Source organism: Larus michahellis, chromosome 4 (genome assembly GCF_964199755.1).
Source record: "Larus michahellis chromosome 4, bLarMic1.1, whole genome shotgun sequence".
Classification (NCBI taxonomy): domain Eukaryota; kingdom Metazoa; phylum Chordata; class Aves; order Charadriiformes; family Laridae; genus Larus; species Larus michahellis.
The window spans coordinates 55,225,649-55,282,027 of NC_133899.1; the positions used below are offsets into that span (position 1 = coordinate 55,225,649).

General features: G+C 39.2%; 2 protein-coding genes across 7 annotated transcripts; one reads left to right on the forward strand and one right to left on the reverse strand.

The window, feature by feature from the left end:
• Positions 1-6,251: 6,251 nt before the first annotated feature.
• On the forward strand, positions 6,252-12,294 carry SRP14 (signal recognition particle 14). Its single transcript, XM_074584966.1, has 5 exons — positions 6,252-6,405; positions 6,869-6,941; positions 7,567-7,679; positions 9,343-9,375; positions 9,711-12,294. The coding sequence occupies exons 1-5, from the start codon at positions 6,382-6,384 to the stop codon at positions 9,798-9,800; spliced, it is 333 nt and encodes a 110-aa protein (XP_074441067.1). The 5' UTR covers positions 6,252-6,381; the 3' UTR covers positions 9,801-12,294.
• EIF2AK4 (eukaryotic translation initiation factor 2 alpha kinase 4) lies at positions 11,400-53,590 on the reverse strand. 6 transcript variants are annotated; one of them, XR_012586728.1, is made up of 39 exons: positions 53,191-53,590; positions 51,145-51,260; positions 49,867-49,969; positions 47,077-47,250; positions 46,122-46,202; positions 45,490-45,638; positions 43,171-43,286; positions 42,008-42,165; positions 41,036-41,571; positions 40,545-40,654; positions 39,828-39,985; positions 39,071-39,483; positions 38,236-38,305; positions 37,020-37,103; positions 35,701-35,823; positions 35,129-35,233; positions 34,710-34,767; positions 33,917-33,996; positions 33,121-33,222; positions 32,601-32,651; positions 31,381-31,617; positions 30,730-30,805; positions 29,022-29,143; positions 27,789-27,838; positions 27,527-27,695; positions 26,921-27,037; positions 26,151-26,216; positions 25,421-25,591; positions 23,579-23,713; positions 23,335-23,442; positions 22,459-22,571; positions 20,756-20,842; positions 19,129-19,241; positions 17,441-17,499; positions 16,461-16,558; positions 15,141-15,209; positions 14,449-14,493; positions 13,153-13,277; positions 11,400-11,927 (listed from the first exon to the last, which is right to left on the reverse strand). XR_012586728.1 is itself a non-coding variant. In XM_074584963.1 (39 exons), the coding sequence occupies exons 1-39, from the start codon at positions 53,341-53,343 to the stop codon at positions 11,873-11,875; spliced, it is 4,971 nt and encodes a 1,656-aa protein (XP_074441064.1). In that variant the 5' UTR covers positions 53,344-53,450; the 3' UTR covers positions 11,400-11,872. The 6 variants fall into 6 exon arrangements, 2 of the variants coding, with proteins under 2 accessions (XP_074441064.1, XP_074441066.1); XM_074584963.1 differs by having other exon boundaries at positions 22,443-22,571; positions 53,191-53,450; XR_012586729.1 differs by lacking the exon at positions 17,441-17,499.
• Positions 53,591-56,379: the final 2,789 nt, after the last annotated feature.

Here is a 56,379-nt window from a genome sequence, read left to right on the forward strand (position 1 = left end):
CTGGGAATGTCTGGTGGATATTTTTCACGACTGCATTTCTGTGTTTCTGAAAGTAGGACACATCGACGTGAAAGAAATGATGCTCAACCCAATCTCTGTCACCTCATTACTCTTGAGCTCCAACTTAATTACCTCCCTGATGCTTTGTACAGCTCTCAACCAGACATTCGGTGTCTGCTTAGAAATCTGCCATGCAAAATGAAGTGATGACTGTATACCCTCTTCCTGCTGGAGAGATGAGCTGTGAAGTTTGGTAAATATCATTTCTAGAGCACCCAGAAGGTGCATCGTATTGTACAGTCCCGATCCTGCATCACTGGAGTTCACAGACGACTTACAAAGACCCACTGAAACCATGCTGAAAGCTCATATCACAAAATTGGTTTAAAGATAATAGCAAAGTTTTAACCCCAGTGCATTTGTGGTTTATAGGTTAGAGCTCCAAAGACAGGAGCTACCTTAACAGCTCCCAAGTTCTGACCTCCTGTATACCACTATGGCTGTACTGATGCCAGCGGGATTGCAAGGAAGAAGAATTTGATGGTTGATTTTTCAGAAAGTCAGTCCCTTGTGTGAAAGTTCATACCCCAAAGTGGAGGGGACATGTCCGAACGCCTTGTAAAACTCACTCCTGGTTCAAACACAGACCAAGGTCTGCCGTTTGAGTAGCCCTGTATCTCTCAAAAAATATGTGAGATATACACTGAAAATTAATTTCACATCCCTAAAAATTTAAAATACACTAGTTTTAAGAGTAACAAATAATATGAGCTTATAAGATATATAATATCTTATAATATATAATATCTTATAATATATAATATCACAATAAGATATATAATATCTTATAATTTTGGCCATGGAGAAGATAAACTGGAACTTAACCACAGTAAACACCTCACTGTTGCAAGGATATGAGCACATCCTGATACATTTTCGTTTGTTTCTATATGAGTGTCTCATGTATCTGAACTCGAACCCGATGCTATTGTTAAGTCACTTCTAAAGACTCGTTCTGCCACGTGGTGCAGCACTCTCGGCCACGCAGTCTCCAGCCCACGTACGTGCGTACGGTGCGGTGTCTCTTGCCAGCGGCAGCAGAGGAGCGGAGAGGCTGTGGGAGGAGAGCGGCAGCGGGGACAGGGCAGCTCAGCTGCGTCACCTCACAGGTGCGCTCTGTCACAACAGGCTGTTCCTACACTTCCCTCTGCTCTGCTCGCAACTGAAAGTTATCGGGACAAACGTACCTTCAAAACGCAGTGTGGATGCCCATACTGCATATCTCTTCTTTTTTTTTTTTTCACTGACTGTTGTACTGCAGTGTTTTGCATTGGTTTTGGAGCTCTGTGGGACTGTGTTTTGGTTGCCATGTCCTTCAAAAGTAAAAACACATCTGTTGACACGTTGCTTCTTCTCCCTAGGTCCTTCCTCACACCCAGGGAGTTAACGGAATTGCCTCTTTAATTTCACCATGCCCAGAGGCATGTTTTGCCCTACGGCATTTTTCACGGATTCATAACACACGTGTCATTGCAGGGATGCACCTTCTCTGCTGCATCGTCCCCAGGGTGAGCTGTGCCGCCGGGTTTCCCTAGAGACCACAGATGACACCATCAGTTGTACAGATGACCAATTCAGCATCCGGGCTGCCATTTTTTGGGCCTTTTTTCACCCCATTTATTTGTGACACAGGGGCACGTCACAAAACCATTTTGAGCATGTGCGAGACACTTAGCAACAGAGTAAATACACATCCCTTATCTTCCCTGACAGAGAGCTTTCTAAAATCTGGACGGTACTTCAAAACTGTGAAGCCCTTTTCCAACAAACAATCTTTTTGTGTCTCACTCCAGCCAGGCTTTGGTTTCCACTACAATAGTAATGTGGTGCATTAGAGTTTTAAGAAACATATGTCTATCTATTTCCTGGTCTCCCTCACAAAATATAAATCACCATTAACACTGCCATTACACAACGAAAGTCAGTGCCTGTTGAACTCAAGGTTACGCTTAACCTACCTTTGAAACTCATTTTGTGTAAAAAAACCCATAATATTAAATAAAATAGGAGAACTTCACTAAGATGAACAGAAACATTTAGGAAAGAGCTTGGGGTACATGAACAAGTTCCTAAGACATGAGAGAACACCTCCCGCTTCTCTGTGGAAGTTGAGCTTCTCACCAGGGGCTCAGCAGCTTTCTGGTGGCATGTCCTGGTCACGGAAAGATCTTTCAAAAATACCTTGTGTAGTTCTCTGTCTGAATCTACAAAGTATTCAGAATATGTCTCTTTTTCACGGCTACCCGCTGATCAGGCAAAGAATACCATTTTGTGCACATAGATCTGTCCTGTTCAACTGCTCTCTGATCGTCGTTCTCTTGCATGTCATTTATTTCTTTTCACAAGGGACACTTAAAAAGAGCGTTAAGACCTGATCTGGGGACTGACATTCACCTGTACCCATGTAACCTGCTAACCGCTTTGTTGGAAGCCCACCTACCACTAGAAAAGAGTGAAACTGTTCACTGCTGTAGTTAGAACTTTTCCTCTTTGTTTCCCTGGCAGAGAGCTTGGGGATGTTTTGGTAGCTATTCCAGGGTTAATTGTCTTTCTGCCCAACCAGCCGCTGTTAAATGTTGGCTCTGGAAGGCTTTTCCTTTGCCCATTAATCTCAGATCTGGTGAGGCCAGTAAGGCAGTGAGGTGTGCATCTCTGTTTTTACAGTACTAATGATAGACTTGTGAAGGGGGGGGAGGCTGTGACTGGGGTGTTGCTACAACACTGACTCTTTTTCCTGCACATAGCTGTACTTTGACTGGTATGCTTGAACTTACAGATCAAAGAGAATTACCAAAATGATCCACTTGTGAATTGTGGGCCATTATCTGTTATTAACTCATCTTGAGCACTGTGGTAAGCAAACTGTAATTTACAGTATGTTATTACATTTCTGCTCACTGTGATGTACAGCAGCTGAATGTGTGTGTGTGTGATAGTCCATAATGAGAAGTAATCTTTGCTAGCTAATTCAAATAGATCTTTGCCAATCCCTACTGAGGCTGAACAAGATTTTAATTTACTTCTAATAATTTTGTTTTTCTGCTTCCTGCCCCTCCCACCACATTTAGGAGAGGAGAAGGTTTCACCTTCTCCCTTTCTCTTCGGTACACGCTTGCTTCCAGGAAAACTTGGAAGCGCAGCAACAACCTCCTCCAGTTCTCTGCCAGATTTCCTTCAGGACTTAATGATTCAGGTGGCTTCATTTGCTAAATTTTTGCCAAAAAAAAGTAGTTCTCTACTGACACCATATAATAAAGTTGAGCAAACAGGAGGGCTGGTAGGAGACTTATTTTTATTGCCTGGCTCTAGTCACATGACAGATCAGGTTACAAAATACGAATACCCCTGCCAGCTCTCAGGATCCACCAATTCCTCTTGCTACTGTTTTAATCCAACCTGTCTTTTCTTTTTTCTTCGCCTTCTTCCCCCCCTCCCCCCCTTTTTTTTTTTCTGAGGGCAGAGGGTGAAGGGGAAGGCATTAGACTGGGGCAGGAGATAGAGTAGAAAGCAAGTATATCATGATTGGGAGTATCCCTTTAGCTCCTTCAGTGTTTGTTCAGCACTTTTTCGCCAGCTGAATAGCTTATTCCCTCTGAGTGTTGGCAGCCTTTGGCAAAAGTAAAGCAATGTCAGCATTCCCCTGTTCCATCTATTTTTTGGAAAAGAATCATTTAAAATATTCCATTTTCACCTTGTTTGCAAGTTGTGATGAAGGCTTCTCCCCCAATTAAATTGTGACATTCTGGCTCGAAAAACAACTTTAAGATCAAGAAGATAAGCTAATACACATGCATGCACACACACACAAAATCCTCCTTATGGAAAGAAATTCAGCAATTCCGTGGAGCCACTTCTTTTGTTAGCAGTGAGATAAATATATTTTCAGAAAAATTGCTGATAAAACAATAGATTTGAAAAATGTAAACTTTATGCAACTCCCTGGAGTTCTTCACAGTGGTTTCCCCTTTGTCCCTTCTTCCAGCCTACAGCAGTACCAGAAACTTTGGCGCCACGGGTTCCTGCAAGGAATCTACCTAGATAGGTAGATGCAGAAGATCTTTGTACGGTCTCTGATGCTATAACGACACTGCTACTGATACCTCAAGGTGGACATGACTGTGTCCACAGCGCACTGAAGGCACAGCTCAGCAACAGAAGTAGCTTCTAATAGTGGGTTGAGATTTTTGTGCAAAAGGGGAAAAAAAAACTCCATGGTGCTCATCCCACAGGCATTGATGGGTTTTGTTGCATAAAAGGTATAGAGAATAACTACGTATCTTTCTCCACCTTCACGAAATAAAAGCTGTGGTACAGGGAAATCAGGAGACCTGTTCAAAGCAACACAAGACTTCTCTGGTGAATTCAAAAGTCAGAATTCAGGCAAGAGTTGTAGTCCCCGTGTTTCAGCTAGGAGACCACCCATCTTCTCCTTTGGCAAACACGAGTGGAAACGTACTTCCATGTTCCACTGTCTGTGACCGTGATAGTTTCCAAGGGGCAGTATGTTGCAACTGGTTTAGTTTTTTAATTTCTTCTCTTCTTCCACAAGTTGCCTATGAAAATCTGCAACACTAGTGCACTATTGCATCGTCCTCATTCAGAGCTCTCTTGAAAACACAATCCCACTCTGATTTCTGGTACAACAACCTCTTGTAATTAGGAACCTGTTATAACTGCTCCTGCAACCAGGCAGGGTGAGAGGAAGAAACGTGTCAGCAGCAAGTGACTCCTTGCATCCACCTGTCTTCACTTGTTGCGGGCACCGACTGTAAGCTTTTAGGGGCAGGGACCATCACTTTCTACAACTGTAAAAGGCTTTGGCCTGTTGGTACTTCTAATCACAGCACTGATGATGTCCCTTCAGAATGCCTGTTTTCAGAAGACTTAAATAACATATATTCTTCACTTCAGTTTTTATGAGTTTTTTAATGCTATGAGAAACAATGAAAATTATTTTTCTGAAGCCTTTCCTCCTCAACTGCAAATAATTCAATTGCAAAAACATCAAGAGGGTAATACCATCCACAGTTAGGGAAAGGCAGTGTTGGATCTCTGCACTTGCTTTGACTCCAACATAACGGATTTAATTTAATAAAATGATAAGATTTTGATAAACCACGGCCGTGTTGTGATGACCTGCTTCTTGGGCATTTCCTTGTTCTTTAGGCAGTTTCATTTGTGTGTGTGCAATCACAGCACCCTCTACTGCCTCTTGCTTAACCTGCAAAAGGACAGCAAACGATGTAAACTCGAAAGAGGACTTTTAGAGTGACTAGACTCTCCGAAGTGTCGTTTTATACATGAAACAAAGCCCCCGCCTTGAGAAGGGAAAAGAAAGAACGTGTTTCGGCTCCGTCTAGAAGGCACTCCCGAGCTCCTGAATTAACAGGATCAGTTCCTCAGGGGCTCAAGCACCCATAGCCTGACCGTTTTTCCCTTTTATCTGTATATAAGGCATTATCTTCCACTTTTGTTAAGTCCCTGGAGGAAAAAGGCATCAATTGTCCTTGTGAGAAACATCAAGAGGCGCTAGATCAAATGGTAATTCTGTGTCTTCCCGCATGAACTAACTGAAAACTCCCTTTCCCGAACCTGCCCCTCAGGAGCTTCAAGTCTGCCGGGGGGGAGGTGTCCTCTCGCCCCACCCAGACGCCGGCTTCCTCTTCCCCGTTCCTTGTGCAACGCTCGGGGCCTCCTTCCTTCCCTCTCCCTTCACCCTGCGAGCCTCCGCCCAGCCGCCGAGCCCCTTTCCCCCGGCCATTTCACCCCCTCGCTGGTAACGCCGGCCCAACCACTTCTCTGCTTTCACGGGGGGCCAACGGGGCGCCCGGGGCCGCCACGGCCGGCGGCCACCACCCGCTGCAGTGACGAGGAGTCCGAGCTGGCCGACCACCCCCCGCCCCTGCGGGGCACAGGCCAGCGCCCCGCTCCTCGGCAGGCCGCGGCCTACTGGCGGCCGAGTCGTTCAGCCCCGCGTCCCGGCCGGCGGGTGACGGGATTCGCCCGCCCGGGGGAGGCGGCCACGGGCCTGCTGGGGTAACGCAGCGTGTGAGGAGGCGCACGGTCACCGTTACCGTGCCGCCGCGGGGGGGTATAACGGGGGGAGCCGTGTAACGGCGGCGGCGGCAGCCGCAGAGCCCGGTGGGGACCGGCGGCTCCTCCTCCTCGGCGGCCGCGCGGAGGGGCGGGGCCGGGGCGGGGCGGCGGCCGCGCGGGGCTGACGTGGCGCTCCCCGGGAGGCGCGTTCCGCCCGCTCCCTTCCTCCCGCCGCGTGCGTGCGTTGCGTGCGTGCGTGCGGCGTTTCCGGCGCGGCGGTGCAGGATGGTGCTGCTGGAGAGCGAGCAGGTCGGGAGGGGCTGGGTGGCCGGGACGGTCCCCGGGCGGTCCCCGCCGTCGCGACTGGCCGCCCGGGCTGTGCCCTGTGGCGGCTGCTGGTGGCGGAGGGGATAAGCCCCGCAAGGCCCTGGGGTGCGGCGGGCCCGCTCTGGGCCGGCCCCTCGCCTGCCCCGGCGGCGGGGGAGGGGAGCCAGCATCGCTGTACCCGGTGACTTGGGCGAGGGAGAGGCAAAAACGCTGGGGCCGCGGCAGGTCTGGCGGGTGTTAGAGCTCGTTTTCCGGCTGGGCCTCGTGTCCCGCAGCTCCTGGGTGGGGAAAACCGGGAGTTCACCGTTCCTTGGTGCTTGTTCCCGCGGAACTGGGGGAGCCCGGCCTGGGGTAACGGCGAGGCCGGGGCTGCTCCACGGGCTTCTCCCTGCGCAGGGTGAAACGCTTGCGAGGTGGCCACGGATGGGGTCTCTTTCTCTTGCAGTTCCTGACAGAGCTTACCAGGCTCTTTCAGAAGTGCAGGACTTCGGGGAGTGTTTTCATAACGCTGAAGAAATGTAAGTTTTAAGTCTGTTGCTCGATTAAAGAGGTGTTCATGTAAATCAAACGTACGGTGTTGTTAGCTTGTATTTTAAAAGATGCGGTTGTAATTCAGAGTATCTGCAAACAAGAGAAATCATATGGACAAATGAATCATCTTAGCTGCAGTATTAATAACCTTGAAGTAAGACTGAGTTTCAAACTGCAGGAAATATTGGAACTTTTAGAGTTATTAAACAATAATTGGAGATCCTTAGATCTCTATAAAAGGAGAATTATAGCGTTGCTGTTGTGTGTCTCTATTTCTCTGGTTTCTGGCTAGCTGGTGCTGCCCGAGAAGTCAAGTGTCCTCGGCTGCAGTTTGACATGCATTTAAAACATACTGCTGCTGGAGCAGGTGGTTCATACAGCATGTCAGGGGAAGGATTTACATTTTTTCCCGGCAGATGTAGTTTATGGAACAGATCCTGGTGGGGTTACAGAGGAAGGGGTCTGTCAGCAATTTGGCAGCAATGTCAGTTCAGATGACCTTAAATTCCAAGGCGTTTTACAGATCTTCTCATGAGCAATTTTTAACATCTCATGTCAGGAAGCATCCAGTGATTTTAGTGAAATATGAATAAACATTCTCTTTCAATACAGATGATGGCCGAACAAAACCAGTCCCACGCAAAGGCCATGTAGAAAGTTTTGAACCAGCAGACAATAAGTGTCTTCTAAGAGCAACTGATGGAAAGAAGAAAATTAGCACAGTGGTAAGTGACAACTTGGATTAGAAGGATTAGTGGCCCTACTTGTCTTTTATTTAATGCCCCATATTTTAAGTGAAATTTGACTTTATATGAATTCCATGAGAACTACCCTCTTCATTCCAGAGAAACCATATGGTAGTTAAACACACAACTGAAGCTGGGATGCTGAAGTGTTACGCTTACCTGAAGTCTTAATACTTACAGTCAGCATTACAAATGGGTCAGTTGTTTATAGTTTTGCTCTGTATGCTGGATTTTGCTTCAAAGTGGTATTGCAGGACAGCAGAAAGGGACCCTGCCTGTTTTCAGCAACCTTGGCTGTTTTGAGTCGGGTGGAATTGTTTGGAGGGAAGGGCAGAGACATGGGCAGAAGGACACAGGGCAGATACGGAACCTGCAGTATGAGGACAAACAGTGTGGCTCTGAGGAGAAGAAAAGTCCTGCACACCTATGCTCAAGCCTCAGGTGACAAAGAGGTAGTTTCTTATAGACCTTGATGGAATTACTGAAGGTCCTTACAATCCAGGAAAGAACCGGATGTTCCCAGGCTGTAAAACAGTAGGAAAGGGATCCTTGTTGCCTGGCAAGAACGTGTAGGTGTGCGTGGACTCTTTTAAGCCTTAATCTTGCTTAGCATACCTATTTTTTTCTCATTTACAGAGCTATTTGTATTTTGGGAAACGTTAACTGAAGTTGAAAAGCTGAAAAGTTGAAAACCACTTTTGTTGTGGTTTAGCCCCAGCTGGGAGCTAGAACCACGCAGCTGCTCACTCCCTCCCCCCAGTTTGGATGGGGGAGAGAATTGGAAGAGTAGGAGTGAGGAAAAAAACCTCATGGATTGAGATAAAGACGGTTTAATAGGTAGAGCAAAAGCCATGCAAGGAAAGCAACACAAGGCATTCGTTCACTGCTTCCCATCACTCAAAATGCACACCACCCCCCCCCCCTTTCTTCTTCCCCCAGCTTTATATACTGAGCACGATGTCCCACGGCATGGAATATCCCTTCGGTCAGTTGGGGTCGGCTGTCCCGGCTGTGTCCCCTCCCGGATTCTTGTGCCCCCTGCATCCTGCTGGCTGGCAGGGCGGTGTGAGGAGCAGAAAAGGCCTTGAGAGCTTAGCAACAACTAAAAACATCAGTGCACTATCGAAAAGTTTTTCTCATCCCAAATCCAAAACATAGCACTATACCAGCTGCCAATAAAAAAGTTAACTCTGTCCCAAATGAAACCACGACAACTTTGAGTGAGAGACTGGGAAAGGCTTTAGCTGACTTCATCTCTCCTCTGTGATGTAACCCAAGGAAAAATGTTACTTAGAGAAATCATTGAGAGAATCTGGGCTGCGACATAGTTTTATGGCCCCACAGGTAAATAAAACCTTCCTTAGAATGTTTCTTCACATTCTTCCCATTTGAAAACACAGGAATTTGGGACAAATGGCCACCAGAGGATTTTGTTAATCGAGTAGGGAGTGTGTTCAGTTTTCTAAATCAGCGAAGTCCTATGACATGTCAGTACAGCCTGCCTTCCACTGAATGTCATGAGTTGATCCAACTGCTGCTAAAAAGACTGGATGGTCGCTGGGGGGTAAACACATACCGATACTTGGTTTGTAATAGTAATAACCAGTGTTCTCTTGGTTAACCTCCAGTATTACTTTTGTAGGTGAGCTCAAAGGAAGTAAATAAATTCCAGATGGTAAGTTTTGTATGCCTTTTATCTTCCTTTTCTGTAGGTATGGGGGAATGGTCAGCTGTGAACGGGTTGATTCAGTGCGGAACTGCCATACAGATTAACCTTGGACTACCCACGTATCTGCGTTTGTTTAAAAAAAAGAAATAAAAATTCCATTGTGTTTTATCTAAGTTTCTGCATTGGTTTAGAAACAATAGTTTCCCAGTGTAGGGTGTAAGAGCATGATTCTCTAACTGAGAAAATGCAGATACCTATTCATTATCAATATATAAAATGTTACCTCTAGTATATTGTCGCTTACATATTTGTTCTTGTAATGGTTCTAATTGTTTTTGCAGGCATATTCAAATTTGCTGAGAGCTAACATGGATGGCTTGAAGAAAAAAGACAAGAAAAGCAAAAACAAGAAGAGTAAAGCAACACAGTGACGGAGCAGTGTCCTACCATCACTATAACAGACTTGACCCTTGCTCAAAGCAAAGTCCATTTCTTTTTGAGTTACCACTTGTCTTTGGCTTTCCTTCCAGCAGGATACTGGGATGTTATCAGTACTTTTGTTTAAACTGAGAGCAGAAGGTGCTTTCTCTGGATTGTTGTACGGCAGCAGTATTTACAGGGTTATACTGAAATAGCTTTACACTCAGCTGCCAACTAGTTTTGTACTTATACTGCTGTTTGTTTTGTATTATACAAGTGGGCAATGTAAAAAACCTGTCTGGGGGGTAACGTGGGGTGAAGAGAAATGCACTGTGCCAGGAGCAAAGTGAGACCAGAGCAGGAGTCTCCGTGACAGATGCCCAGTTTTATAGATAAGCCTCAGTAGTACTAGGGAAGGTGGGTGCCAACATATTATCAGGAACAGCAGCTTTCCTGTTTCTGTCTTATTTTGAGGGACGCGCCTACGTGATGCAGTGCAGATACCCCTAAGGCTCTTTCAAAGCCAGGCAGCTGTGCCGTTGCTCCATGCTTATCCAGCTGTGCTGACCCTGGCTCAGGCTGGGGGGAGGGCAGGCCTCTGTATCATGTTCCCTTCAGAAAATGCTCATGTCTCCTAAACTTTTTCTTTTAAAGCTTCATCCTTTAGTATATTCAGGGATCTGAATTTCCCCATACTTCACATCTTAAAGTAGCTCCTTCATTTGAGCAGATGTAAAAGACAAATACTTAATTGTTTCTATTAAAGACAATGAAAAATGGATTTAATTGTAATGACTGATGTGACTTATCTTAGTGAATGGCTGGGCATAGTATGGTTATCTGTGCCTTCAGGACCGACTCCCCTCATGCTACTTTGTATGTTGCTCAGAAGTTCTTGTGTTTGTCTTTAAAGTTACCTCTTTACATATTTTAACTTTGCCCTCCTCTTTACGACAAGAAAAGGGCAGGAAAAGTAAGTAGTATTTCTTAATGCAATAAGCCTGCAGTGCTAAAGGCAATCATTTGAGTTAAAGGAAAAAAAAAACCACAAGAGTAAGCTGTTTAAACAGAAGGTACCAGGTGGGGAGGGAGGGTAAACACCAGTGTATTTCCACAAATCCCTGACATTTTTTTCCTGCATATTTGCTCCAGTATTATAAGCAATTCGATGTGAAATACAATGCATAGTTAACTATGGCTGCTGTAACTCATCTTCAGATTTACTCAGCTTCGTTTGTCTTGATGGGGTTGTGTTATAGCTCAGCTTCAAGAAGATAATTACAACATTGCCATCATTACTATGACTTTAACTTCAAACTTAATCAGACAACCCAAGTGAAGAAAGCTAGTTCAAAACTTTGGTTATGACTCTAGCACACGCAGGTTACTGTTTCTCTTAAAAGTCTTCATTTTAGGTCTGAAACACGTTTTTCATGTATCTGATCTTATTTCATCTCCCAGGAAGCCACTGCTTGATTTTAATGCAAAAGTAGAGGCAGGACAAGTATACGCAGCCAGGCTTGCAACAACTCAAGTTAAAAGCTATTCTCTCTTATATAGAAATTAAACCAATAGGTTTATTAAAAAACAAACACAAAAAGCTTGCACTACACATTTCAAGAAGGCTCGGTAGCCAAACCTTTTATTACGTAAAAACCCTTCTTCAAAAAAGTTTAAAACAGTTACAGCTGAAGATAATTCATCTTCTCTAATCCTTGAACTGAGTTTCTCATTTCAGTACTACTGTTGCATATTGACATAAAAGGCATTCTGAAACTATGTAAAAAGAGAAAGCAGTTTTACACCTGCACAGCTGATATGCCTTTTTTGTGGCATAAGGGGACAAGAATTACATGATAATACGTATCTCCAGCTGTAGTCAAACTTGCTCTTTAAGTGCCTATAAAACATTTATTTCCACTTTTTGACATAAATTTACAGTTTTATGTTACATATGAAATTCAGTCTGGACACATAAAGAAGCATCAGTTGCCTGTCTTGCATTGTTACAGCTTTTTGAAATTCCTTCAACAAAACACTGTTGTCTCTTAATGAAAGCATCCCATAAAAGATGCTTTAAGTACTAAAACAAAACTTTGTATTCATCTCGGTAACTGTACAGGATAAGCACAGGAACCCTGCAGAAGGAAGGAAAAGAGAATATTTTTAAACTTTGAAACTGCAGGTTCAAAAGCTGTGGCAAATCTTAGCAACAAGCTAGAAAGAAAGGTTCGCTAGAACAGCAGGAAGTTTTAGTTCCTTTGTGGCTGCAATTCCCCCCTTGATTCTCTTTCCATTTATCTAGCCTGTTTAGTTTTCATTCAGTGATGTTGAAGGCTTATGGCTAAGCAGCGTTTTGTGTGCAGGCATCAAATGGGAAAGGAAGACTTTGTCAGGGACTGCATTACATTCATATCCAACACGGTGTGGAGCATTATTCATATGCAGTAGTTGGGTTTTGTTGCTTACAGCCTTGCAAGCTCCAGGAAGAAAAAAAAAAAATAATTCATTTGATACTTAGTTGCCTTAGTGAACATTAGCAGACCTGAAGCAGTTTTGGTGCATCAAAGTCAATTTTTAGTCTCATTTTAAGATTAAGTAGTACCTTCAAGCTGAACACAGGTTTAAGAAAATGCATGTTAAATGAAGCCCACAATAGGGCATAAACACCCAGCTATCACTTAACTGTACCAGTACACACAAGAGTTGAAGATTTGCGGCTTAAAACTAGATGTGCCCAGACTATCAGGTTTCAGCCTCGCCAGAATCCAACAAGGAGACTAGGAGTCGAACATAAATGTTTTTATGCTTAAAAGACAGAAACAGGCTTTACAGTACACACTGGGAGAGCATGCCTTGTGTTTGCTTAAAGATGGGCTGTCTGTCATCTGTGCCAGATTCCCATTGTACTCCTTTAGAGCAGGAGGAATTCAATGTGCTCCAGAGTTTTAAAAGGCACGCCGAGTCCCCTCCACGAGAAAAGGAGGTCACTGTGTAGTAGAACAGCAGTATACCTGAATGGATATAGTCGTTTGCTTTTCGTTTTTATGAACAAAGCAGCAAATGAGATAATAATGGGGATACATTTTAGAATTTCTTAATTTATAAAAATTAAGAATTTACATGACCAAAAATGAGTATTTTACCACAAGTGAGGATTAGATGTCTGGTAAAATCCTACCATTTTGTTTCATGTTAGCGAAAAAATAGTACCCAAGGAAGTACACACATTTCCTGAACAGTTCTTTTTCCCTCAGGGAGAGGGAAAGGGGAGGACAAATTAAGAGCAGCTTATTTATTAAAATCTGAATGCAAAAAATAATTGAGATGTCTTATGTAACTTAAGAACTTAACAAAATTTACCTCTTTTCCATTTTGATACTGTAAATTTCATCACAAATTGCTTGTAAGTATGAACATCTCTGTTTTGGCCATCGTGACATCAGTTGTCTCACAGCAGCATCAAAGGCTTGTCTATCTCCATCAAACTAAGAAAAAAAAAATTGACAAGGAACCATGATACAGTCTCATTCTCTTTGAAGGAAATACTTCTGATTGGATTCAGTCTTATGAACATTGTGTAATGTCAATGCTCCTTAATTAAACATGTTATTAAAAAGGTTTCAAACAAAATCCATACAAACAACATGTGCAACTTGATTTTTTAATTTTTGGGGTTTTTTTTTAAGAAAATGAATGAAGAATTTAGTGATCAGTTTCTTAACACAGATAGTTCAGCAATAAAAAGGCGTAAGCAACGAAAAGGGCTCTATCAGTTTTGCGATGCTTGACAGAATATGAGAACTGGCGTAGGGGTAGTCAAAAGTGAACGATGCAAGCTGATAGTGCACATTTTTTATTTTAATTTTTTTTATTTTTAAAGTAAAAGGTGATAAATTATCTCCATGATTTGGATAGACTGGATGAACCAAGTATTTTGAAAATATTTCCAAATGTTTCACTGGGGTCTGATGACCAGACAAGCACTGCGTCAGAGCAGCAGCTGTAAGGTGTGAAAGTCCTACATCCGGTTCCAGGCAGGATGCCATTCTCAAGTTTGCTTTTTTGGGCCATGGGGAGGTGTCCATCTCTCCAATAAGAACTTCTGACTTTAAAGCTACTGTTGTCACTGGAGGAAAGAAAAGAACTTTGTCTTTGGTGGGTTTTTTTCCCCCCTTATCGAGCAGTTTCTGAATTGTTAAGAGTGTCAATGTAATGGTTATACATCCCTTTTTTATTTTGGCTTCACTAAGAGATGTTTCAGCTACTGTACTCAAAACAATTCCCTCTGTGTTTTGGGTCCTCCTTCACTAAGCTTCGAGAAACACCTTTGTTGAAACTGCTATTAGTGCTTATTGGTTTCTGAAAACGAGCAGTAAGACTTAATTTCAGTTAATTATTCCTGGAAATAAAAACAGCTTTGGATTAGGACTTCCTAATGGTGTCTTGTGTAATTTGGGTATTCAACAAAAAGATTTTTATAGCCTCAGTCAAGCTCCTTGGGTAAAGAAAAAAAATCCTTTCAAGTTTTAAAGCCTAATTCAAACTCCTTGAAGGAGAAAAACGACAATGGCTGAATTTTATGTTCCACCTCATTAGGAACAGAATTTATCATCTATTGTTCAATTAGAGTTTCAACAACACTACTTAACTGCTTACCTTTAATGATAAGAAGGGCATCACAGTTGCTTTTGGCAGATCTACCTGCAAAAACGTTATCAAGAAATCAATACTTCTCAAGTTCTTCTGTTACCAGTTTGCCAACTGGAGATTAGGTGTACTTAAGGGAGTCAGACTTTGCCAAAGAAGCAATTGTGCTCATAGAACTGTGAGTCTACCAAGCTTTTAAACTTGCTCTGCTCATGACAGATTCCACTATGGGAAGTTCCAAATAGGCGTAGGCAAATAGGCAGTATGCTTCCTGAAAAGCATATACCATTTTGAAGTTCTTTGTGACATGGTCAGTGAAGTCCAAAAGCTATATACAAACAACAGCTACGCTGGTTTAAATATAAGAGCAAATCAACAGCTACGCTGGTTTAAATAGGAGAGCAAATCTCTTTTGCTCTTACAAGTTATTAAATCCACCACAGTAGTTAGCGTAAGTACAGATTAAGAATTTACAACTAAATACTTGTTAAATTTTGTTCTATGAAACTGTCCAATACACACAATTTGAGATACTTTTCAAGCATTAAAGAAACATGCCACGGCTCTCATTTAAGCAGAAGTTTGTTTCATTTGGTATCTCTAAAGTGAGGCTATTGGCAGTAGTTTGTTCCAGACAGCAACTGCATCATCCAATTCAATTAAGAATTTGAAAGTAATTCAGGATTCTGACAAATACTTACTGCTAAAATCTCAATCTCACTTGTTTTCTGTTGCAGGCTAGAAATGAATGTCTGAAGTCTTGTTTGCACCTGCCAAGAAAAGACGGGCAAAAGTAAAATACACTGCTTCTGTGACACAGGTTGGGAACACTTACTTTCTATTTCATAGATGATGAGAACAGAGGAGGCTGCACCTAACATGAGATGTAAACTACATCGTATTTAAACCAAAATTCACATTTAATATAATTTTCAGGAACAACTCCACAACAATCCTTGAAGAGCAGACAGGAAGGAGACTGGGGCTGAGCCACTCTTGCAGCAATGGTAAAGATTTGATAATACTGGTATGGTAGTAAAGCAGATAGAACTGCATGTTACAATGTGAATTCCCACAAACGTGGTGAAAAACTGCATTTCTGTTTCTGGGTGTTAGATAACTTTTCAGAGGAATGTCAGAACCTGTGGCTGGATACAGTGAATCACCTCTAGCTGAAGAAAGATTTGAAAACCAAACCAAAGTATGGGCCATGCCTGCTAACACTTTTTTCCAGAGCAAGCTGTAACCCTGCAAAGACAGCACTTTACAAAATGTAGCAGCAGCCTTGCACTGCATTGTATTTTGTACCTTAGAGAGAAGCTTTTGTATATTAAAAACATGAAAGCAGAACGTCCGATTAGCTCAAAGCTCAGAGAATAATATCCACTTCTTTATTTGGGTGCCAAGAACTATTTATAGGGGGCATTTTTTGTTGCACACCCGAATTTCAACTGAGAAGGGGATAAGGTTACAGTTCTGTTTTACTATGTACTCTAAGTATCTTGAAGCCAATAGTCCTAAATGAGCAAATTCTGACCTTTGTTTCTAGCATCATTTAATCTTTCCTGCATTATATTATAGCATATTTTAGGCAGGTTTTTGTTGCTTTGGTTGTTTTTTTTTTTAAATTTGCAATTTTTTCTTAGGCCTTTAGTTTGAGACAACAGAATGAGATTTATGTGTCACAAACATGTTGCAAATTAAAAGTATGCTGAACTTGCACTTTTAACACGCTTCAGCATTTATAAAAGAATGGAAAATTCCAGAACCATGGTTCCTACTAAAGTAAGATTTCTAGCCTATATATGTACAATGATGGCTGAGCCACAACAATGTCACAGATAATCCCCACGATCCGAAACGTTAAATAAAGGGGGTCTTTGCCTTCAACCTTTTGTGTTGTTCATCATCTACTTTATGAATAAATAACAAACAAGATGTTAGGTGATAGTGAAAATATGAATCCTACCATTCCTTAACTTTAAGTGTCGCTTCTTAATACTTATTTGATGTGCATGTACCTGAATTTCTTGACGACGCCTGGCACTGGCAGATAATTTTTCAGGAGCTATAACACTAACATTAGGTACTACAAGAGTTCCATGCGATTCAAACACACCTAAAATGCAAACATAGTTTTAGATTATATTTTTCCTTATACAAGAAGTAGGAAGAAACAGAAAATTCAAAAATATTAATAAACTCAGGTTCAAAAAGCTGCTAAAAACCCCCAAAGTCAGTCAAGTAGATAGGATAATAAAACATGTGCATGTAAATTCTCAAATGCTCAGTGCTCACTTATGACTTTGAAAGACTAGTTGCTAAGAATAAGAAATCTGGTATTTTACATCAGCATTCCCTGAAAATAATAAAAGGTTCCAAATGGCTTATGGGAGGAAGTGTTTCTTAAAAAAAAAAAGTAATCACCACCCACTATATGAGTACTTAATAAAATAATTATCAAAAATGGCAAAGTATCCACACAAAGAGTATTTACTTATTTTTTGTCTACAAATTTCTACTGTCGGATTAAGGAGTGCAAATCTGTAGCTAGAAATGTAAAGGTGTTTTCATTTGAAGAAAAAAAAAAAATCTTAGTAGAACAGCAGGTCTCAACACTGTACCAATCACAAATGACAGGTCACGACATTTTTCATCAAGATGACATTTAATTTCTCCTCAGCTAGGAAACGTTAGTGATTTTTGGCCTCCTCATCCTCCCCAAATCACTGCATCAATGAATGCTTGTATGGGGAATATTCTGTCTGTTGGCCTAAGCACTTATTTTATTAGTTTGGGAGAAAAATTCAGTTTTAGATCACTTGGAACAACATTTGAGATTAGGAGGAAGTGTCTAACCAGAAGCACAGCTAGAAAACATTTTCTTGCTCTGACTTTGGTGATGCTTCTAAAATGAATGTTCCAGCAGTATTTTCTTATAATACAGTTTTTAAGCAGAAAGGGAAAGAGATTGTATGTTCTATAACTAGAGACTAAATACCTGAATTATTAGTAAATGATCCCTTTTGATTTGGTACTGAAAGACTATCCGGGGTTTCTCTAAAAATAAACAAAGCTAGTTAGGGAAACAAATTTACAATACTGAAGAAATACTGTAATAATACATGGTTTCAGATTATCACACAAACCATACTTATTTAATTCCAACAGACAAAGAAATTTATGGAGACATCCCAGCACATATCTGCAGATTAAATTCTATTCTGGAACAGACAGGAAATCATACAAAATTACATTACAAAATCTGATCTAGATGCAATTTTTATGTTTCCTATGGATATGAAAAAATATGCTCTCCATCATGGAAGAGTGATTTAGATCCTAATACCAGAATGTATTATGAGAATATTCTCTCTAAATTCTTGATTTAATCTATAATTTCTTACAGGTTTCTGTGAGATAATACTAACGTATCAAAGTAGTATTTATATTTAAGATCACACATATTCAAAGAAGCTTTAAATTACTAGTTTGGACCCCTTTGCTTTCCACATTCATGATTCATTAACAAAGAAATTTGCCAGTGTTACTACAATCATAATTACTGCATTTCTCTGTTTAGTATTACTAAATACAGGTTTTTCCTCTATTCTGTTTCTCAGGATCTAGAAATAAGTTAACTCATAGAAAGAATGATTTTCTTTCACAGCTTCTAATAGATCCTGTAGCTCTGTCACAAAACACACCAGAATCAGGTTAGTTCCAAAGTTAAATGCCAAGACTTGCTGAGGCCAGACAAAAGAGATGGAAGAGGTGGGTAGCAGGAGACGTCAGCCGCTTGCACAAACTACTGCTCGAGTTAAGCATTTCTCAGCTTAACAATTTCCTTAATTGTTGGGAAAAAAAAATGGAAATCCTTAATTTCCTTAATTTTCTGTTCAGAAATGCTATGGATGTCAAATCTGTTAGTTTCTGAAATCAAGTTTGTATGAAAAAGCCACATCTGTTCCTGCTGCCACTACATACATACATATGTACACACATATAAATATATATAGATGTGTTTGTAATTATGTATTTACAAAGGGATATGAGTGAATAACAGTTACGCTGCTTATGCACACAGGCGTGACTGTAGCCTCTCCTGTGATATCCATACTAACTTCTATTTGTGACAATAAATAGTAATTTCAACAAAGATAGGATGATGGGGTGTTGTGTACCCTGAGCCTTTGCCGGGTGTTACTTTCACTTGTGCCAGCCAAAGTGTAGAGGTGTGTTACAATTAACACCTTCACTTTTACCGTATCAACACAGCTTCAGAATGAAAGGGATTTGCCGCTTTAATTCTTTGATTACACAGTACATGACCGTAATGGATGTCTGGTCAGTAGCAGGGACTTGCAGGCAATCCTGCCAGACAAGCAGTACTGGTGTTCTAGTAGCGTTTGAGCTGGATAACTGCAAGACCTTTTAATTTATAAAGGACTATGGACGTTTGAATGTAACAGCAGCTAGGGAAGAATCAGTCTCTTTCTTAATCCCACTAAAATTCTATAACCAAGCCTTTTGCTTTTTTCCCCTCCTCAAAAGGAATTCAGCAAAGCTCTTATTCTTTATCAAACAAAATCAAGGTTTAACTGAGCATATCTTAAAATTATTTCATTAAAACAAACATACATTCACCTCTGATTTTGACGATTCACGTTGACATGTTATGCTACTTACCTACTACATCTTTCGTCACAGATTTTAGTTTTCAGTTTCTGGATCAGGTGATCTACTAAGTCAGATTCTAAAATCCTTTTCTCCGTCTGTCTGTCTTTCTCAAAGGATTTCACCTATGATGTAGTTCAGTGGTTCTTAAGATTGTTGATTCTTAAAATGGCATACGAATACACTTATCAAATTTAATCAAAACCAAACCGGATTATTCATCCATTGGAGGTGAAGCAGTCAAAGGTAGGAAGCTATCATCATTACCAATCAATCACTGCCAATTAAATCTTTGATTAGATTTTTATTTTGTTTTTCAACCAACTAATTTCTCTGCATTCCCAAAGCTTAAACTAGTTTGGCTACTTATATTTACTATGTGATAATTAATTTTTTAACAGAATAGCCTATAGGTACAAATACCATATTAATAGCAGCATATTTGGTTTGGAGCTTTTTTTTTTTAGTTAAGAATTAGGTTAGAATAAGGCTTGCCTTTCAGTTTGCAATAGTTAGACTCTGCTCCATCTTTACTGGAAAGATATTAATCAGTAACACCACCACTAACCTCATTAGCATGCTCTTTGCTAGTTTTGCTTCAATAAAGCCGTATTTAAAAAAACGCTCTGCAATAGTCTTGTGGAAGACATTGATATATCGCATTCTCATCATCAAAATCTACTTGCTCATAGTTATTGCACAGTTATTTGCTGTTAAAATGACTGTTGAGAAATATAAGTTGTTTAGCTTAAGTTTCAGAATAAAAAATTACTTAGGGTTATAACATGGTGTGATTTATGCCATTTGCTTAGCTTTACTTAGCAGAAGTAGCTAGATTTGCAGAAGCCTTTAGGCTGCAATAGAGTTAATTTTCTTAGTAATTTTCCTAGCAGCTGGTACAGATTGCAAGGGTGTAGTGTGCGCAACTCCTTGAATGCTGTGTGAATGCTCGGGCAGCAGCTTCTCCTTTAACAATGAGAAGGAGAGTGAATAACAACTGAAAAATATTTCAGTAATACACATAGGCTAGGTATGCCACAATCTGTCAAATGATTACTTTTTTTTCAGTCAAAGAATCAATCTTTATTCAAAGAATAATAACCTTTTTCGTAATCAAGATTATTTAAAAACTTTTAACTTCTAAAAAGGTACCAGAACCACAGGCTGCAGAGCACAGAAGGTGGTAGTTCATGTTGTGACACAGTCCAGTCTTTCCATCTTGACCTTATCTTTCAGAGATAAGGAATGTGGTTCAGACTCTGCCTGTTTAAACTACTTGGATTTTTTTAGATTTACATTTTAGTTTGTTTGGGTTTTTTTGTGGGTTTTTTTTTTTTGGTGTAACATGGAAAGATGACTTAGTCAACTAATTAATTTTGTAGATTCAAAGAAATCAGAGACAACAGAAACCTTTTTCCCGGTTCAAGGAGGCCTGTGAGTAACGGTGTTACAGAGGGATAAAAACCAGGCTACTTCATAACTTTCTACTACTTAGCAACTGAAACTGTATTTACCTGAAATTCCATCTACTTAAATACTTTATTGAAAATAATCATGATCTTAAAGGAAAAAAAAGAAACGTAGAACCACAGCTTATAAATCTGAAACATCGTCAAGCATCCTCTGGTCCCACACTTACCTTCACATGACTTCCTTCTTTATCTGACACAAGAGCCACATATGTAATCCCAGAGCATCTGCAATACTGCTGCAGTTCTTCCTGAGACTAAAATGGGAACAGGGGAAGGGGAATGAGACAGAAATTTTCAGATCATAAAATGATCACTTAAGTAATCAAAGTCTCCTGTCCTTCATTAAAATAACTTGATATGCAGCAGTTACACCAGTTATATAAGCTTCTGAGAGAGGAAAGCTTTAACAACAACTCCAGGAGGTGAAACTTCATTATGCTTGTATTTATCCACCTAATGCTCCTTAAAAATCGAAATCTAAGCCTACACTAGACAGAGAGAATGCCTAGGCCCTGCAGTCCTAGTTCCCACATGGAAGGGGCTAGCTGGAGCTAGAAGTGCCGGTCTAGATAACTAAAGATGCGCAATGTAACGTCAATCAAACAGTTACCACCCCACCATCTGCAACTTTCAGTCATAGCTCAGTCCTGCATGACTGGTACTCTGTCATGAAAGCTGACTCCAGCTGTGTTTCATGTAAACCTGAGGCCGACTTACATCATCCTCAGTGCTGAGCTTACTGAAGGGCTCGCTCTGCTGACTTAGCAGTGGGTCGCATTAGTGCTGCAGTAGACAGTGTCAGTAACTACCTAAATCTTCATTCCTTAAGAATTGCAAAAAGAAGAGAACCCAGGATGATCATAGGAAAAGCACAAAGATCTGGATTTTCTTCAATTCTGAAGGACTGAAACTGTCAAAAATGTTATGCCAAAAGATTATAAAAGAAGTCAGGCAATTAAGTGAGTGAGCTCAAAACTGTCTGCTCTGCAGCGCATGACTCAGAACGGACAACTGCACCATGCTTCTTTTGTTAGTCACCAACTGGCATACTTAAAGGTGAACCAGTTTCGTAATACTCAGATAACTGGGATTTCAGCATTGCCGTGTAGCTGACTACTCCAGTGAGGCAGTAGTGGCTAAAGGTCTCCGTGGTTTCAACTGGAGGAAAGAGGGCAGAACTCAGCTTGCCACTCTCTCTCCTTCCTACCATGCATCTACTACATGGGGACCCCAGAGCATATATAATAGCTCAGTTCACTAAACTGCTTTTCTAACAGTAGAATGATGTCAATATTCCCTCTGAACCTGACAGTCTTCAGCCATCTGGATGTGTTTAAAAGTTGATGCTACTGTTCTGTTCCAGATGTGCCCTTTATTAAGGATTAACTCATGAATTCAGGGATGCCACTTGCAGCCCTCACTGAAAGGAAAACTTATTGCCTTCACTGGTACAAAATATGCTTCTACTTTGAAGCATCCTCACTTCACTTAATTGGAGCTAAAGGGACTCATTTTAAATTCATTATGTGACTTTCCTCCTTGATTTCAATAGGCCTTGGACTCCACACTCAGTGTATAATTATTTGGGAAGGTCACTTAATTCCTCTGTGCTCTGAGGAGCACATAAAGATCCTCCACTGCACTTTAAAATACTCTGGGAGGCAGAGAGGAAGAATGCTGCAAGGCCCGAGAGACTTTCTTAACATTACTGTACCTGAATAGCATCCTACATGCTCAGTTTTATGAGTCTGTAACTCAATAAAAACTAGAAAAAAAATGGAAAAAGGATGGTCTTGGGCTGCACTAATCTTAGCAAACAACAATATAGTTTATGCACAGAAACAGAAATTCTACCTGGGACCAGTCATACATTATTTCAGCTGGAATTCCTGCAGTCCAGAGTTTCTGAACAATATTGATAGCTCTACCCATTGACATCTGACCAACACTTACAACCAGCAGGTCACATGAGCTGACAGAAACCTGAAGGGAAAGTAAAAACAAAGGGAGACAGTATGAGCCACAAGACCATCTTTTCCCCTTCATAAGGCAGTTAAAGTAATAAAGAATAAATACACTAATGTTTTTCAAAATGCATCAAACTGAAATAAAGGGATTACATACACCTCTTTTTAGAGCCACCATCTAACTAAGCGTGTTTGAAAGTCACTGAAGCTTTATCTTTGACGAAAAGCATCTGCACAGCCTCAGCTTGCAAACTACCCTAGCCTATTGTGTTCTTTCCTTCCCACTCTACCTAGCAATGTTAATTTATTCTTATAAAGAAAAGTTAATAAAATACACATTCCACAACCAAGTGAAGTTGTGTGACACTGTACGAAGCAGTCCATTTTCTTAAGTTTCCTTCCTTCTCCACCTTCTATACTTTTATAAAGGCAGAAGTGGTAGGGGCAAAGTAACAATAGCTGAATATCTATAGTTGTACTCTTCTATCTGAAACAATCCACAGGCTGAGAGAAATGTCCCATTTAAATTAAAAATAAAAGGGCATAAGCCCGAAGACCCTCTCTTCCCCTAGTTCTTATTTTACTAACCAATTCTACGTAGAGTAACAGAAGAAAACAGGTCATCTTGATGTTTGCTGTCTGTTTCAGTATGGTATTATTTTGGGATACATCTGAACATTTTATTTTTTGCCCCTCTGTGGCTACAATTAGGTTACTGAACTGTCAGGAGTAAACAAAGAAGCAACCCCCCCCCCCCACCTCTCAAAAACGAGACTTACAGACTCTTCCATGCTGGAAATAGCAGCAGTTATTTTATCTATAGCTATGCTGACTCCAACAGCTGAAGGAACTGGTCCTACCATCTGCGGCCCTCTAAATTGTGGAATCTCAGAACAAAACAAAACAAAACAGAAGACCCAAATAGTTATCTTTGCAAAATGTCAAAAAGGTTTTTAATATTTTCATGGTTCAAAAAAAAAAAGAAAAAATAATCTAAATTAATTATAAGAGATGAGCACATACCAAATGATCATATCTGCCCCCCGCAGCAAGAATTTCAGGCACAGTTCTTTGTCTTCTTTTGATGTATGCTATAAACTGAAAGATAATACCATTGTGCTGCTGTATTTTGTAAACTAGTCCCAGATTTATAGATACCTGTAAAATAAAAATGAATATGTGTACAAGACCTGTACCAATATTACCAGTTAATATAATCAGTTTCCTATTAGCAGTATGGATTGAAAACGCTGTTCTCACATCAGACAGACATACGGAAACACTCTGTATCTCCAGAAATTTAAAATACAATTAAAAATAAGGAAATGATGCTTTAATCTTAAAGCATCCACAGAGACCTATAGCACAAAACCCAAACAGCAAGCCTCAAGGAAGGTAAAGGAGGGGAGGCCTTTCGTAGTCATCAGCTTTCTGTATTTTTAAAATATTTATAGTTTGTTTCAAAATGTAAAATTCCTTTATGCTCTAGGTAAGGCTTTTGACCTCAGTTGAAGAAAAAAAAAAAGTCTGTGTGTCATTAGAAAGAAATTAAGACAGAGACCTCTGACTGGAAGAGGTCTTATTCTTAAAATGCGTCTTTTTTTAAAACAAACAAACAAACCGGGAGCTGGCTGAGTGACAGAACTCAGAGGGTTGTGATCAGTGGCACAGAGTCCAGTTGGAGGCCTGTAACGAGTGGTGTCCCTCAGGGGTCAATACTTGGACCAATTTTGTTCAATATATTCATTAATGACCTAGATGAGGGGACAGAGTGTATCCTCAGCAAGTTTGCTGATGATACCAAGCTGGCAGGGGTGGCCGACACTCCAGAGGGCCGTGCTGCCATCCAGCGTGACCTGGACAGGCTGGAGAGCTGGGCAGAGAAGAACCTAATGAGGTTCAACAAAAGCAAGTGTAGGGTCCTGCACCTGGGGAGGAAGAATGCCAAACACCAGTATATGTTAGGGGCGGACATGCTGGGAAGCAGCTCTGAGGAGAAGGACCTGGGGGTCCTGGTAGACAGCAAATTATCCATGAGCCAGCAGTGTGCCCTTGTCGCCAAGAAGGCCAATGGCATCCTGGGCTGCATAGGGAAGACTGTGGCCAGTAGGTCGAGGGAGGTCATTCTCCCCCTCTACTCTGCACTGGTGAGGCCACAACTGGAGTACTGTGTCCAGTTTTGGGCTCCCCAGTTCAAGAGGGACAGGGAACTACTGGAGCGAGTCCAGCGAAGGGCAACCAAGATGATTATGGGACTGGAGCACCTCCCTTATGAGGAAAGGCTGAAAGAGCTGGGACTCTTTAGCCTGGAGAAGAGAAGGTTGAGGGGGGACCTGATTAATGTTTACAAGTATCTAAAGGGTGGGTTTAAGGAGGACAGAGCCAGGCTCTTTTCAATGGTTCCCAGCGACAGGACAAGGGGCAATGGGCACAAGCTAGAACATAGGAAGTTCCGTTCAAATACACGGAAAAACTTCTTTACAGTGAGGGTGACAGAGCACTGGCACAGGCTGCCCAGGGAGGTTGTGGAGTCCCCTTCTCTGGAGATTTTCAAGACCCGCCTGGATGCAGCCCTGAGGGATGTGGTTTAGGCAATCCTGCTCTAGCAGGGGAGTTGGACTAGATGATCTCTAGAGGTCCCTTCCAACTCTGAAGATTCTGTGATTCCGTGATCCGTGAAACCAACCCACAAAAACCCCAAAACCAACCAACCAAAAAAAATCAACACCAGTATTATTACTTGTCATCAAAAGACACTTTGATGTGCTTTTTCTATTCTAAAATATCATTACTTTGTTTCCTGGCAAATTACAAGGCCCAGCAGCCTATAAATCCATTAATTTATTAGCAGAGTATTCTACAAACCTGAAGTTTTATTCCAAGTTGCTTTAACAGACCAATGATTTCCTCCAAATCCTTCATGCCATGCTTCAACAGCTGAGTGACACCTGGCTTTTGTTTTATCATTGTGTTTAAAAATGGAAATACATTACTTGCTTCCCCCTTCTGCTCAATGAATCTGTAGAGGCGAGAAAGCTAAAAACAAAATGCAAATAAAAAAGCCATAGGTAGCATCACTGACAGCACTCACAATAGGTCACATCTAAAAAAAAAAAAAAGAAAAATATTTGACTTGGTGTAAGTAAAATATCTGCCTTTTCTGCTTGTTTTGCCTATCAGCCTGTTTTTACCTAGTGAGTTGAGGAAAGGAATGGACAGGCACAAGTCTCATCAGGGTGTCCAGGAGTTAACCTCAACTCTTTATGCACATTCCTCAACATCTGCAATTATTTTTTGTAAAGTTTCTCTCTGTTTGCTTTACTAAATACCACTGTACAGTATTCCATTTACTCTTTAATTGTTTCCACAGTCTGAAAAATACATTTAAAAGAAGAAAGAAACTTGGACAGTTGCAATACTGACTTCCAGAGAGGATAGAGAACAAAATCAGACCACTATGAAAGAGACTGATCTATTTGGAACAGCAGATGTACAGTTTATTTTTCTTACTCTGGTTGATTAAATGGCAGTAAATAAAATATTGCTGACTTATGTCAAGTTACAGTGAAATTAACATTGAATTAAAATTACTTACACTATTTGATGTGAGAGAAAGATTACAGAATTTGGCTTCTACTTCTCTTTTCGTTAGCTTTTCAGTCTACAAGAGAAACAGATTCAAATGTATTCTACAACTGAGTTACCAAAAAAACTAAATTACTATTGCCGAGAAGAATTAAACCACAACTTTAGTATCTGTAATTAAAGGTTGCATTTTCAAACTGCAGTAATACTGTAAAAGAACAAAACCAATAAACACATTTTCCACCTATCTTGTAGTGAGGCCACATTCGTCTTGGTTTCAAGAAGCAACAAAAAGTATAAAAATACCGATTTTGTTGAAAAACACTGCTGTATAAATACTGAAATGCTTATGTAAATTAGTAAATAAAAAAAGAATAAAATTAAGGGAAATAAAATAGGCATTTTGTTGGGATTTAAACACTAGCTTAATTATTCAAATGAATTTAATCTATTTTCTCTGCTTATAAGGTAGAAAAGATCAACATGATACTAAGATACATTTTAAAGTTTTTATTGAATAGCCTACCAGTTCTTACACAGGGGTATAATTCTCTCATAAATACACATTTAAAAATCATCTTAAAACAACCCAATCCAGAAGTAACAAAAAAGTAATTAATCTAAGTTTACAGCCCAAAGATCGACAGTCTTTTTATATATCAACAGGATGTTCCTTATTATGCTGGCGATGGGCTGTTACTCATTTCGGGAGATAGCTCCACAAAATAAGATACTCTACAATGATGATTACAGAGATTAGGTTAATAACTAATATCTTACCACAGCATCATAGAGAATGATGTAAACTTGATTGAGTTTATCCTCTGGTATCCCACAGTGCAAAAGTATAGCTTTCAGTAAGGCAGTGTGGTTCAAGTAAATACTGTAATTTCTTTCCTAACAAACGGTAAGGAAAAAAGAAAGGAAGAAAGGGAAAAAAAAGTTTTACTTCCACTCCATTTTATTAAAAAGAAAAAAAAGAAAAATGGTTTTTCCTAAATATTTAATAGTAGTTAAAAACTAACGTCAGACTTCTTATTCCACCCCCTTACCTTCCATCTAGAGCTAAAGAACAGGCAAGGCTTGTACTATTTTACCATAATCACTTATCTGACAGAAGAAAGACTATTTCAATGGCACTGTAACGATTCAATTACTATTTCCTTTGCACACAAACCTATGCCTCATTTTAAGCTTACCTATGAAACATGTTTTTTATTTAAATGACAGTGTCCTATAACTGACTATTGATAAAATGTGAAAACAGTTCTGTACTTGCTAAGGTTAAAGTATCTATCCTTTTTAAGCACGTTAGACAAAAATATTTACTTAGATTAAAATTTTAGGATAGAAAAAGAGAGCAAAAGGGATGATTAGAGAATCTACCTGTAGCACTGAAAACTCCTGAATGATTTCTGAAATGGCATAAATTGTTTCTGCTATAGGCAAAAAGCTATTTCCAGTAGATGTAATAATGTCAAATGCACATTCTAGGAGTTCTTTGGGATGACAGCGGTCTAACTTCCGAGGTCTGAAAACTCGCTCTATACAGTATCTAAAGGAAACAATGAAGAACGAATCAGCATCTTCAGTGGTCACTGTCATAAAGCATAGCATCTGTGCAAAACGTCACCTCTCCGTCCTTTACCTTTTCAAGTTTGATATGTTATTTCGAGCTACAAATCTTGCAAAAGGAATCTGAAAAATAAAGTACATAAAAATCATTAAAGAAAAACTTTCAGTCTGACTAGACTCTGAAACTTGGTATAAATTATTACTGTTCAGTAACACTTGTACTCTCACATGTGTAATAATGCCTTAAATATTTACCATAGCCAAGTAATATTAATGTAACCATCCTTGCTGCAGATTTTAAATAAAAACATCCCGCCCCCCAAGTTCCTAGAAGAGCTTGGAGAAGGACACAAGGACCTTTCTTAATTACCCAAATACATGCAAAATACATCATAAATTGACTACAAGCCTATTAAAATGTACAAACAGGTATTTTACTGTCTACGTAAAGATGTAAAGGAATATTTTTCAGTAAGTCTTTGGTCAACACATTTTCTAAAACAAGTAATTTCAACGGTAAGATCACATTTTTAGATCCTGCACAAATCCTTAACTGTGAATCATATCGTATAGCTTGATGTTACAAATGCAGAGGAAGGGTGAGTTTAACTGACCTTTAATTAATGGAACAGAATATAAAGAGTCAGGTTCTTTAACTGTCAATAATAAACAAAAAAATATATAACTTAAAGCATTTAGGTGTTAAATTAAATACAAGGTAATTAACTAGGTCAACCTTGCATATAATTGGGTAGTACTGATAGAGGAATCTCAGACAGTAGAATTTCAACCGCGCAAACAGCTGTTCCTCTCAAGAGTAGAATGATCCTTGACAACACCTGTTTGAGGAACATAAGACTGGGTTGCCTGTTCCCCACTTTCTCTATAAAGACTTACAGATAAGAAAGGGATGGGAATATTTCACTGGCCATTGGAAAACTCTTGTCTCTTATTATGTGCAGAACAAAACCCCAAAAAACCAAGAACTGACATCTATCACATTTATAATATGGCATTATTTTCACCTAGGTTTTTAAAAAAAAAAAAGGGGGGGGGGGAAATGGAAGAAAAAAAAAAAAAAGGTAAAGTATATTTCTTTCCGGTGCAATCAGGGCTCCAGCTATCAAGACCAGGAATATGGCACTAAGGAATACAGGAACAGACATGACACTGAAAGACAGATACACTGCTTCAGCAGTCAGAAGTATAAGCCTCAACCAAATTTATGACTAGCAAATCAAAGGTATTTACAAACACCACAGCTCTCTTCAAACCCAGCTTTGCCTGTAGAGATGATACTACTTACTCTGAGGTCATAAGGAAGCATTACCAGCATCCCACTGTGATCCATGAAATACGAAGCTTCATTATGTTCATATAATTTTTTATTTCTGGGCATTAGCAGTGGAGTATGCAGCTTGATGGCTCCTGCATAAAACCAGTAAAATACCATTATCTCCCATTTCAGAAGCAGCATCTGCTTTTTCACAAGCTCATGAAGAGCCTTGCAGGGTATGATATCTCAACTGACACCTTAAAAAAATGACATTATTTTAAATGTCTTTAGTAGACTTTCTTCTTCCACCATTTAAAGAAAGCTACCAAATAAACTTTGATGTTCTATCTTGCACACTTCTCGGGCTCAGCAGGCAGCCCAACAGAGAACTGCCAATTCCACAGCCCCAGCAGAATCCTCACCTTGCCCTCTCTCTTTAAACACCACCCTTCACAAAAGCCTGCATACACAACAGATGAGAAACTCTCCAGATACCAATAGTGCTGTTTTGGACCAGAGGCACTTCCATAGAGAACAAGTATTGTCCAGAAATGTTGTATCCTGTGTCTCAAAAACATACTGGAAGTGTTTGTGGTTCATTTTAAAACCTCATAAATACCATCTTTTGCTGACTATATTTTGCAACCCTCTATCTATATGAATCCTTACTATTAATAATATTGCTAATAATTGAAAAATACCTTCCTGTTTTAAATTCTCTACCGATTCTCAAGCAGCTACTTTATTATAGAGGCTTTACTCACGTCTTCAATTAGATTTCAACATAAGCACTTAAATTGGGAAAAAAAACCCAGCCTCAAATACAACGAAATACTTCTATCCATTGCAGATGGCAGATACAAACTAAGGGAGAAAATACATATCAAAAAAAAACCATTTTTTTTTCAAAATGAATTAAAACATTTCAATCTCTAAAATGCTGACAAACACTTTCCAAAGTCTGTCAAGCTTTAAATGGGTGGTCTGGGGGAGTAACTTCTCCTTACTTGATGTTGCATTTTTAAAGTTTCTCATTCTTTTGTATTATCAAACCCTGATCATGCTTCATCATATTATGATATATTAGGAAATCTCTCAGTTTCTAATTCTGTATTTTATATAAAATAATATCATGAATCATTACAGTATTTCAAATGTGACTGTGCGCATAAATTTTCTTCGTCTCTTAAAAACTAATTTTAAGCAAATACTATTACTAATGACTGGATAGAGTCCTGGAAAGAAAAGGCTTTAAACACCATGATACCAGCTCTGGATCAGGAAGTTCCTGAGCAGCCAATTATTGCTAAAAGCAGTATCACTGAAAGTACCACTAAACACTTGCTCTGTTTCCACACTCCTGAGGCCATTCCCATCCTGGCTATGTTCAGACACAGGTTACTGTGCTATACGGATGCCTGGTCTTTCACCATAGAGCCATCCTTATACTTAGATCTAGATTTTACACAACACTCCCTACCTCTAAAAGCTCATACAGACTTACCAGAACAACCAAATACATCCGAAGATATACTTAAGATTTTCACTGTTCTTTCTACAGAAAATTTAAATAATTCAGATTTCAAGTTAACAGCTATTACTGGGATGCCAAAATAACAGCAAAAAACAATGGAAAACTTCAAATGATATGCAACTACTGAACATAGTGTCTGGACAATTTTCTTAAATCTATTCAGTCACGAAAAAGGAAACGAACAACTGTTGTAAGCACACCCACCGTGTCTTTTAAATATCCGGCTGACAATCTCACATACATGCTGCTGTATCTTGGCTGCCCAAATAGAAAAACTACCCTGAAACCATCACAAATAAAAAGAACATATATAATTCATATACCAAGAACACTCCATGTAATATAGGCAATAAGCATTCTGATATCTTGTCCCACTATAATAAATTGTAATGCTTACATAATAAAAAAAACCAACATAGCTATATAAAGCATTACTGTACCACATTACCTTGTATTTCTTTAGATTTAGAAAGAATTAAGAATTGAGAAACCAAGAATTACTTCAATTGCCATGATTAAAAAGGGAAGAAAACAGTCACACGCAAATCAGGTGCAAGTACCATTAGTTTGATAGAAATGAAGAGTGAAGAAAGTAATCATTTGGACAGAAGCTTAAAGCTCTAGCTGCTACAATCAAACACTACTCTCATCACTGAAGAATGAACGTAAAGTTCAAATAGGAAGTGATAATTCAAGCCCACATACTACAGATCTGTAGTTTTAAATGGGAACTAACATGAAGGTTAAGAGATAACGCAATTCTCTCAAACATGTTTTGAGTTTACCCATCAAAACATTTTTTTTAAAATCCAACATAGGAAAACAACCCTACACATCCCCTAAAGACCTACAAACCTTCAGCAAATCACTGTCATAGGTATAGTCTATAGCTGGAGATACACGCTGTGAAAATATCTGACTCATCATAGTCCGGTAGGCCTTTCCATCCACATTTGCTAAGGTGTGGTGGAGTACTTCATGGAGTTCAGACTCTTCCATCTGTGGTGGTGGAAGATGTTCACTTTTTAACAGCTCCACAGCTGTTGGTCGTGCTGCAGGATCATGGTTCAGGAGCCATGTAATAACTGATCTCTACAAATTAAATCAAAATTTTATAGTTCAGAAAATTTTTATATATTAGCAGTATTTACAACAAACATACATTAATAAAAAAATTATGAGACTGTATAAGGGACAAAAAAGAAAGCACGACCTAAATCTTTAGAGTGGATATTCTTTGCTTATGAAATTCTAAATATCTTTTATTGTGTTACTATCTCAATAAAATTTACTAAACCACACAAATTATTAGAAATTTATCTCTTGGGATGACATAACACGTAGTATCCTTTTGTTGTTCTATGTTATGCTAGCTCTGGCATCTCTTTATTAACAAAGTTAAGAGAAAGCAGAATCATAGGCACAACAAGAAAGATTTGAGAGTTACAGATATTAAAGAAGGGCGAATCAAATCTTCCTGGCGTATTTCAGTAAACTGTACAAGATAGAAACATTTTTATGGTACCAGTAACAGGCAGATTGCTGTTCCACAGGCATAAGAGACAAAAAGCTAAGGCTAATGGTCACTGAAAGAGTCCACTAGCACAAGGAAAAAACTTATCTACATGGTGCAGAAAAGATTACACTGCTCCTTATCACTTCATTTCTTTGCCACAGAAGCATCCACAACAGCTCTTTACAAACACAGAGCAGTCAATTTAGCTTGCAGATCTCTTTCTGTTCTGTGATGCAGATTTCAAAAGTTTAAATTAAGGGTTAGACAATATAGCTGCCATTTGTCTGAGCCTAAAAAATGAAAATTGTCCCTCAGAGCTTAAAAGGTATGCCAGCGAACTCTGCATTTCTTCCTGACTGTGCTCAGGGCATTTTGTAGGTAAGCATATTTCCTCATCAACTTCGTATATTCTTTCAAGATTTTTTTTTTTTTCTTATTTTGTTCTAATGTCACGTAATAAGAACTTGGCAGAGATTACTAATATAAAATTAAGTGGGAAAAATAATAATTACCGTTTCTTGACAGGGATACCTAACAGTTAAATTGTCTTCAAAATTACCTGTTTTGCATTCTTGACTTCATCAAAGTCTTTAGGAAATACAATACTGGGCTATAAAAAACAAAAACAAAACCCTTGAATTATAACAGGCAGTCCACCTTGGTCAGCCTAGTCTTATTTTTAAGTTCTACATATTTAAACAAGGAAACTAAGCATTTTTATTGCCCGTGGGCGGGGCAGAGAAAGCAGAAAACACATGGCAAATTTAGTTTAAAGAGCTAAAAGGGAAAAGAATGTCACTGATATGCTTTTATGATGTCTTATAAAATGAAGATACAGTCCATAATCACAGGCATTTATCAGCTACGCTGACTGATGGTAATACCATTAGAAAATACACAGTGCATGAAGGCAATGTCAGTACCAGCTCCAAACTTTATTCTTCACTTTTCATTAGATAAACTTTTTTTTTTTTTTAAAACACTCCCTGAGAAAACATTTTTGACATGTTTTGCATCCTTTTCCTTCTCTTAAACTATTTCATGCACAGAATTAGTACCTTTTATATCTGTATACTTACCAGTCTTAGCTGGCCAAGAACAAAGATCCTTTCTGATGCAGTACTCATGGGATGGTAAGACATTTCAAAGAATATTATACCCAGACTGAACAGGTCCACTTTCTAAGGAAGAAAAAAAATGGAAACTTAAATGTAATACCAGTGAATTCTCTGCAGAAGATGACAGCAGAGAAAAAAATAATAATGTTTTGGTTAAGTGTCACAATATATTACATCCAGAGAGAGGAGTGGGTTTTTTGTTGTTGCTGTTTTTGTTTTTCAAATTTTTGTTAAATAACATGATCCAGTAAGATTTGGTAGACTTCAATGCCTTCTATCATCACAGCACTGCTATGGCGCAAAGGACTCCCACTTTGAAAGCAGTCTTGCTTTGAAATTCAGCTCATCTCTGCGTACAAGCAGGATCCTCTTTGATGAAAAAAAATGCACCCCCACCTCCCAAAATTAGGAATTCATGAGAGCAATACATAATTCTGATTATGACATTTTACCTTAACTGAAGACTGCAAGACTTCTGTCCAATTTATTTATAAAGGTCCTCCATGATTACACGCTTTTGACTTGAAGTCACTTGCACCTAGTCATCATCACAGCACCAGCATAAAAACCGACTAGCCCACATCCTTCTACCCTTGGTCTCCTCTCAGAGGAATATTTCTCCCTCCCTTGCTTATCGCAGCAGTCCCATCACACCCCATTCCACCTTGAATTCACTTTTGTTGAGCAGGAATGACGCAAATTGTCGATGGTACCTTAGATTCCACGATATCTTTCTCCTAGGCCTGCTTAATCTTACCTGATTGTACGTGGACTTAGTGCTTCCTTGGACCTCTGGGCTGACATACAGCGCAGTGCCAACCATCCCCGTCAAATTACCTACATGGCAAAAGATAAGAGTGCTGGTTTTGACAAAGTGGGAGAGAAATGCAGCATCAAAAGTCAAGAAAATACTTGCTCATCTTCTCTCCTCATTTCTTCTAGGTTGGAATGCATTCCTTATTGAGAGAGACCCAGTCGAGAACAGTTTGCAGAACAGACACGTCTTACCTTCACATGTCAACGATCTGCGTCTGCCTGTAGTATCTAAACCTATCTACTGCTTTACAGAATTGTAGTAGGTCAGCACACAAGTGATACAACTAAATTTCACTTCCATTACACTCATCTTAAGACACATAATGTAGTAAAGTTTTCTCAAAACACAAAATTCAACCTGTTACGGAAGGTGTCAAAAAAAAGCCTACCAAACAAAAAATCCCTGAAGTCTTGAAATTGTCCCGTACAAGCAGGAAAATGGAAGTGCAGATGGAACATTTTTACAGGATCTCTATATACCTTACCATAAGAAAATCACTTATCTATGGCAGAAGGCTAGCAGTGGAAGAAAATGAATTTTTAGATAACAGACAAAACTGCCAGATTATATGTAACACATCTACCGAAAAGTTGGTGATTGCTTCCCCCCCCACTCCCCATAAAAAAGGTTTTATTTTCAAAGCATGAATGGGAAGTTCTAACAGAGTATATAAGACTGCAGAATATAATTGTTTGCTTAAAATAATTTAGAACAAGTTGCTATGTAAACTAACCTGATGGGTCAGATATAGCAAAACTATCCGAGTGATTTTCTTCTTGTTTAGAGACCACCTGAAATCAGGAAAACAGACACCTGAAATGCTTCTATTGGCTTTTCTTACCGCTTTGGTTGGCAATACATGGTTTAATTCCAGAACCTTAGAATTAAAAAAGTTATGGCATTTGTGGAGTCTCCATTTCTGGAGACATTCAAAACCCGCCTGGACACGTTCCTGTGTAACCTGCTCTAAGGTGACCCTGCTCTGGCAGGAGGGTTGGACTAAATGATTTCCAGAGGTCCCTTCCAACCTTATGATTCTATGATTCACAATATAAAGTCCAATGAGCACTATATTTTTATGTTTTGTTTTCAACTTTCATGTTAATACAACAGTAAATTCAAGTTTTTTCATTCACTTTCAGTTGTACTTACTGCATTTGCTGGATGATCTGTAGCTAAACCAAAATCACCAATTTTGACATGATCATCTGAATCTAAAAAAATGTTCACAGGTTTCAAGTCTCTGTGGATCATTCCCTGTTACAGCAGGAGGAAAAAAAAAAAAAAAAAAAGGAGACCCACGGAATATTAAACAATAAACACAACTGAAAATAAAACTCTCTTTATAACAGACTGGAAAACTGTATTACATACTTTTCTTACAGTGGGAAGTCTACTGCATTAAGTCACCGACGATTAATTTTGAAGTAAGACTATAGTCTGTAGCCCAGAAGCTAGAAACAATTTTCAGTGCTACCAGATACCTACAAAATGTTTTTAAAGGTGGTCAAGTTTTTGTGACAAAGGGAAAAATCTAAAGTGTTTCATTACAATAATTCACATTTATGATAAAAATATTCTAAACCCCTAAACAGATTAATAAATGGCAAGGAACAAATCTTGTTAATAAGCACACAAAAATGAATAGAACATGAAGAAATCCATATAGAAAGAGGTGCAACACAGATATTACAGACAGGTCATAACTTGTCATATTCACTGACCTTTTCATGGATGTAAGCTAACCCATCTAAAATTTCTCGGAAAAGTCTCCAGAGCCGACTGGTGTCTTCATATAACCCTTGGTCAATAGTATCCCTTAACGTGCTCTTTTCACAATACTCCATCTTGAGTCGTGCATGTGAAGGGGGCAGAGGGAAGAAAGAGCAGTTTTGTCAAGAAAAGAAACTATCAGAAACTTTTTTTTTTTTAATCTGTGTGCATATTAATGCCTGGTTCTGTAACACACAGTTCAGGAGCAAACAGTACCACCAAAACATTCAGCTGTTTGGTATTTTCCCGAGACCTGTCTTTTAGCTAGAAAACATGCATTCACTTACAGGTCCTACCCCATTTGCTGGGACAATGATAGACTTTGTAGAGTAGTACATTCTCTAAAGTAAATTTTAAGAACAAGGTGAAACCAGCCAAGCCATAATGCACACTTAAACCATACTTTAAAGAATCTCTGGCTTTATTTTACTTGGCGTCTTAACTGCTTATATTATGAACATATGCAGAACAAGCTTATTAAAATCTAATTCCATTAATTGCATCTTTCTTCTAGACAAGCTCTAGCATTGTCTGTTATAAAAAAACACACATCACCACAGAACAGTTAGCTATGATAATCGACTTCTCTCAGAAACAGTCTAAGTCCTAACACAAAGGAGATGTTGTCAGTAGTAAAGCCTGAAGTTGCAAACCTGCAGGAATTTTATTTTGTGCCTACTGTTAGGGCCATACAATGGCTTTGCAAGTCACTGTTTTCTGTTAAAAGAAAGCGCATACACAACATAATGCCTTTGAAGAGAACGCATCTGTGAAATACAGCTTCACCTCTGGAAGTTAATACAGTAGACTTCAACTCCACATTGGGAATTAACACCACAACCAAACCGAAGAACGCCAGCTACAGTGTTATGGGGTTGGGTGGATATTCTAAACAAACAACAAGCACAAGGCAAACAATGCTTTGGAAGCCACAGACTCAAACCAGTTGTTTGGGTGGGTTGTTCTAAGGTTAGGTCAGGAGTTGCTAACTTTTACTTGTACATAAGCCGCGGCAGCAATCCCATTACACACTATGGCACTACAAAACTTTGCTCTCTCCAGGCATAACTACGGCACCTTGGAAGGCATAACAAGCCATGTGCGTTGCACAGTGCCTTCCACAAAACCAGTCTATTGTAAAACCAACACTGAACCCAGTCTCATTCGCGTTTTTTAAAGGTCATTACTTTTCTCATGAAAACCAGCAATTAATCTCTGCAGGCTGGAAAAAACAATATTCTTTTATCTGAAAATGCAAGCACATTTGTACCTGAATATACAGGTAATGCACTGTCTGAATGACTGGTGCCCTGTCTTCTCCTCCATGGCTATTCTTCTCATTGCCTTCTTCATCCTTTATCACAATAAAAGTAACAGAACAGTTACTACAGGAAGATGTCCAGAGGTTTTTTATGCATACTACTATTTTTTAATGGCTGTAACACATTGATGAGAACTCACCTTCCACGGCTAGGTTTGAATAACAGCAAAATAATATATTGACATTTCTGTAATGCCACTAGTTCTAAATAAACTAGAAAAACAGGTGTGACCCAACTTTCATTTTCAAAGTGAGAACATGTAACATTTTGCCATCATTAGACACTGGAGGAAAAACATTCCAGAAGATCTGGATGAAACCTAAATCTCAAAGCATATCATCATGTTTTTTTAAAAAAAATTAAAAAATAAAAAAATCTGAAACTAAAATATACAAAGCTCACTTAATGCAATTAACATGCAACACCCGCCCCCAAGCAATAATTTTGGTATAGCATATATAGTGACAAAATGCACTACCATATGATTAAATGAGGCATTGAAAGCTTTTTCATGCCAATGTACATTACAACAGAAAGAGGAAGGAGATGAAGCTTTAATAAGAGCATCTTACAGATCATTGGGATTGGCAACGACAGATTCTAGATGCTGTAGTAAAACTGTGCATTAGCTCTCCAGTGAAACAGTGCCCTGACTGTTCACAGCAAGTGCTGTGGCACAAACTCTTATAATCACCTAAAACCTTACACATTATCCTGACTTTCCATCTCTTTTTGACTGCTAGCAACACGTATTGTCACCACTTTCAAAAAAGTGACTAGCATGAGCAAATATATTGGTTTATATCATCTAAAAGCAGAACAGAATTTCAACTTCCAGATAATGTAAGGCAATCCATATGGTTAACTGATAAATCATGTACATACTGAAGTGTTAAACTTGCAATAACCAGGCTCATGACTAAAGCGCAACACACATTTAGCTCAATGTACACTATGGGAAACAGAGTCTAGCCTAGCTGCATCAGACTATGATTTCTATGGAACGCAGCTCATGATGGCACAACATTTTCTCTGATGGAACATAACCTTATGTGGTTCTGTATTTACACCAGCAGTGAAACAAAACTTCCCAACTAACCTGTTTGCTTGTCAAAGACTATTTTATGAGCTTTTCATTTTCACTAGCTCTATCTTGATACTTACTGGAGGATGATCTTTACTGTTTTCATCCTCATTATCAAAAATTATTTCGCTGTCAGAATCTGTGGTTGGCCTGTTTAAAAAAGACAAAGAAAAAACCCTAAAGTTTTGGTTTTCCTTAGATAAATATTACCAAGAAATATTGACTAAAAAATATGGAAACTATTTGTGGAAAAAAAAGAAAAAAAGAAAGTCTAAGCTTCTGCTGAAGATGATCTATATGCCTTAAACAAAAAAGCAAAACAAAACAAAACCTGAGAAAGTATCCTGCTTGCAAAGCAACACTTCCTTTGACAGCCCAGTCTCTTAAAGGAAAGGTATATATTTGCATCAGTAAAATTTAATTTCTATATTCAATAAGCAACACTGATAAGTTTACTTACCTGCTTAAACAAAAAAACACCATGAGTGAAAGAACCACTCCATACACAGAGGCAGGTATGGCTTACGTTTATAAAAATCAAAACAAAAAGGGCAGACAAGATATTTTTCAGGATTTCTAATATTTCAGGATTGTTTATTAAAAACTTCACTCTCAAGGTTGGAAAAGGCAGCACAACATAAAGTAAACAACATAAAGTTGTGCATTCTGACACAAATGCTATGAAACTTCTAGAAGCCTAAATCAGAATTTTCCTCTTACACTGACAGTTTTTAGCTACAAATTTTCCTCTCCCTGGTTATCTGACTGCTGGAAAATACACTGATATTGAACCAGGGGACACAATGGAAATGCAGTGAGTTACCTCTGACAAAAGAAGTGAGAATAAAAGACACAAACTTGGAAAAACCAACTCTGCTGACATTCACTACAGTGCCAATACCGAAGCCTACTTACAAAAATGAATGCGAGAACACTCCATCACCATCATCATCGTCATCACTGGACTCCTGATCAGCTCCACTGAATTTGTTGCTGGAGGATCTTTCGCATGAAGTACTCCACTCAACTGAACTTGTCAAAACCAGAGGAGGAGCATTAGCTTCCACATCATTTGTCTCCTCAGCAGCATGGATGAAGAGACCAGCTTTGGTAGGCACTCTTTTCTCTTCAGTTGTTTCAGATGATGACAGAGCGGGAACAGGACTTTCATGTTTTTCTATCCAAGCATTGTAATACCTCACAATATTCTCATGGTTCAAGCGGGAAAGTAATGTTACTTCCCCCTTAATCCTCCGAAATTGCTTGCTGGCAGGGTTTATGCGGATACGTTTCACAGCATAATAGCAACCATCAAGCTTATTTCTCACCTGCAAAATTAAAATAAATCTAAAGTCAAATGCTTATAAATGTCTTACCAAGAGAGCCAGACGTAAAATGATTTAATGGAAGAGGAAGTTTTCCTTCCACCTGGGAAATGACTACAATTCAAATGCAAGCTTCCTCATAATGACAGGCTTCTCCCCAGACTCACAGCAATCTCTTGCAAAACTTATCAGCCTACAGAATTCCGGATAAAAATCACAACACAGGCACAGCACACTAGAAAGTAATAAATAAAACCATGCATACATTGAATATATCGTTTTGCTTCAGAGAAAACAAATACATCCCCAAAAAGGATTCCACAGAAGGAAGTAATTTTTTACCATACCTTGATGACTGCTCCAAAAGCCCCTTTACCAAGTAATTTCAGCTCTTCAAACTCATTGTAGTAGCGTGAAAATTGTCTCTGTGTTTCTGTGAAGAACGAAGCGCTGGATATCTGACTGCTGGGTACAACTGTCTCGATGCAATCTATACCTGCTGAATCTGTAAACAAGGACATCAAAATTACCACCACTAGCAGTATGGGGCCATGGGGATAAAGCACAAGGGAATAACAAATAAGCATCAGGAAGAAGATAAAAACTAAACAACTTCAAGTGCAACTAAAACCTAAAATACAGAAGTGCTCTGCTGTGTAGAGTTAAGCTCTGGTACAAGAATAAACCTTAATACAGTTTTAATTACTAACATTAATTATGGTGGACAAAGGAACCGATTCTAACAAGAACATAATGAGGAAAGAAGTCTCATTGGAACAGCATCTTCCAAGGACAAAGTTAAGTCTGACATTTACACCATGCAGGAGGTGGATGAATCTACAGGCTTAACTAAAGCATCAGCTGCTTCTATTGATGAGACCACAGCAGTCAGCCTACACCAGCTAGTCATGGATATAAAAGCTAGTATGGCCTTTAATTTCTAGGTTAGTTAATATAAAACACTTGTGCAGTCTTGTGAAGCTCTAGCACAGCTCAATTCTTCTGTTACTGCAGGCATGTAGTCCATTTATTTAGCAGAATACAGAAAGAACCAAGTTTCTTACCATCTAGATTTTCTTCAGCTACAGGTATTTTCATTCGTGGAATGTTTATAAAACTGTGTTGTAACAACTGCTGAGGAGTCCATCTTTCCTTATCTTCCAAGCAAACGCATCTATTAGCAAACCAAGGAGAGATCTGTTCAAAGCTCTACTCCACAGCAGGCCTAAATATTCAAAGAGGTCTCCTTATATTTAAGAAATTATCACCTTTATCATTCAGATGGGAATCAGAAGCAAAGACAGACTAAATGACTTATCCGCAGTGACACACAGAGTTGGTGGCAGGGCAGAGAAGAAAAGAGCACCAGACCTGTTCGCCCGAACCCCAGAGTAGCAGCCTGAGCCATTAGTGAGCAACCACCTCTTCTCTAAAAACTATGACTAGCGACACAGGGGGATTTAGCTGTTCTTTCAAAAAAACGTTCAAGTCTTTAAAAAAAAAAGAAGAAAAAAAAAGTCAAAGACAAAAAGATAGAGGAACGCAACAAACATACTTTTCCAGAAAGTCTTGGAAGTCAGCAGGTAAACTGGTAGGAACAGCAACTGGATATTCCTTGGTTAGTTGGCCCTGGCTGAGTGATAGCAGAAGCAAGCCCAGACTCCACACATCTCCTTTTTTTCCAGGTTTGCTGGGAAGACCATCCTCACTAAAACGAACTTTGGTTTGCTCAAAAACATCTGCTTTGCAGATATCAGCTAAGCGTTTGGAAATGCTGTAGTCTGTCACCTTGATGTTTCCTTCAGCATCTACCAGGACACTGGAAGCACAAAGAACTTTGTGCACTACTGAATTATTGTGCAAGTAGTCAAGAGCTGACAAGATCTGGGTCACATAATGTCGCAACTGCTCAACTGGAACTGGAGTCTCTTTGTGTAAGTATGTAGAAAGGCTGTAACCACTTATGTGCTCCACTAAAATGTCCACCACAATTGAATCGTCCCGTTCTTTAAGGTTCATACATTTATAATGTACTATGTTTGGGTGACTTAGCTTCATCAGTGAGCTGAACTCTGTTTCTGCACCCTGAAGCTGTTAGAGAAACACAACATAACATGCATTGTGTCATACCTCATGAACACACCACTACAAAAATATATAACATATACAAAATACATATAAAATATATGACATTCTCATCCTTTTCTGGAAAGGAAGTATTGTACACAAGGGGCAAGAACAACTTTGGTTTCTGCCAGGTAAGCTTGATTCCCTCTTTCTCTAGAATTTTAATATTTTATTAATTTATTTATGCATACTTGCAAATACACTTTCTTCCATTTATTTTATTGTAAATGAACTCGTGAATACCCCAATACGCCCATCTTCCGTGGTGCAGATACTCTAAACCCTAGCATTTTCAAGCTCATCATCACCCTCTCAAGTTTAATATGAACTAGCAGCCTCAAGAAAAAGCACTGAACCCCACCTATGCTTTATTAAGCCAAATACAAAATAAGGGCATTACCTGTTTCTTACACTTCTCAATCTTTTCTATTTCTTGCGATGTAAGAAACCTTCCCATTTTTTTTTGCCAGTGCAGAACCCACTCATATACTAAAACAAAGTCTCCACTGCGAATTTCCAAGGCATTGTAGACCGATTTACCAAGCTGTTCATCTTTGCCTATACATAAAGAGAAAGAAGAGGAACATGGCTTCTTTTGTTTCTAAAGACTTGACAAGAGCTCCTACAAATGCTAAACAAACAAGCAGTAAGCCTGTTTCTACAATTTCAGAAACACAAACCTAATTACAACTAAACAAGCTCCATACCTACCATGGTAGGTACAGAAAATGGTATGATGAGACTGAATGCTATGCGGCAGTAGTCAAATGAAAGCAATAACACTTTGGCAAAAAACTGCTGCACATTTTAAAGAATTTCAGGTTTTAATAAACGAACACTCTTCCTGCTGAGCAAATCCCAAGCTCTACACTCAGTAACATAATTGTTTATCCTCAAACTGCAAAACAATAAAATTCTCTTTGCCCTGGAGTCTTTCTGGCTATACCTGAAGGTGTATAGCACTGAGGAAGTGCTACGTTAACAATCAACAATGAAAACATTTGATGGTTCGTTCATGGAGGTCTTTCAGCTCTGACGGTCTCATATCGTTGCCTGTATTTATGTTTTCTCTAAAATGTCTGCTTTTATGCCATTGCTATCAGCAGCAATGGAAGGACTGTAAGCATGCATTTCTAACCCTGTGCTCATCACTGGTTTCACACGTTACTGAAAGCTAAATGACTTCTTGCTTGGTAGTCATGTGTATCTGACAAGCTAGCTATTTAAATTTACAAGTAAATAGTTTTCAGTATTATTTTAGTTACATAGAGAATATAAAATGTTGAGAAAGTGCAGGGTTTTTTTGTATGGCCATTCAGTTACGTAATTGTATCTGGAGAAGCAAATTTTTACTTAAAATAGTCCTAAGAAAATACAAAATATTTACCACAAAGTAACTTTTCCTAGTACGCTCTCCCACTCGACTGGGACATTTCACACTCCACAACAATATTCTCTCCGCCCTTGCTGCTAGTACCTCTTAACATTGTTTAAGTTCTCCCTCTCAAAAAGAGCAACAGCCCAAACCCCAATATTTCGAGCTGCAATGGTAATTTTGCTTACCTAGACATTTTCCTTTATGGACAATAAGTTGTCCAGAACCACTTGTGCTGAAGTTCAAAACTTCGTAATTTCCAGAAGACTCTTCGTTATTACTAACAGAAAAGTGGCGTTCTCGTCTGCAACGTGAACAGAACATTTGTCTCCACCTCAAAAAGATATTATTGTTGCAGTCCCTAAGACCTTAAAGGTATCAGTTTTGCAAGAGGATTAGCTTTCAGAGACTTTTGCATCCAATGATAATATCCATTGATTTCAAAGACACTGAGTTAGTGCAAAGATATATGTTTGATTAGAAATCCAGCATTTTAGCAGCAACCTCATGCTACACTGGGTCGCTATATTCAAAGCCAGAAATAGAACCCAAAACTGAAAACTTGTGCATCTTAGGATCACACTCATAGTAAACATTTTACAGCTCTGAAAAATACATAAGTTTGACTTGATTTGCGTTCTCTTTCAAAACATTACAAACAAAGCAAATAAATACAATTTTGGAAGTTCATTCCAGCTTTAGCTTAATTATTTTTCCTAATTTAAAATGGATTTCCCATTTGCCTCCTTTACTACCCTAAACTCCTCCTTCAAGAAAAGGGAAGTTTTGCAAAAAACTTTCAAAGCAAGTATGATTAGGGTGTTTCTTCTCACGTTCATGTACGGAGCTGCACTCAAGACCAGAAAGAACTCAAGACCACTAAACCAAATCAACCTCCACTCCTTCTTGGTACAATCTATTTAAAAATTAATAGAAATATCACCACTGTAAGAGTATCCTCCAAATAAATGCAATCACGTATAGAGATCACAGGAGTGTATGAAGGGTAATGTAGACGCTCTTTCAAAATATTGAATTTATTAAAAGAAAACAAAAAGAGGTAAAAAGTGCTACATAGAAAGGAGGTACCACAGGGAACTTCTTACAATTGCTTCATAAAGAAAAATAGACAAAAGAAAGCATCTGGCTTTCTGAATTCATATATATATTTTATAAAGGAAATTATTTTAGATTTTAATAGTCTTCTAAAAGTTTGTATCACAATATCCAAAGTTTCAGGCTTCATAAACAGATAAAAATACAGCACCATTCTTCCTGTGAAGAGAGACCTCAAAACTAAACACATCTAGCTTTTGCTTAACTCTACAAACATGGCATCATTAGAAGTTTCAACATTTCAAAATCCTTTGTGATTATTTTCACCACTGTTAAAATAAGTAACTCTGCCTTTTTGGTTTTGTTAGGTTTTGGTTTTTTTCTTAATAAGAACACATAATATAAGAATTTGTGTGGCAAGTCAATATAAGTCCACTGTGCTCTTCATTAAAGCATAGTAACAAACCTTTGAGACGCACATCATGTTCCGCAAGCACAGACAGTGTCTCATTTGTTAGCAAGAGGATAGAAAGAGATTTATGGACTATCAAACACTATATAGAAACAACTGCCAAATACGACTTGGGATAGGCAAAGGGAAGAGATGACAGCAAGAGTCAAAGTAGGATAGATCAAAGAAAAACTTCTGCTTCAGGTAGCCAGTGTTGCTGATGCATGATGCGAAAACAATTTTGAAGTCTATAGACAAGAAAAAAAAGCAGGAATGCACTATTTCGATTAAAACAGTAGTCCAAATAACAAGTCATTGGCACAACCTGAATGAAAACTAGGAAAATTAATACCAGGATATCTCCACTGTCTTTGACAGTTATATTAGCTATGAACACAGGAAAGGGGGGAAAAAAGAAAATTAAAAAAACCCCCAAAACCTCAAAACAAAACCAAAACCCCAACCTACCAATCCTCACCTACATAAGTTATGTACCAGCAAAAGAATCCTCCAATAACTCTGATCTTCCCTGCAATAAGTTGCTCTGCAAATGCAATCAGCATTATCCCATTCTCCAACAAGGAACTTTATACTAATGTATCTTCACAGCAAATGTTTTGAGATCAATACAAGCTTTAAGTTACTGTGCTATTACAAAACCTTCATTAGCTGATTTTAAATCATTTTTTTCTGCAACTGCCAATATATTGCATACTTTTAAGAAACTAAGTAAGCCCTGAATATACCTTCCAATGATGGCCAAATACTTTCTAAGGTAAACTAAGGGCCAAGCTGACTCTCTTAATTGGAAAGTTCCCAACTACAGCATGTGAATGAGTTAAACCATAACAAATGAAGTGGGGGAGGAACGGGAGGGGGCAGACCAAAACAAACAGCTAAGCAACACAGCACATTACTCTCTTGCCTTCAAATTTCACTTTGAAATCTAATGTTTGAAAAAAAATTAATAAAAAATCCACATGCAAACAGACATACTTACTTTGAACGTCCAGCTGAATTTGGTCGGTGTTTATTATTCACTTTATGTTCCAAACAGCTCCCATTTAAACTGGAACCAACTCTATATCCTGCAGCATCTCTCCTCTGAGAATTTTCTTGATTTGTCAGAGCAGCTATTTCTAAACGTTCCTATAAATCAGGAAAAACACCAAGTAAGTACAGAAACTGCTTCCTATCCTCAAAATATGCCTGTACTTGACTACCATTCTATAAAGTCACCCAGATCACAGAAGAAATAGGCTGAGAAAGATGTGCTGAGATTTAGAAAATACCTTTCAGCACTGCCCATAGGAAAGAAGTAAAGATTCTTTATAATGAAACTGGAAACATTAACACACTGGCTTTTTTCTACATCTGCTTGAAAATGTCCATCTCAGTACACTTAAGATGCTAATATATTAAATTACTTTGCCTTACAGTTGATTTTATTCCAGAAATAAACCCCATAAAATCAAGAACTTATTTTAACCTAGGTCTATTAGAAGCACTGTATGAGAAAAGATGTCCAGGACAATTCAGTCATGTAAATTTCTCAAATTTTTATAAGCATATGCTACAGTCCTGGGAAAAAGTTACTGCGATGGTTTTTGCATGCCTGCTTAGAAAGAATACCTGTTTGGCAATCTCTTTCTTTTTTCTTTCTTCTCTTTTCTCTTCTTCCCTTCTCTGAATTTCTTTAAGGATTTCACGTTGCTGAAATTAATTTCAGTGTTGTTAGAGATGCAACAGTACATACAATATAACTGCTAATTTTACCCTGGTTAAAAAAACAAACAAAACAAAACACAAAAAACGATTTTATGCTGATTTTTCAAAAGCGTTAAAGACAACTTGTGGATCTCACAAGAATAAAAATATAGAAGTCAAATTATCTCTCCTAAGCAATTTAACAGCATTAGTTGTATGATATAGGAGAACAGAGTTGTTGACAGAAGAAAATTACTGCTCCTGACAGACCCAGCAATAAAGTTTCATACACAGGAAACACTGCGGAATAAGCTAAAACATTTTTTAAAAAAAAAGATATATTCTATTCGTATTCCCAGCGTGGAGACTCCACGCTACTAGTCTCTGTGAGACTATTAATAAATCCCCTCATTTCTAGTGAGGAATGTATGTGGGTCCAAGGTCCCCTTACAATAAATGTATTATGCTCTCTAGAGAATTTTGTCACAGTGAACATCTGAGTCACCCTATAGGTGAATGAAGGTATGATTACATATCTCTGCAGTTAATACTTCCTAGTTTAAGATGGAACACACTTAATATATATATTTGCTTATGCTTTTGTATAAGGTCCTCTTTGTAAGTGATTTCCATAGGACCAGAAATCAACATTAAGGCTTGTTTCAGGCATAACTATTTCTCAGGTTTAAAAACACACAATTAAAATATTACAATTGCAGCAGCAGATAGTTCATATAGTACACATTGATCAACTCACACTGACAGGTCTGACAAAGTAATAATTCACTAAAACCCACTGCTATGCAGGATGATTTACAGAATCATGATTGTTTATGTTATTTTAAGAATGCAGAGTTATTCACACTTTAATTTCTCTTACCTCCTGCTCCTCTCTTCTCTTAACTTCTTGTACCCTACGCAATTCCTCCTGAGCCAGTCTTTCCTGTTCTTTTTGATGATTTTTCAGCATTTCTTCATGAAAAGACTTGGAAGGTGGTTTATTGTACTCACTGAGAAATGACTGTACATGGTCAGCAAGTTCAAATATCATCACCTGAAAGAAAACAAACACGAATCACACGCAGGGATCAAAGAACAAGTAGATCACACAGTAAAATGACATCCAACTCAAAAAAGCAACACAGCAGCACCACAACTGCTCATTTTGTTACTTATCAGGGAGAATTTACTGTATTTTGATATTTTTTGTCAGAACTATTTATTAATAAACTGTAACATGAAAAATCCCTGACCACAGTAGCAAATACAGCAAAAATTACTGAAAGACAGCCAACTTCAAATATCTTCTTTTTCTAAAAAAAATTTGAAGTTAAAAAAATTTTTCCTCTTCTCATCTTCTTTTAGGCATATTTTGCCATTCACAAGGATATGTTTATGACATATGGGCCACAACAGAATAAATCCTTTGCAATTTTCTATTACTGTATCTACTGCTATGAAATACTTCTTTCACTGCTAACATGAAATCCAATCCTTCCTCTGCAAACTGTACTGCCCAGTTAGAGTTCTAACTAGAACTGTAAAGCCACTTAAATCATTCCGCCTTGATATAACCACAACTACTAAAATAAAGATTGCACTGAAATATCAGCTGAATTCTGCTACATGGTCTGCAAGGTTGGAATCAATTTTCAGTTACTGTTTACTTGAACTGGGTATGTATTGATGATCTGTTGACCTGTCAAGGGCTTAAGCTTTCATCAGTCTAGTAGCATCCCTTTATTAATTCAAGCAATACACAGTGCTAACAGACCATCAAATCTCCAAAATTAAAGAGCAGTATGTCAGAAAGATGCATCCCAGCAGTCAGCAGCAGCACTGAGCTGGATCTGCATGTATGGGTGGGAGAACAGCCAAACTAAATTCTACCATCTGCCTGTAACAGGCTGACATTTAGAAGATTCTCAAACTCTGAATCCCCTGCTTGAAAAAGAATGAAGCCAAGAGGCAAGTCAGAACAGAAAGAATAGCACAATATGCATGTATCTGACATGTACAAACTAAAATATCTTTCCCAGGTTACCATTCAGAAGGCAAGGCAATCAATCATGCCCGCACACACATATTAAAAAAAAAGAGGATGAATCTCAATTAATTAAAAAACCACAAACAATCTGCTGTTCAGTTTGACAGGTAACTGAGGTATTTTCAAATTTTACATATTGCATGATACGCTTTTAATAGAGAATACCTGTCAAGGCAGAGAGAACAGTTACCTCCCTTTCCCTGCAGAGAAAGTAGTTCAGGACTGTACTGTGTACGTCATTCACCAAAAATGTGTATCATACCTGTAACTCATAACTGCATCTACACATTGCTGGAGCAAGCACAGTTCTTGCTTTGGGAAATAAAAGTTAGGAAAGCCTATGACACATTTTTATCTCCTTTTCATGAGATCAGAAATCAAACTGGGATTTGAAGCCCTATAGGCCAATAGCTCTCCTGGGGTCAAGTGTGAGCAGACTGAGTATATATCGCATGGTTTAGTGGTTACTTAAGAAATACAAGGCTCAATTTCCCTATCAATTGTCCATAGCACAGTCATTACAAAAAAGAAAAAAAGATAACTCCAGAATATGCTGTTAAACTGCCAATTTCCAAAGATACTGAAAAAATTTAGGAAGTTCTTGGTTACTGAACAGAATGAACAAAACAGTATCTGGCTAAAACAGTTCTTTTGATGGCATCTGCATAAAAATTTACAATCAAACCAGAAGTATAGTATACAAATGGAAAAAAGGCTTCATGTGGCAAGACTAAACGATGGGCAACCCCATCCAAACCTGTAAAGCTGACAGGCTTCATAAACTGAAAACAGATTATCCCATTTCAGCATATAATAAACTCAGCATATAATAAACTTCCACAGCTGTGTATTTCTCACTTTTAAAAAGGAAACTTAAGCAAATCAAATGAGTTCACCTGTAACATTTACAAATAGTGATAAGAACACACCATAAACCCTTTCGCCAAGAATTTAATGTTTGCTAATAATTCTTTGAATCATTTTAGTCCTCCGCAACAATGGAAAGGTATTGTTAATACCAAACATACCCGGGGACTTATAAAATGCCTTAAAATAAATACAAGTTCTAAGCTTCACGTATTTCTCCATCTTACTCTTTTTATCCTATTCGGAGGGAAGTCAAGTAGAAAAAAAAAAAAGGATAATGTCACAGAGTAACTGTGCCACAGCCACAAAAGTCAACTGTTGAGCAAGCGTTATAACTAAGGTCTCCTGCTCTTCAGTTCAGCATTAGATGAACAAGATCACACTGAAAAACTCCCCAAGTAATAACGGTTTGCTTAAACAAGTATAGCAACTTACAATATTCGAAATTATCTGAAAAGTGCAGAAAACTATTTTAGAGTTAGTATTGCCCTTCATACTGTGAAATAAATCTGAGAATGACATGAACCTTTAAATCTGCCTTTAAACAGGGACAAAGCTCGCATTATTTAACAGCGTGCATATTCTGAACTTTCCTTAATCAGAAACATTATTAAGAAAGAAGGTAAGTGTCTCCTTCCTTAGGAGCAATGAAATATATACTTCCAATATTTAAGTATTTCATTATATTATACCACGCATTCTTTTAGAACTATTTAGGTCCAGAGTATATTTCTCAAGTAAGTAAAAAGCTCTTACCTCTCCACAGCGCTGTTTTGCCAGTTCAGCTAGTCTGGATTTTAATTCATTGATTTTCTCATTTGACAAGCCTTTTGAATTTTTCAGTTGTATTTCGGGGACACTGGGGGACAGCAACAAAACATAAGAAAAGTCCTCATTAGAAAAACTGAATGTAAAAAGTAATTGTGTAAGACACAGAATGTCGACAAAAATTTGTAGGTGAGGGAAAAGGAACGGAGTTTGTAGTCACCTGTCAATTAGCCAATGCTCAAATAAGCAGTATATAAATATTACATATACAATATAGAATAAAGCCAGAAATAATGTTTTATATTTCCTGACATTAAATTTTCTGGATGCAGACTGTCAGTTATACTTAGCGTAAGAACTATCAAAGAAACCCTCCTGACACTAATAATTCAGCTCTAATCAGTAATTTACATAACAGTCCTTTAAAAATATTACCAGCACAACGTTCAGGTACCTAAAATTTATTACCACTATATAGGTTACACAAACTTAAAGAAAAATGGGCAATAAATAAATACCAGCTACATTAAAAAAATGTTTATAATAAAGTAAACAAGTAAAATATCTGTAGCTGTGCTACCTTAAATTAAAAAAAAAAAAAAAAAAAGAGTGGCTGTTATATCCCTTGTTACAGGTTATAACTGAGTTATCACTTGGTAAGGAATAGCACTCCCCTGCACACTGCTCATGCCACAGCACAAATGCATGAACTAAGGGGAGTTATGCTGTGGACACAACCAGTGGCATAAGGACTGAACAAAACTAGGCTCACAGAGCAACTGTTAACCCAGAAATCACTTGCCAGCCCAAAAAGCCGGGGGGGGGCTCATCACCTGCAATTTTTTTTTGCATGGAGAACTCTCCCAAAACGCTAACCCAGCAATAAACAGGAACACCAGACTACTTTAAAAACGAAGATTCAGTCCTTCTCTCAGCAGTTCATGAGCTCAAAAAGTTTAAAAAGGGGACTAAGATGCTAGCAGGTACACCTGAGTTTATGCCTCTTCAAGCTACAAACTGGAGCTGCAGTCTTGCACTAACAAATGCACCCCTATTATTCTCCATTGCACATGACAACACATCCAATTCAGGTGCCAAATTTTATAGTCACCTATTATGAAATACCACAGGCTTAACAAATACTGACATGCAGAAAGCAAGAATAAGGTGAATAAAACTATATGGTCTTTTTCAATTTACACTTTACTATGGAAAACAGAGAAAAAATGTTCAGGGAAAAAAGGTTGTATTTTAATGTTCACTCACGTATCAGGGTAAGTATGTGGACACTTGACCCACAGATCAACTTTGGCATATACTTCATTATCACCAGTCAATCCCTGAGGACGCAGAACTAAATTAATTTCAGGAGGCTGTCGTACCTAAAATGGAAAACAAAATGTTTGATTTAAAAGGTTTTTTTGGTTTTGTTTTAATGAAAGCACACAACTCTTTCAACCTGTATTATGGAAGAATTCAGGTTAGACCATCCAAACCATGAAAAAAATATATTAACGTATTGACGTTGTTCAATGAGAGTGAACAGGTTCACTGATTATCACAGTTTAGCCAGTATATTTTTAGAACTTCTTCAATAAGTGTAGTTAGAGTTATTAAAAAGATAATTCAGACTGAGCAAAAAAGCGGTTTTACAATACAATCTTTGTATTCTGCTTACTGTAAGCTAGTAGTAGGAAAATAAGTGTAACACAGGTTGTCTATGGTATATTACAAATTAAACCACTCATTATAAGAATAATGTTGTTTCTTTTGTGTTTGTTTTGGATCACTGATAAAACACCAGTTAATATTTTATTTTCTGACATGACAACAGACTATAAAATCACATCTATGTACACCCTGTGTGGCCAAACAAATGGACAGTACTTCTTTTCCTATTTACATTTTCATGTTTGGCATAAACCAGAACTTTAACAAGTATTGCCATTCCTCTCCATCCTGTTCAAGCTGCCTACTCAAAATCAGATTAAAGTAAAACATGCCTGTATAAACACTCTAAACTTTTTCTGTTCAATTAGAAAAAAAAAAATTGGAAAAAAACCACAAAACAATCCAGACCTTAGTAACTTGACAAAAAGGTCGGGAAGTAACACCACATGTAATAACAAATATGGAAACAGGTTAAAAGATGGTCACTACCCCCTCTGCTTTCCCTTTGCATTTCTAACAGGGAAAAGAACAGGTTAAGTCAAGAGTACGTCAGGTATGAATTTAATAGAGTGAGATCTGCAACACTTCTGAAAATCCAACAAATTACTAACAGTGTTCACATGAAACTGTGCAAAAAAACCCCAAAAAACAACACAAAACCCAACCAAAACAAAAACCCACAACAAAACCCCAAAACCACGACCAACAAAAAGAAGTCATAGGCTTCTGCAAGAATTTCAAGTTCTTCATAGCAGAAAACAACAGCACGGGCTATGACATTTCGTAGAAACTAAAAGACCAAAGAACGGAAGCAGATATGACAGTAACAGTGAGCTTGGGGAACTGAAAAGGGTGACCAAGTACCTCCAGGTACAGGAAAACAGTGCCACAGATGCAGCTGGAAAAAAAATTCTCAATTAGACATTGTGGACACAAAAGAGAAATGGGAAAGAATACTGAGTACTAGACCTGAACATTAGTTAGTTGTAATTAAAACAACAAAAAAAAAAAAAAAAAAAACAAAAGAAAACAAACCCAAAGCAAAACTATAAAAATAAAAGTTCTCATGAAAACACACAGTTTGAGTAAACCACAGTATATAACAAATGTGCAAAAATCAGCAACACGTATACACCAATGAGATGAATTAACTAAACAAGTATGTAATTTGTTGGTTAAGGGATGAATTAAGAGGCAATTTAAAAAACAAGCCTGACAATTAATCAAAAGGCAAGTTACAGCCACAGCGCTAATTACAGCGCGAAGGCATGGATCGAGAGGATTAACTGCGAAGGCGGCCAGTCAGACGGCCGCCTACCGAGGCGGGGGAGGACACGGGCAAACGGCCAGAGGCCGGGATGCGCCCGGCAAGAAATAAAGGGACTTGACAGCAACGGGAAAGCACCAATGACCGAGGTGCCCCCACCCAGCCCCGCAAATGACAAGGACCCGCTCTGCCTCCTGCTGCTCCCCCTTGGCCCGGCAGGGAGGAGAACCAGGGGCTCTTCCTCTCTTGCGAGGGAGACAGAGAAGGGACGCGGGGGCGGACAGCCCGGCGGGACCCCGCCGGCCTCCCCGCGCCCCGGCGCCCGGCCAGCTCCACGCAGGCAGCGGGCCGGCCGCGGAGGCCCCACTCGTTACCTTCCAGGCCTGGCTCTGCCGCAGATCCTGGAAGTCCTGCCCGTAAATGGACTCCAGCACCTGGAGCTCATTCTCCTGCCGCAGCTGGTAGCTCTCCGGCGGCTCGGCGGCCACCTCCCCCGGCAGCTGCTGGGCGCCGCTCGCCCGGGCCATGTCAGCTCCCCGGGCGGGGGCGGGCGGCAGCCATGGCGGGCGGACCCGCCGCGCTGCCACCCTGGAAGTGGCGGCGGCCCAAGGGGCGGCCGCGCTCCCCAGCTCCGCCTCCGCAGCGGCGGGAGGAGGAGCCGGGGGGGGGCCAGGGTGGGGCTGTCGCGCTTCGGAACTGGTGGTGCCTCCGGTAAGAGGGGCTGCGGAGCCACCAGGTGAGGGAGCGCGGCGCACTGCCTGCCGCCGCCGTGCCCCGCTCAGCCCCCGCGGTCACCGGTGGTCCCGCCTGCCTCGTCCCAGCCCTCACAGCTGCCGAGGCCTCGAGTGGCTGTGCCGCAGAGAATCGCGGGCTGCCGAGAGTCGGAAGGGACCCGTAAGGATCATGGAGTCCCCGTCCCGGCTCCTTGCAGGACTACCTGAAACTAAGCCCTGTGACTAAGAGCATCGCCCAGACGGTCCCTGAACACTCTCAGGCTTGGTACCGTGGCCCCTTCCCCCTTCCAGAGACCGACCACTCGCCCAGTGAAGAACCTCTTCCCAACGTCCAGTCTGAGCTTCCCCAAGATACGCCCCCAGGTATATCTTCAAGAGATACAACAACAAATACAAATAGTTACTGTGGATTTCTTTTGTAGACCTTGAGAGAGATTAGCAAAGGGGGAAAAAGAACCACAAAACTGAGAATGGATTTCACGTAGAGCTGGGCCAGGATACAAATCCATGTGGAAACTAAAAAAACCCATTTCCACTGAGGATTACTTCAGTGACTATGAGGAGGTAGAAGGTGAGCAGTATCGGTCTTTGGTTGAGGTGCCCACACAAAGCCAGGCGAGACCCTGTGCGCACCCCCCAGCCCCGGGGTCTCCTCGGTGGGATGTGCTGGAGAGGCAGCTGGGGGTTTTCAGAGGAGTGGCAGCAAGCGGGGAAGGAAATGTGCTTTTCTTCAGTCACTTTGTGTGCTAACTAGTGAAGGATTGCCACAAGATGATGTGGCCTGTAAGGTTTTGGGTTCTTAATGAAAAACCCCCAAGTAAATTATCTACTAAGTTTGTAATCCCCAGGCAAAGAAAAATGCCAGAGTAGTCCGTAGCTTGCTACCATGCACCCACAGACTATACATACTTAGGTGATTTCATTTGTTAGGAAATGTAGGGAACAAGTGTGATCCTCTGAAATGGAATTAACTGAATCTTGGGAGTTTTCCTTCTGCCTTAGACCTAGTCATGTTCGTACCAGGATCCCGATTAGTTACTTTATCTTTTCTCTAAAGATCAAATTCCTTCTTCTTAATTGAAAACCAGTGTGGCTCTAAAACAAGTTTCAGAGCCATACTTGCATTATTTTACATCTCTGCTGTTGCAGTATAATAGACCCATTTTTTCTTTAGTTTTGTAACTGCATGGAACATCTTCTGATGCTTCCTTTTTAGTTACAAGGTTTTTAGCAGTGGAGTTCTGGTGATCTTCATGTTAATCCCTCACGTTCAAGTACGGACTTTTTGTTATTAATAGATACTTAAGGAGGGACGTACTCTAATGAGTAATTTCTGTAGCCCTCAGTTTGTCCTTCTGAAATTGAAAACTTGTTACATGCATACTTTTGTTTATATTTCCATAATTCTTATGGCCCCGCTGGGATTATAATTTATCTGATAACTGGCAGTTTCATAATGTCATCAGTATCTAACCAAAACCAAATCTTAAACTGTATCACTGTTCCGATGCTATTCTCTGTTCCTTACCATGCCTTGGAATGCCTGGAATGTATCGTTAGTGGTAGCGTTTTTCTGTCTCATCTTTTTTTTTTGATGGGAAATGCATGACCAAAGCTGTGTAGTGTTTATCTAACAACACCAGAAATCTTCTTTTGCACAGTCAAATGTGACCTGGGGGATTGGAATCGTCCAGTAGTTTCTTGCACTTTCTTAGAAGTAACTGCTATGTTTGACCCACTGCTGCAATTGGGTATGCTGATCTATCAATTTGTATAAATAGTCTCTTTGTGTTAAAGACCAGAAATAAAAGTTTCCAGACCACAGATTCATCTTCTCTCCCCCACAAAGACACAGCAAGAATGGCCAATTTGAAGACATGATGCAGTAAGTAATTAAGAAACTTGAGTAAAATGTTCTTTAACACAAATCATGGGGTTTTGTGTGGGGCACGCAGCCCAGCACATGGGAAACTTCTCCCGTGTTAGATTGCGTAATGATGGGTGGGTCAGGTAACGTTAAGCATTGTTAAAGCTGCCTGATGATTCCCGTTCTTCATGACTTGGCAAAATTTTAACCAGTTGGGATGAAATCTTCTAGACCAGACGTCTACCTCAGTCTGTTTAATTTTTTTGCTCTTAATTTCTTCTACAATGATTCATTGTTTCCAAGAAGAAACCAGAGAAAAATAACATCATAATACAAGCATTCTGAGGATTTCTTTTAAAAAGTCTTGTACCCCAACAGAAGTGTGAAAATTTGATGAGTGAGGGCGAAGAGACAACATTTTTCAGTGCTGTGGCTTTGCTCACTAGCCTTGTGAAAACCTGCACAAAGTAAACCAAATTCTGTTATTTGGGGAGGAAAAAAAAAAGTAAGTATTCACATGCTCTGCACAGATTTACCGGAGTACAGTGAACATCACTGAAGAGTCCACCTGCCCTGAACATGTGCCAGACTGCATCCGGACAGAAGCTTCCCTTCCAAAATTTAAAACTCTTGCATCCCACAACGCTAAAATGTAATGAGGTGAGAGTGTGCTCTCACTTCCCCCTGTGCATGGTGAGAGGAGGTGAGTCTCCTGAGAAAGGGGAAGGGTCCCAGAGGGAGGAGCTGTGCGAGGAGAAGCACCTTGTGTATGGTGGGGAGATGAAGGGGGGGGAGGACACAGCCTGGTCACAGAGACTGGCCAGAATGGCCACAGGAAGATTGGGGGACGAAAAGGAGGAAGAAGCCGATTCAGGAGTCCCAGGAAACAAGGATGAGGGGAAAGCAAGGTGGAAGCTGCTATTGCCTGGGGGAGCTGGGATACATATGGGACTGTCTGGACA

What these genes read in the sequence shown, in the direction of transcription:
- SRP14 (XM_074584966.1), top strand. Translation starts at nt 6,382, where the DNA reads ATGGTGCTGCTGGAGAGCGAGCAG. An exon ending in TTTCATAACGCTGAAGAAAT is followed by an intron (nt 6,942 to 7,566) that starts GTAAGTTTTAAG and finishes CTTTCAATACAG; the next exon opens with ATGATGGCCGAACAAAACCA. An exon ending in AGAAGAAAATTAGCACAGTG is followed by an intron (nt 7,680 to 9,342) that starts GTAAGTGACAAC and finishes TTACTTTTGTAG; the next exon opens with GTGAGCTCAAAGGAAGTAAA.
- EIF2AK4 (XM_074584963.1), bottom strand. Translation starts at nt 53,343, where the DNA reads ATGGCCCGGGCGAGCGGCGCCCAGCAGCTGCCGGGGGAGGTGGCCGCC. An exon ending in AACATATCAAACTTGAAAAG is followed by an intron (nt 27,696 to 27,788) that starts GTAAAGGACGGA and finishes TGTTTCCTTTAG; the next exon opens with ATACTGTATAGAGCGAGTTT. An exon ending in ATCATTTACTAATAATTCAG is followed by an intron (nt 16,559 to 17,440) that starts GTATTTAGTCTC and finishes TTTGCATTTTAG; the next exon opens with GTGTGTTTGAATCGCATGGA.